At 36.3% G+C, this 72,089-nt stretch overlaps 1 long non-coding RNA gene across 1 annotated transcript; it reads left to right on the top strand.

The window, feature by feature from the left end:
* Window positions 1-29,616: 29,616 nt before the first annotated feature.
* On the top strand, window positions 29,617-39,737 carry LOC122237695. Its single transcript, XR_006216301.1, has 3 exons — window positions 29,617-29,791; window positions 36,471-36,576; window positions 39,634-39,737. It is a non-coding gene; the product is annotated as an uncharacterized LOC122237695 (long non-coding RNA).
* Window positions 39,738-72,089: the final 32,352 nt, after the last annotated feature.

Genomic DNA, 72,089 nt, shown 5'->3' on the forward strand with positions numbered 1-72,089 from the left:
CTCTTTTTAAAATTATTTTGCTTACATTTGTAAAAGTGACAACTTAAGAGGATACTCCTCTAACTGACAAAAGAAAAGAGGAGTGGCAAGTAAAACAGCTTTTAATGGGCTGTGCCATCCTGAGTTTGCATTTGTAACTTACAGGTTCACATTTGTTTGGGTCCAGATTTTTGTATAACTTCTTCTTAAGTTTATTTATAGAATTTGTTCCTCCTGGTGCCCGAGGTCATTTATTACACCTATTAACTTCTCTCTCTGCAGAGAGTCTGCCAGAATTCCTTAACAACTGTCCTCTGGTCTGTTTCTTCTCTCTTTAAATTTAAGATCAAGGATTTGCTGGCACAATGTGTTTTGAGCCTGCTTTGCTGCTGGCCTGATTCTTTTTCTGTGCAAAAATAGAGGTACATGTAGTTCACCAAGCTGTGTGTGTTGAAACACTTTTCAGAAATATAAAACTCTCACAAATATTTTTTTGTCTTACGTTCAGTGCTAGCTGGAACAGACTCTTAGTATTAAATTGATTGATTTCTCTTTTAAGGATAGTTTTCCATTTTGTATAATTTATATGTTGCTCATGGGTTGAGACGAACATTCTTTTACTATCATACTTTTGCTTTTCTTAAGAAAACATAGACTGGGAAATCTTCACTCTAACCCATCTTTGGCAATGAGGATCTGCAGCTTAATTATCAGAATCCCTGTTTGTTCAAATCTCTCTTTCCTAACATGATTTCAAAATCATTTAATCATGTTGGTTAGAATAATTTCATTAAAATGTAATTTAAAACAAAATAAGACTGTACAGCAGACTTTATTAAATGTTGGAGGCATTTTAAAATTACATCTCTGTGACACCAAATTAACTGGTTGAAAAAAAGAAACACTCTTTAATGTTAAGTTACAATTGGAAATTATTTCACTAAATTTAATTGATGCTGTTTTAAGAAAGTTATGTCAAGGCATTTAAAATAGTCAAGCCAATATGAATTTTTATAGACTCAGCCATGTTTTGAAACTTTTAAGTATTAAAATTTCAATATTTGTTGGCCTTCAACACAGTACCCTGAAAAGATCCTGTCTAAAAGGTCTATATATACTTTGTTTTTGAGGGAATTTAATAAAAAGCAACACTCCATTGTTGGAACCTAGTAAAGCAGCTATATGCTAGATAATTGGAGCTTCTTCAGCCAGGTATTCTGTGTAATTTGGGATTATTTGTATTGGATCTCCTTTCTTACAGAAAAAAAAAAGTTCAATTATCAGTGTAATCTGTGCTTTTAGTAAGTGTTTCCCACAAATTTTCATTGATGTTTAAAAAGCTAATGACTAAAGATGAGAAACTTATAAAGATACACTGCAGCAATTTATTTATTTTTCATTTATTTATTTTTTTTAAATTTTTTTTTTTTCAACTTTTTTTTTTATTTTTATTTTTGGGACAGAGAGAGACAGAGCATGAACGGGGGAGGGGCAGAGAGAGAGGGAGACACAGAATCGGAAACAGGCTCCAGGCTCCGAGCCATCAGCCCAGAGCCTGACGCGGGGCTCGAACTCACAGACCGCGAGATCGTGACCTGGCTGAAGTCGGACGCTTAACCGACTGCGCCACCCAGGCGCCCCAATTTTTCATTTATTTTTAATGTTTATTTATTTTTGAGAGAGAGGAAGAGACAGAGCATGAGTGGGGGAGGGGCTGAGAGAGAGAAGGAGACACAGAGTAAGAAGCAGGCTCCAGGCGCTGAGCTGTCAGCACAGAGCCTGACACGGGGCTTGAACCCACAAACCATGAAATCATGACCTGAGCTGAAGTCGGATGCTCAGCCAATGAGCCACCCAGGTGCCCCTGCAGCAATTTATTTTATGTCCAAGTTCAGCTTCTTTTCTGTGAGGGATTCTTTTTTCAAATATTTTTTTAATGTTTATTCATTTCTGAGAGAGGAAGAGAGACAAAGCATGAGTGGAGAAGGGCAGAGAGAGAGAGGGAGACACAGAATCCCAAGCAGGCTCCAGGCTCTGCGCTGACAGCAGATGCGGGGCTCGAACTCCATGAACCATAAGATCATAACCTGAGCTGAAGTCAGACACTTAACCGAGTGAGCCACCCAGGTGCCCATGAGGGTTTTTTTTTTGATGTTCTGGGCATTCATCCATATGCCTCACCCAGGGAATATACAATGGGTTTCTTCTAACTTAGAATTTCATGAATACAACAAAGCAATTTATTCTTTTTATTTTTTTTTATTTTTTTTTTAATTTTTAATTTTTAATTTTTTTTTATTTTTTAATATATGAAATTTACTGTCAAATTGGTTTCCATACAACACCCAGTGCTCATCCCAAAAGGTGCCCTCCTCAATACCCATCACCCACCCTGCCCTCCCTCCCACCCCCCATCAACCCTCAGTTTGTTCTCAGTTTTTAACAGTCTCTTATGCAACAAAGCAATTTATTGAAGAAAAACTGAACTTGCAACTGTGGATTATATATACTACATACATAAAGATTGTAAGAATCATGTACATATATTAACTGTACTCTTTTCCAAACTTCTAGCTTTCTGGGATGGGTGGTTGTAACAATGGGCATGTGAATAAAAACATAAAACTGAAAATAAAAGACTACTAGTTAATAGAGACTATTGATTGCCCACCAAAATTTGTTCTCTCCTTCTCTAATAATGGAATTGGAGCTAAGGTAAACTAAGGATCATATAACACTAGCTAAATTAAATACTACATATCCTTTTTTCTCTAAGCTACATATGTTCATGTGTCTAAATTCTTATCCCAGGTATATGAGAGGTTAGGTGTGACACTTCTGGGCTAGGGTCTTAAGGCATTTCTAATAAGCTGAAAAACAGATGTGTCTGCAGCCCAGCTTCACCGAGGCAAAAGGGGAAAATGCCCTAGAGGATAGTGGAGTAACAGGGTGGGAGATACATGATTCATAGACCATCTGATTTAGACACATGTGTCAACCTGAAATACTACAATCATAAACCTAGTTGTTACGCCAACAGAAGCCTCGATCTAACTAACCTTTGGCTATGCTACCAGCAGCTTAATTATTAGAATCCCCATGTATTCAAGTCTTTCTCTTTCCTGAGCAGATCTTGGGTTGGCTCACAAACTCTTCTCAGTAGGTGTTGTAATAGCTCCTCTACAGCTGCTTGAGCCAATTTTTTGCTCTGGCTTTAGTTCTGATGTCCTGCCATGTCTCCCATTTATAGGCCCTTCATATAGCCTTGAAGCCTGTGGCTATTGCAGTGGTATCTCTCTTGCAAGCCAGAGTGGCCCTCATTTCTTTCCAAGCATCATTCTTTCTGCTTTGCTGAGTAGGCTCCTTTCCCAACACGGTTCCAATGATTTTAATAGACATCCCCACACTCATCTCTCCCTGAAAGGGAAGACTTGTTAGAAATCTTGTATTTGACACACACATTCTATTTTATAGTTAGCTTGGGACCTGGGGAATACTGATGGTCCCACGTCCCTCCTCACCGTTAACTAATGCCCTAATGTGAAGCCTGAACAGAGTAGCTTCTCTGCTATCCTCAGGATTTATGTAGATGAATAAACCCATAGGGGTGTTTTTTTGTTGTATTTATTTTTGTTTTTTATTACTTTAGTAATTAAACTCACTCAAGGGCATCAACAACTTTCTATGTAACCCAACCTACTAATATTATTTCTCTCTTGAAGAAATTATATGTTGTGTTCTTATATATTTTAAAATTAAACAAATAACTGACTCTCAATCACCTTGAATGATAAGCTTCTCTTCATAGTGTCTAGGAGGAATAAAGATGCAGCAAAAGGAAAATCAGACTTCAAAGTCAAGATCTAGATACTAGTCCTTGTCCTTCCATTTACTTACTGTTTGACTCTAAGCAAGTCAATTAATATTTATTAGTCTCTGTTTCTTCACCTGTAAAATTGCTATTATTAATACCTGTTACCCAGAATAGGTGTACATCATGAAATAACAACCTAAATTTGGACCTGGATTTAGAATTAGATCTGTTCAGTCGCACATCTTTTCCTTCCCTTCCCTTCCCTTCCCTTCCCTTCCCTTCCCTTCCCTTCCCTTCCCTTCCCTTCCCTTCCCTTCCCTTCCCTTCCTTTCTTTCTTGATTTTGATTTTTTAAAGTACTCTCTACATCCAACGTGGGGCTCAAACCCACAGCCCTGACACCAAAAGTCGAACGTTCCACCAATTGAGCCAGCCAGGCGCCCCCATGCATCTATTTCTAGATCACTTGTTTTAAAGACTAAGTGATTTTTTATGTGTAGGATAAAATCATGTTTATTAAATAGTTATTATGTTGCAATTGAAACTTTGTCTAAATTAGAATAAATGACTTTTTAATTAAATTAACATTTCTTTTTTTTTTTTCCAGTTTTTAAAGTTTATTCAGTTTTGAGAGACAGGGAACAAGCAGGGGTGGGGCATAGAGAGAGAGAGGGAGACAGAATCCGAAGCAGGCTCCAGGCTCCAAGCTGTCAGCACAGAGCCCGACATGGGGCTCGGGCTCACGAACTGTGAGATCATGACCTGAGCCGAAGTCGGACGCTTAACTGACTGAGCCACTTAGGCGCCCCTATAATTAACATTTCTATTCTTACTAATCCCTGTTGAATTATGTAAAGTTTCCTGAAAAGGAGATACTTTTTAATTTTAGGAATGTTTTACTTTCACATTTATTTGCCATTTTAATTTCTCTCTCTCTCTCTCTCTCTCTCTCTCTGTGTGTGTGTGTAGTGCATATTTTCACAGAAAACATTGATGACATTTGAGAACATTCTATCTGGATTTTTATTGAGTTTATTGTAGCATGTTCTGTTTTTACTTGATATATGATTTCTGATTCCTAATCCTACATCAAGAGCTTTATAGGTTACATTAGGTTCAGTAGAAATGAGGGGATGGTTCAAGGTACAGGATTTCCCATTTTGCAACATAGACTTTTTTTCAGAAGCCATATAGCTGAGCTACTGACCAAGATGAGTTGATTTAGCTCTCTTAATTTGAATCTACCCTGCTGTTCTCTTGGGAGGATATATTCTAAGAATATACTATATTAAGAGGTTTAGCAGGGAGGGAGCTGGCATTAAACACTTCTGTGAAGATCACGTTGGAATCAATGATCTAATCCTGGTAGAAGTGAGTTATTGACTTCTTAATGTATAAGGGAGGCATTGGCTCTTGAAGTTTGGTGCACTTTGCTTCTTCTCCAGGGAACAAGAATCTGCTAAAGCCTTAAGGAATGTAAGGAGTTACCTCTTATGGGAGGAGGAAGTTGGCTCTTTGAAAGTCACAGAGCAGGTCAGCATTTCTTCCTTCTGTGTTTTCACCTTAATATTTACGGTGTCATTGATAAAGGAAGCATTCATTTTGCTATATTGGCCCTTATTTGAAGGCCCACAAGTATGGCAGTAATCCAGCAGATGAAAGAAGAGAAATCTGGTCATAAGGCGTCTATAAACTTAGATGGCCTCTGGGGAAACAAAGATTGTTTGTCTTCCTCAGCTTAATAATAATATATCAAAGCTATTAATTCTTTTTCCAGATGAAAAATAACTTTATTTTCTGATTTGATAGCAAATATTTGATTTGAAAATTCAAACAACCCATTCAGATTTATTTTTTGTCAAACATGCACATACAGAGTGATATAATTATTTATAAAAATATATATGTATTTATATATAATATAAATTGTTATGTTATATTATGTTATAATATAAATATGTTATGTTTATATTTATGTATATGCTCATACTATACATCAGTGGTTTGTAACTGGGGACTGTACTCCTCTCACCTAACGAACTGAGCATTGTTGACTCAGTGAGCCACTTTTAATTGTGGACTGTGTAAAATCTCTCATGACATATGACAGCAAAAAGTTGGAAAGCATTTTCTCTATCTTGCTTTGTTATTAGAATTTATACTCTATGATCTTCAGAATTCTCCATGTCAGCAAATAGATCACCCTTTTAAGGCTGTTCATTGTATGGCTATACTTTAATCTATTTACTATTCCACTGATAACATTGTGGTTGTTTCCATTTCCTTCTTGTTCCTATTATCAATGGTGTTTTGAAGAATATTTTTGTTTAGACATGCGTTTGATTCTTTATTTCCTTGGGATATGCTATTACAGGAGGGGCATCAAGGACACAAAGATGACATTTAATGTTGATGTATATTGCTAGAGTGTTTTCCAGAAAGATCGTATCAACTGACACTCTCATCAACAATTTGTGAGTGTCTACAGAGTGCTGAAAATCTTTAAGATCGTTGTTAATTGACTAGGTATAAAGTAGTAAATCATGGTTTGCTTTTGCATTTTGGATTAGTAATGAAGCTGTACAGTAGGTTAGGATCCCAGGCTCTGGAGTCTGACTATGTGAGTTCAAATCCTCGCTTTATCACTTAACAGCTTTTTGACCTTGTGCCAATTATTTAATCTTTCAATGTCTTGGGTTACTAATCTGCAAAATTGTGATAATAATAATAATACTAAACATGTAGAATTGTTGTGAGGATTAAATGATTTAGTACACAATAAGTCATTTCAACATTTCCTGGTAAACTAACTCTCAAATGTTAGCTACTGATATGTTTTCATGTCATCTATATTTTACTTTTCTATTCTTTAATTGTATATTCTTGTTATTTGGTATACTCTGTTATGATGTTCATTATTTATTTATTTATTTATTTATTTATTTATTTATTGTTAGAGCTCTTTTAATATTACAGATATTAACTATGTGTCTGTCATACGTACTATACGTATTTTGTGTGCCATTTCTTTGTACCATATAATGCTTTACCATTTAAGTAAGGAAATTTACTCATCTTTTAAGATTTCTGTCTGAAAAAGCCTTCCTCATCCTAAAGATTATTTAAAAAATTCACCTATGTTGTCTTCGAGGAATTTATTTATGATTTTATTTATTTTTACATTTAAGTTTTTAATTTATCTTGAGTTGAATTTGGTAACAGTAATGGAGAAGGTATCCAACAAAAGCTTAATTTTTTGAGGATGATAAAGTGATCAGTTTGAGCACTACAAGGTCACACAAAATAGTAGAACGACCAATCTTTCTTTGTCAGGCAAAATCTAAATTTATCTTTTGGGAAATCTTTTTCATTATTTGAGGGAGAATTTTAATTTTCTTCTATTTCTCACTCTCACTTTCTTTTAAGCTTCTCTTCTTTTTGGAAAACATCTGCTTTTGGGACTTCTATGAAAGCTTAACAGAGTTTCTTCCCAGGAGTCAGGATTCCCAGCATATCAGAATTTCATGTTGAGAAAATTGATTTAAATGTTGGCTTTTTATAAGATTAAAATATTTCCACATAACAATTCCTACTAGGAATACTATTTGGACTAACACTGCTAAAATGATTGCCAATGAAGATGAATGGATTTTACTACTAATTCAAGATCTCTTTGTAATTTGACTCCTGCTATGCATTAGCCAGAGTGATGATTACATGAATTCATAAACATAGTTAGTAATGTCCACAAAATATAAAGGTATTCCATATCAGTGAATCGGAATGGCCTATTTATTATGAATATAACACAGATGTCATATATATATGCATTGGACATCTCTTGTGTACCACTTGAGGTCCACTTAGCCTCATCTTTTATTCCAGTTATGGATGCACAGATCAGTTCTGCACAGACTTTGACCTGCTTTGTATGTTTGTGACCAGAAGTGCCTTGCCTCGGCCCATATGAATCTTCTCTATGAACCTCCATCGTGGGATGCTTGAACACACATGAGCAACCTGGAAGTGTGGGGGTTTGTGATATATGAGGCAAACCTTGACCAATGTGGGATGTGTATTGACAGATAAATGCTTCACCCTTTCATCCGTCCACCAGGTGCTTTGGAGATACTGTACATTCCATAAGTCTTTTCAGAAGGTCCCAGAGATCTAGCATCTGGTTGTACCCGCTAGTGGTTGACTCATGTTGCAACTTTGTATTGACTGTCCCTCCTTTTCTATGCACTTTTGTCCCTTCTTGCCCTTCTCGTCCCTCACTCCTGCTCCTGTAATCTTTCAAAAACCACTCATGCACCAGACTTCTTTCAGACTCTGCTTTTGGCATTCCTTAGGCTGAGAAATTACATTAGAAAGAATATTTAAAAAAATTCTTTCTGATCATTTGTATATGGCGGTTTCCATGAATTATTTTATTTTAGCTTAAGCTACAGAAAACTTAATTACTAGAGAATATAACTTTGAAATTAAAAAAAAGTGCTGGAAATGGTCACAGAGAGTTCATTTTTAGTTGTTTTCTTTTAAAAACAATATCTAGTCTTCTATTTCTTCATATGGTGGTATTAACTATATTTTAATTGGACAAATACACCCTTCAATTAATTCAGCAAAAGGCACTGAGAATAGACCTGTATGTTAATCATTTAATTTATTAGAAATAATACAAATTTATTACTTGTTTATGTAGACTCTCAAAATTTAAGTTTGATTTAAAGATTGATATTTAATCTAAAAAATTGTTGCTCTTGGGCACCTGGGTGGCTCAGTTGGTTAAGTGTCTGACATCAGTTTGGGTCATGATCTCCGGGTTTGTGAGCTCGAGCCCCACATCAAACTCTGTGCTGAAGACTTGGAGCCTGGAGCCTGCTTTGGATTCTGTGTCTCCCTCTCTCTCTAACCTCCCCCTCTCACACTCTGTCTCTCTCTCTCTCAAAAATAAATAAACATTAAAAAAATTCTTTATACAAAATTATTGCTCTTGTAGAAGTGAAAACAGAAAGAATCAAATCCTATTATCCATTCCTGTACTCAGAATAAACCATGGCTTTAGTATAATAATTATAGTAAGTTTAAAAAATTTTAAATATAGGAAAGACATTGCATTTAAGTCCTCAAACCAATAATTGGTACAACAGTGAGTTGAAAGTTGTGAAGAACTGTATTAATTTAAAATTTTACTAGCTATGTAAGGTTGTAAATGTGTTTCTAAATTAGAACTCCCACATTCTTTATGGATTAAGAATATCTCCCCTAATCTTTGGCCACTAGATGTCATGGCAGCTCCATATAAGAAGCTAAGGGTGGGGGAGGGGTTGGCGGGTGAATTACCCATTTTAAGTCCAGCTGCTTTGTTGCTCTGTTGTCATTCTGTAGCTTGTAAAACCAGTCATTTTACAAAATGCAGGATCATCTTCAGCCAATATAAAAATCCAGCTAGTTTTGGATCTTTTATGAGTGTGTTGATAAAGAAAGTGGTTGAAATTCAACCATTTAGCGCAAATTCTGCTTTTGGATAATGTCATTATTCTGTTCTTACTCTCACTCCATTAAAAAAAGAAACAAAACAACACTGTGAGCATTGAAAATGGAAAGCAAAAAGGAAGTTTCTAGAAACCAGCTGGTTACAGCAAGACATGGGGAAGGTTGGCTATGACATGGGCAAAAACTGGGCATAGCTCTTGGGGAATAAATGCATGAGTGCAAAAGCAAATAGAGCGCGCGGTATTAGTTGAAAACATGGATTTTGGAGTCCCCAAAGCCTGGGTTTTGAAATGGATCTTTTCTTTAATATTTGTGTGATGTTTCATCTCTTCATCTATAATAGAGGGGTTGATAACCTCAAAAAGTTGTTTTACGTTTCAAATGGGACTGTGACTATAAAGGTCTTAGCACAGTGTTCTACACATTGTAAGCATTCAACAAATGGACACTTTCATTATGAAGATGGAATTTCATACCTAATATTTTAAAATGAAAAGCCCAATACTTCAAATGCAAAGAGAGGATAAACTTTAGTCAGTTTTCTAGGCAAGGGATAGCTCTTAAATGGAGTGCAATATAAACAACTCCTCTTAAAGTAAAGCTACCAAGGATGTGAAATAGAATCTACTTGTGACTATGGCCATGGAAAGGAGTTTCTCGCTGGGGTGATCCTCACTAATATCTGCAGTGGCACGTTCCCCCTTTTTGTTATTTATTTATTTGTTTCTTTATTAAATGTTTGTTTATTTTTTTGAGAGAGAGAACGTGTGCTTCACGCACAAATGGGGGAGGGGCAGAGAGAAAGAGACAGAGGATCTCAAGCCAGCTCTGCACTGACAGCAGAGAGCCCAGGGCTTGAATTTATGAATCATGAGATCAAGATCTTTGCCAAAGTTGGATGCTTAAGCGGGTAGAGCATTTGACTGCAAAGTTGGATGCTTAAGCAACTGAGCCACTCTGGTGCCCCAAGTTACCCCTTTTAAATTATGTTTTCTCATAGTGATGTTTTCCCATCTCTTTACATTCCACCTGGGGGTTGGCAGTCCGAGTCAGATGGTCTTCTTTGTGCTGGTTCCACCTGTTTCCATTCATCCTGATAGTGGAGCATTTAATGTGGAAAGGGCAGCAGGGCATAATCCCAAGACCAAGCGTTACATTCCAGAGGATCTGAACCAGAGATGATCCCATGACACCTTTTTAATATGCATAGAATAATGTGTTATTGGAGGTGCCAGGGTAACAGACATCTGTCTTTAAATGTGGCTCTTCCAAAATGCTGATGTATATGATACCTAGAAAATACCTTGTGCATATTTGGGTAATGATCAGACTTAATAATAATAATAATAATAATAATAATAATAATAAAGACTTAAGCATTTCAGCACATAATATTAACATGGAAGTATTTCAGAGAGATGGAAGGAAAAAAATAAGAAGGCTGGTATGGTGTGACTCTGGAAGGAAAGGCAAGATCAAGAAACAGTGGTGGAGAGAGAGGCTTCACTATCCATTTGTATGGCTTTGCTGGCTTCAGTAGGATTTAATGGTTTGTTCTTCTACTTGCTACAGCTTTCAACAAACTTTGGTGTAAAATCTGAACAAAGGGACTGACGATGAGATTAAAAAAAATAAAAAGGAAAGTCTAGTGAATAAAAGGATTTACTTCAATAACTCCCCAAATCCTACCACAAGTGAAATGATCATTTCAAATACTATACGGCAGAAAATGAATCAGCCATAGTACTAACGATTACAGTATGAGACAGTGATTCATATGAAAAGCAGCATAATTACTGTGAATATCAGATTGGATTTCAAGATGAGGAAAGAAGATTTTAGTACTTTCTTGGCTAAGGATAAACATAACTGATTTATGAATAATATCAGGGTCCAGCTTATCTGGCAAATATATTGTATTTCATGTAGAAATGAGCTTAAAGGCATTTTTTGCATTTCTATGGGAAACCCAATATTCACATGCCAAGGAAGTGAGGAGGGATCGTGGCAGGAGCCATTGATAGATGGCAGTTCAGCGGCAGGCATGCCCGAGCGCAGCCCATCTGTGGCAGCGGCAAGATCAATTGGACACCCCGGCTTGAAAAAATGATAGGCAATGGTTTGTTTACTCATTTATCTAGTTATTTAAAATAAAATTTGGATTTATTAGAAAGACTGAGCGCCTCCCTCCCCAGGCTATTCTGAGAACCTTGCTTCAGTCCCGCTTCACAGGGCCTGCGAACAGTACATCCTATCTGGTTCAGAGCATGCGCAAGCGCTCTTTTAAAATCACTGTTGCACTAAGAGCTTCCCGCCAATTTGGAGTTTAAAGGGTTGGAAGAAATCACGTCTAGAAATATTTTATAAATAAGATTGACAGGTCCTGTTAGGTTCTTTGAGTCATTTGTACTCGAGTAACTATAGTCTCTTGGTAAAGTAGAACTTATTTACTGATCTGTTTATTTGAGGCAGGATGGGCTCTTGTTCAGATCAGAGACCTAGTCAGACTTCCTGGGTTTGAGTCCATTCTCTGCCAAATATAAGCTGTTATTTAACCTGTCTATACCTCCGTTTTCTTATGTGTAAAATGGGTAGCACCTACCTAATAAGTTTGCTGTGATGATTAAATTAACAGCCGCAAAGTGCCTGGCAGAGTGCTATGTATTTGTTAAATAATGATTATATATTTGATCTTTTCAATAATCCCGTGATGAATGCAAGACAGATAGGATAAGAGGAGTTTTTGCAGTTGAAAAGGATCTTAGAGTTCTTATAGTTAAAATCCCTCATTTTAAGGTTTAGAAAAGGGCCTAAAGTTTTATTATTTAATAAAATAATATAACTAGTATCTAAATACGGGTTTCTTCATTTTCTGGCTGATTTTTTCCCACTTCATCACTTTCTCCTACAAAGAAATGTGAGGAAGAAGAGTTCTTAAATAATTTTTTTAGTTTAAGAAAACACTGTGATAAATGGAGTAGTGATATTAGGAATTGGAGTTATATAAATGATACAAAAGTATTGATTTTTTATTTTTTTTATAAATTTTTAAAGAATGTTTATTTTTGACAGAGAGAGGGAGAGAGAGCATGCGCACAAGTGGGAGAGGGGCAGAGAGAGAGAGGAAGGAAGACACAGAATAGAAAACAAGTTTCAGGCCCCGAGCTTTCAGCACAGAGCCCAACGTAAGGACCAAACCCACGAACAGCAAGATCATGACCTGAGCTGAAGTCAGAGGCTTAACTGACTGAGATCCCCAGGCCCCCCAGGTATATTGATTTTTTAAAGTATCTGCTACAATCAGGTCTAACTGTATATAATAGCAAACCCTGTACTTCTTAAATAAGTTAGAAGCTTGTTTGTTCTCCATATAAAAATGAACCAGAAAAGAGTTTCAGGGCTTTGATGGTGACTGTATGGTCATTAGAGACCTGGGTTCTTTCTGCCATCCTATTCTGCCATCCTGTGGATAGCTTTTGGTCTCAAGGTCGCCTCTTGGTTCAAGATGGCTGCTGGAACTCCTGCCCTTGTGGCAGCTTCCCAGAATGCAGGGAGGAGGATGGGCGAAAGGACAAAAGGATATCTTCTGAATGAGTTAGTGTTCTTTCAGCAGTCTTCTAGGAAGTTCCACATCATCTTCCACTTATATCTCATCATCCAGAACTTGGTCACATGTCATGCCTGGCTATACCTGCAAAGGTGCTTTCAACCAATTACTAATTAAAGTGTGTCTTTTATTTTCTTTTTTCTTTTCCTTTCTTTGTTTTCTTTTCCTTTTTTTTTTTTTGAAGTTTATTTATTTATTTTGAGAGAGAGAAAGTGCATGTGCACAAGTGGGGGAGGGGCAGAGAGAGAGGGACAGAGAGAGAATCCCAAAGCAGACTCCACACTGTCAGTGCAGAGCCTGACGGGGGGCTCTGACTCACAAAGCAAAAAATCATGACCTGAGCTGAAATCAAGGGTTAGAGGCTTAACTGACTGAGCCACCCAGGTGCTCCTGTGTTTTCTTATTGAGGGAAGAGGGGTAATGCATATGGGGTAATAACTAAGCATCTCTGCTATAAGTTAGGGTTAGTTTTTCCTACCCCCTTTCCTCCTCACATTTTCTTTTCCCTTGCCTTGAATCCAAAAGGCACTAAGACAAACCACATATCCATGTAGGAGAAAATAAAACTTCTCTCTCTAAAAGGATATTGTATCTGTGTATTAGGATCTTATTGTTGCAAGGGACATATCAGTAGACTCTGGACTAAGAGGAAAAGGGAAATCTATTACAATGGTGTTTCACAGAACTCAAAGGTAAGAATGAAGGAATTCTGAAGAAAACCAGTAACTGAAAACATGTTGGAAATACAGTCTTTTCTTTCAATTTCCTGCCATTGTTTCTTGCTGTGTATGATTCTCCTTGTTCTTTGAAAATCTGTTTCCTCTGTGACCACAGTCAATTTGCCAGTAAAGGACACACCTAGGATTTGCACCCAGATCTGCTAATTCACACTTTATTATAATAATCATTTTAAAGTTCTGTTTCTCCTAAAACGTGAAGTAGCAGAATTTGTTCTTTCTGATTCACTGCCAGCTCCAGATTACACTGACTTCTGATGTATTTTAATACAGTAACTACCTGTGTGGACCAGAACCTTGAAATCTGACTTTTAGAAATGCTTTACAGGGTCTCCTACACTACTTGGCATTGCATACCAAGCAACCTTCCATTTCTTCTCAAGCTATATATTTTCATCGATTGATAACAAATGTTTCAACCACCATATCACACTGATGACTCCCAAATTACACATTTCCAGTTTAGATCCCCCCGTTGAGCTCCAAATCCTTACTTTTAAAAATGACTATTGGTCACTTTAATTTAGATATTTCTTAGTATCCATAGTACCTTCAAACTCAACATATCATAACCTTGTTTTGATTCTCTGTCTTATGCTGCATCCACCCAGGCACCAGTAATCTTCCTGCCTCTCCACTTCTACTGCCAATTAATTGCCAAGTCTTACAGAATCCATCATCTAAAGGTCCTATTTCTTATGGTTGTTGCCATAAGTTTTACTCTTATAACTTGTTTTTGTACAATTGCAGTTGCCTCTTAGAACTTATTCCTGTTCTACAGGCTCATTTATTCTCTGCATTGTCTTAAGAACAATCTTTTAAATATATAAATATGATTATGTCACTTCCTTACTTAGAATTCATCAGCATTTCCCTTTTACCTGCAGAACAATAGCCAAATTCTTTCTTGGCCATAGAGGACTGTTTGTTATCTGATTTCTTCATATCTAGCCAATGTCATCTCTATTGATTTTTTCATATGCTTTGACCTCATAGAACTATTTGCAATTCCCTAAACGTAACTGCAAAGTTCATACTTCTGTGATGTTGCATATGTTCTTATTTTCCTTCACTCTAAATGCTCTCATTCTGTTCAGTCCTCTTAGTGAACTTCTACTCACCTTATGAGATTCAGTTCAAGCATCAGTTCTTCTCTGAAGGCCTCCCTGATAGACATGTTTCCTCTCCCTCTGTACTTTCTCTACTTTGCCTTCAGAAGTTAGTGTCTTTCCCTTGCTGGATCACGTATCATGGGTATCTGAGAAGCCAGAGAAGCAGACTAAAGCAAATGGTATAGTTGTCTCCTGATTCCTGATCTGCCATATGTAGTACAAGGATTTAATTAGGCATATAGATGCTCAATGAGAACTACATTTCCCAGCCTTTGTTTTAGTACGTGTGGCCATGTGACTGAATTCTTTGCCAGTACTTTGTGCACAGAATTGTGTGTGCAACTTCTGAACTGTGCTCTTTAATTTTTTTTAACATTTATTTATTATTGAGAGACAGAGAGAGGCAGAGCATGAGCATGGGGCGGGGGGTGGCAGAGAGAGGGGGAGATGCGGAATCCAAAGCAGGCTCCAGGCTCTGAGCTGTCATCACAGAGCCTGACGCAGGGCTCAAACTCACTAAACCGCAAGATCATGACCTGAACTGAGCTGAAGTTGGATGCTAAACCTACTGAGTCACCCAGGTGACCCAAGAGCTATGCTCTTTGAAGTTAAAGCTCTTCCCTTACTCTTTTTTTTCTTCCTTAGTGACTGGAATATGGGTATGGTGAGTCACTTTTGACTATGCAGATATGAGCAACACCCCAGGATGGCAGAGCAACAAGGCAGAGGAGGCCTATGTCCCTGACACTGTGGGGCTACTGTATCTATTCAAGGCTGCTTACAGTTAGACCACTGTGTGATCAAGATAAACCTTATTGCTTAAGCCCATATATAGGATATTTGTATTCTAATATAAATATTCGGATACAATGGGTTCTGTAGCCTAGCTAACTTACTCACTCCACCATAAGACTGTAACAGGAGTTAAGCACTTAGAGTTACTAATCTTTGTATACTTAACGCCTAGCACAGGGCCTAAAATATAATACACCATCAAAAAAAATATTGACGAGAAGAGAAGAAAGTTGTAAACTTATAACTTAAGTGTGCAAAAAAAAATGTTCTTTGTTTTCCTATAATTAACATGAGTTTACTCAAGTCCCCAAGTTTTTTGTTAATGAGGGCAACTCATTGCCAATTTAAGGCAAATAGCACTTTCAGTTAAACTTTAAGTCTCTTTTGGGTAGCAACTTAGTTAATTATGACTGTGTAATTCTGGCCCTTGGGAGGTGATGATGGTGGTTATCTTGTGTTTCCTTTTGGCATTTGGAGCTGGCCAGCTGGCCTGCTGGACTTTCTATATTTTGGCTTCCATTGAGGTGTCACTCATTTCTCCTGGTCTAGGATGTTGGCCTCTGTCTCTGATACTAAATTCACACCTCATGATGGCCTCCAGTTCTTATTCCCACTGCAAGGCCTTTTTTGGGCTTTTGAATCTCAGTCTTGTCTGCACTCTGCTAAGGTTGCTAGGGAACTCTTGGCTGCTGCATCCACACCTTTCTGGAGTGCTGAGAATATTATGAGGAAGCTCTCAAGCCTATTCATCTAGGCACCCCCCTTAACCATTTCTATTTCAAGTGTAGTGTTGGATGGAGGACTTCTCTATCCAGCTTCTGGGTTATACTCTTGTTAGCCAGGCAAAGATCCTTTTGTTCTGGGATCGCTTCACACTTATCTCAGATTTCTATTAGTATATCCAGAGATGCCTCCTTCCCTCCTGTCATTCTTCCCAACTAGATTTACCTAAGGAGATGGAGCATAGATCTTTTCTCAAGTAGCTCTCAATTTTTAAACTCCACTAAGTCACCTTTAATTCTTCCACTGGTTGACACAACCTCCTTTTGAGTAGAGGTAACTTCTCTTTCTTCATGATTAAGTTTTCCTTACTCTAAGGCTATGGCACAAACTCCATATTAGTCCTCCAGGCTGTGCCCTATGTATGAAAAACCAAGCTTTTTGTAATTCAAGATACCTTTTCACTCTTAAAACTCCTCCCTTGGTTTTCAAGGCAACTGACTCTGAAACTAATTGCAAAAATTTAAGGGCTCAGAACCTCAGTTGATTTCTTTATTCTGATCTCCTCTTTTTCTTATGATAAGGAATGTCAGTGCCAAAAAAAGTATTGCCAAGGAAAACTTTTGTTATTATCTGAGAATGCCTCCATCCCTATTAAATGGTTGTGACAGATTGATTCATATAAAGGGTTCTGTTTTGTATAGAAAATAGCCTGATATTCTACTTTTCTACTTGTATATTATATATATAGACTTTATACCCAAGACTCCCCATCTCCCACAGTAGCTTGAACAGGGTGGAGAAGGAAAAGAAGACTAGAGACAATATTGTGTGTTTACTGAACTATTTAATTTTTCTTCTGGACACAGAGGAAGACTATATTTCCCAGTAGCCCTTGGAGTCTGAGTGGACTGTGTCATTGAACTCTTTGAATGGACAATGAGTTGAAGTGATGTATGTCACTTCCAAGCCTGACCATAAAAGTCTCCATGTGATCTTGTTTGCTCTTTCCCCCTGAACCATACAGCAGGAAGGGAAAGACTTTGACACAGTGGAACACACAATGGAAAGAACCCGAAACCTGAAACCTGATTACCTGGAGATCTCCTGGCCAGGAACTTCAGCTCTGGATTTTATATGAATTAGAATTTTGAATTAAGCCGCTGTGATATTGGGGTTGTTTGTTACAAGTTAATATTGAAGAGCACATTTGGAAGAATTAGTAACAGGAATCCAAGGATTAAGATCTACACTTAGAGGAAAGCAATTGAGAAGATCAAGGAAGGGATATTGGAGCCAAGTAACCTGGTCTTCTACTGAGCCCCACGGAACAGATGGAGAAGTTGGATGGAGGATGGAGAAGTTCCTGGAGGTGTTAATAGCTGTTGGAATTTTAAGAAACAAGGTAGCTAATATTTAGCTAAAATGTTTTTAGGATACATATGAAATAATACATATGAAATATGATACATATGAAATAATCTATAATGACATTTAATTTTTGATCATAATAAAACAAACATTTGTGAACTTTCCACCCACCATAAGAATGAGAACATTATCACTATTGTTGAAGCTGCCACTCTATGGATAAATTTTAAAAACATGATGAAGAAAGGCAAATTTCAGAAGATTATAATAACTGGTAACTTTTTTGTAAAGCCAGAAAGAACCCCCCAAATAATAAGATATTTAATGGTGTATCCATGTTAAGTTTTTAAGTTCCTATATAGTGTTCTTTTGCTCTAGACCTTCAGTAAAATTTTGACTTCTGTTGGTACCCTAGGATTAGTACCAGGGTCGTCTCAAAAGAGCAACATAATAGAGAACAGTTACAACATACATTAAAGTCAGAGAATAATGACAGAGCAGTAACTGGGAGCCAGAGGTATTTAGAATTTACCTAATCTACCCCCTCATCCTCGGGTACAAATACAAAACAAAAACAAAACAAAACAAAACAAAACAAAACAAAACCAAACAGAGAACTGAACTCTGGATTTCCTACAATAAGTGGAAGAAAGATTCAAACAAAGGGCAGGATGACTTAATAGATTAGAAGACTCACAGGCATCCAGGGAGCTGGCCTCTGGATTACATTTGAATGAACTTTAGTTATTTTTGGTTTCATGTTGTTGCCACAATTAAAACACAGTTTTGTTGTGTTTTGTGGTTTTTTTTTCGCTTTTGATCTGTATTCCTAAGAACCCCACCTAGATTTGTAAGGGTAAAAGAACAGTGTTAGTAAAAGCAGCTTTTGAAAAACCCGTATTTGACAAAGTTGACAATTATTTAAATAATTAGCATAATATTCATTGCGTGTCTACTGGATTGCAGTGATTGTGAAAATATTTTACCTCTTTCTTCTCTTCATTGTTGCCTTAGATTTAAGGTTTTGACAAACAACTATAGTCTTTTTTTTCTTTTCTTTTTTCCCCTTTTTTTTAAAGTTTATTCATTTATTTTGAGAGAGACAGAGACAGTGCCATTCCGGGAGGGACAGAGAGAGTGGGAGACAAGAATCCCAAGCAGGCTCTGTACTGCCACCTCAGAGCCTGATGTGGGGCTCGAACCCACAAAGCTGTGAGATCATAACCTCAGCCGAAACCAAGAGTCAAATGCTTAACTGACTGAGCCACCAAGGAGCCCCTATAGTTTTTCTTTTTAGATTGACAATGTGCTGATGAGGTGCTGGGGTAATGTGAACTACCACAGTGAGGTCTTTGTCAGGATCTTTAGAACAGAGGGAAAGCATTCTTCCCATCACAGAGTGGCTTCACACAGGATAGCCGGGGTGCTGAAAGACTTTCCAGAAAATTGGTGGCCTTGGTGTTGCTCAAGGTTGCTTGGCTCACCCTGTCCTTACCTGCAAGGGGTGATTTTATAATCCAAGAGAAGGTTCGGGCTAGCATGAAATAGTATAGGTGGTCTTTATCAAATGGGTACCTAAAGCGATGCCAAATATATGAAACTGCAGTTAATGGAACAGAATGATTGGTTATCTTCTGACTGTGTTATCTTGGGCACATCACTTCACTTTTTGGTTTGTTTTTCCTTTTGTTAAGTTGAAGGTATTAGTACTTATCATAGAGCATTTTGTCAAGAATAAAATAAAATACAGGTATATAATAATAAACTATCAACTCTAATGTGCTCTACAAATATAAGGGACTCAAGATTAGGAAGCTGTGGGAACATTACACTGACTGAAACATGAACTGGATTGTGTGAACTTTGAAATTATTCCAAGTTCTAATTTTTTGTTCATTCACTAAACTAGTATTTGTTGAGCGTCTACTATTTGAAGTATTGCTTTAGGCACTTGAGATACATCTATTAAAAAAAAAAAGTAGCTACAGATCCATTTCTATGAGTCTTCTCAATATAATTCTGGAAAAGGTTATGGAGTTCTAAAACTTTGACATAAACCTATTCTTTATAGGAATTTATAGAGAGAAACTATATAGTTTGAGCCACTAGAATTATTCTTTTGGAAAAATAACTGCCTAAATTTGTTGATTTCACATTGATGTTGCCTTTCCAAAATGTTCTAGTATGAAAAATGTCCAAATCTCTTATCAAGGAAGTTAAATAAAAGGTAACTAGGATCAGGTGCCTCACTGAGATATATATTTCATGTATATGTCTTCCTAAGGATGAATGAAGAGATTACTCTCATGCACAGGCTTGAGATAGGCCAAAAAAATTCATATTGGGACTTGACTTTATACCTAGTTCCACTTTAGGATGATATTTCAGTCAAAACAATCTCTTTGTCTTTCTGCTTAATTTACTTGACAGATTTCCTGATTGAAAACTTTGAATTATGTGTGCAGCTTGACTGGATAACACTTTAGTGACTGAGTCTCCACTTTGATTTTTCCTCTGAATTACCCCCAAATCTTTTCTTAGCAGATGTTTTTGTCTTTGAGTTTAACCCAGACTTTCATGGAATCCTCTTCTCTACAGTTATGAAGAATCATGGTCCCCTGCTTTTGGCCAAATTTTCTGGAAGAGGATATCTGGAATTATGCCTCTGTAAGGCACAGATGGTGACATGCTACACTCTGTCCTGTCTTTTTTTTTTATATAATGACCTTTAATTTTAAAATTTTTAAGGCAATTAATTTTTAAAGATAATATTCTTTTGTATATTGAAGAAAATATGTATAATGCATAAAATGGGTAAGAGAAAATGACAATAATTAATAATTCTAGATTGCAAAGATGATCACTGATGTAATTTCCTCTAGTAATTATGTACATGCATACGTATATATGCGTAATACTTTTTTATAATCTGTAATTTATTTCATAATGCATCATGACCAAATATGTTGAGAAAATACTTTGTTATATGATTTCTTTATGATTTATTTTTTTTGTATTTAATGTTTGATTGTATTTTTTAAAATTTATTTGTTGTTTAATTTACATCCAAGTTTAGTTAGTGTATGGTGCAACAATGATTTCAGGAGTAGATTCCTTAATGCCCCTTACCTATTTAGACCATCCCTCCTCCCACAACCCCTCCAGCAACCCTCTGTTTGTCCTCCATACTTAAGAGTCTCTTTTGTCCCCCTCCCTGTTTTTATATTATTTTTGCTTCCCTTTCCTTGTGTTCACTTGTGTTCATCTGTTGAATAAGAAGTTGCTGCGGCCAAGATCAAAGAGGTTTTTGCCTGCTTTCTCCTAGAGGATTTTGATGGCTTCCTGTCTTACAATTAAGTCTTTCATCCATTTTGAGTTTATTTTTATGTTTGGTGTAAGAAAGTGATCCAGGTTCATTTTTCTCCATGTTGCTGTCCAGTTTTCCCAGCACCATTTGCTGAAGAGACTGTCTTTATTCCATTGGATATTCTTTCCTGCTTTATCAAAGATAAGTTGGCCATACATTTGTGGGTCCATTTGTGGGTTCTCTATTCTGTTCCATTGATCTGAGTGTGCATTTTTTTTGCCAATACCATACCATACCATACTATTTTGATGATTACAGCTTTGTAATACAGCTTGAAGTCTGGGATTATGATGCCTCTAGCTTGGTTTTCTTTTTCAAGATTGCTTTGGCTGTTTAGGGGTCTTTTCTGGTTCCATACAAATTACAGGATTGTTTGTTCTAGCTCTGGGAAGAATGCTGGTGTTAGTTTGCTAGGTATTGCATTGAATATATAGATTGCTTTGGGTAGTATTGACATTTTAACAGTGTTTTTCTTCCAATCCATTAGCATGGAATATTTTTCCATTTTTTTGTTTCTTCTTCAATTTCTTTCATAAACTTTCTATAGTTTTCAGTGTATAGATTTTTACCTCTTTAGTTATGTTTATTCCTAGGTATTTAATGGTTTCTGGTGCAAATGTAAATGGGATCGATTCCTTGATTTCTCTTTCTGTTGCTTCATTATTGGTGTATAGGAATGCAACCGATTTCTGTGCATTGATTTTATATTCTACGACTGTGCTCTTTTCATGGATCCATTCTAGCAATTTTTGGTGGAATCTTTTGGGTTTTCCACACAGAGTATCATGTCATCTGCAAAGAGTGAAAGTTTGACCTCTTCCTGGCCGATTTGGATGCCTTTTATTTCTTTGTGTTGTCTGATTGCAGAGGCTAGGACTTCCAATGTTATGTTGAATAACAGTGGCGAGAGTGGACATCCCTGTCTTGTTCCTGACCATAGGGGGAAGGCCCTCAGTTTTTCCCCATTGAGGGTGATATTAGCATTGGGTATTTCATATAGAGCTTTTATGATCTCGAGGTATGCTCCTTCTATCCCTACTTTCTTGAGGGTTTTTATCAAGAAAGGATGCTGTATTTTGTCAAATGCTTTCTCTGCATCTATTGAGAGGATCATATGGTTCTTGTGCTTTCTTTTATTGATGTGATGAGTCATGTTAATTGTTTTGTGAATATTGAACCAGTCCTGCATCCCAGGTATAAATCCTGCTTGGTCGTGGTGAATAATTTTTTTAATGTATTTTTGGATCCGGTTGGCTAATATCTTGTTGAGGATTTTTGCATCCGTGTTCATCAGGGAAATTGGTCTATAGTTCTCCTTTTTAGTGGGGTCTCTGTCTGGTTTTGGAATCAAGGTAATGCTGGCTTTATAGAAAGAGTTTGGAAGTTTTCCTTCTATTTCTATTTTTTGGAACAGCTTCAAGAAAATAGGTGTTAACTCTTCCTTAAATGTTTGGTAGAATTCCCCTGGAAAGCCATCTGGCCCTGGACTCTTGTTTTTTTGGAAGATTTTTAATTAGTAATTTGACTTCCTTACTGGTTATGGGTCTGTTCAAATTTTCTATTTCTTCTTATTTCAGTTTGGTAGGTTATGTTTCTAGGAACTTGTCCATTTCTTCCAGATAGCCCATTTTATTGATGTATAATTGCTCACAATGTTCTCTTACTATTATTTTTATTTCTGCAGTGTTGGTTGTGATCTTTCCTCTTTCATTCTTTATTTTATTTATTTGGGTCCTTTCCTTTTTCTTTTTGATCAAACTGACTAGGGGTTTATCGATTTTGTTAATTTTTTCAAAGAACCAGCTTCTGGTTTCATTAATCTGTTCTACTGGTTTTCTGGTTTTGATAGCATTGATTTCTGCTCTAATCTTTATTATTTCCTGTCTTCTGTTGGTTTGGGGTTTTATTTGCTGTTTTTTTTTTTCCAGCTCTTTGAGGTGTAAGGTTAGGTTGTGTTTCTGAAACCTTTATCCCTCCTTTAGGAAGGCCTGGATTGCTATATACTTCCTTCTTATGACTGCCTTTGCTGCGTTCCAGAGGTTTTGAGCTTTGGTGTTATCATTTTCATTGGTTTCCATCTACTTTTTATTTTTGTCTTTAATTCATTGGCTAGCCCATTCATTCTTCAGTAGGATGTTCTTTAGTCTCCAAGTATTTGTTATTTTTCCAAATTTTTTCTTGTGGTTGATTTCAAGTTTCATAGCATTGTGGTCTGAAAATATGCACGGTATGATCTGGATCTTTTTGTACTTGTTGAGGGCTGATTTGTGTCCAGTATGTGATTTATTCTGGAGAATGTTCCATGTGCACTGGAGAAGAATGTGTATTCTGCTGCTTTAAGATGAAATGTTGTGTATATATCTGTTAATTATATTGGGTCCAGTGTGTCATTCAAAGCCATTACTTCCTTGTGGATTTTCTGTTTAGATGATCTGTCCATTGCTGTAAGTGGGGTGTTGAAATCATTTACTATTAATGCATTATTATCAATGAGTTTCTTTATGTTTGTGATTAATTTATTTATAGATTTGGGTGTACCACATTTGGAGCATGAACATTTACAATTATTAGGTCTTCGTGGTGGATAAACCCCTTAATTATGATATAATGCCCTTCTTCATCTCTTGTTATTGTCTTTATTTTAAAATCTAGATTGTCTGATATAAGTATAGCTACTTATATCAGAAAGTATGGCTTTCTTTTGGCGACCATTAACATGATAGATGGTTTTCCATTCCCTTATTTTCAGTCTGAAGGTGTTTAGGTCTATAGTGGGTCTCTTGTAAACAGCATATAGATGGATCTTGTTTTCTTATCCATTTTGTTACCCTATGTCTTTTGATTGGAGCGTTTAGACCATTGACGTTTAGAGTGAGTACTGAAAGATATGAATTTATTGCCATTATGTTGCCTGTAGAGTTGGAGTTTCTGATGGTGTTCTCTAGTCCTTTCTAGTCTTTGTTGCTTTTGGTCTTTTTTTTTTTCCGCCTTTTCTTCCCTCAGAGAGTCCCCCTTAAAATTTCTTGCAGGGCTGGTTTAGTGGTCACGAACACCTTTAATTTTTGTTTGTCTGGGGAACTTTTAATCTCTCCTATTTTGAATGACAGCCTTGCTGGATAAAGAATTCTTGGCTGCATGTTTTTCCAATTCAGTACATTGAATATATCTTGCCACTCCTTTCTGGCCTGCCAAGTTTCTATGGATAGGTCTGCTGCCAACCTGACCTGTCTTCCCTTATAGGTAAAGGACTTTTTCCCCTTGCTGTTTTCATGATTCTTTCCTTGCCTGAGTATTTTGTGCATTTGACTATGATATACCTTGTTGATAGTCGGTTTTTGTTGACTCTAATGGGAATTCTCTGTGCTTCCTGGATTTTGATGTCTGTGTCTTTCCCCAGGTTAGGTAAGTTTTTTTTCTATGATTTGCTCACATAAGTTTTCTGCCCATTTTTGTCTCTCTTCATCTCCTGGACCCCTATGATTCTGATGTTATTCCTTGTAATGAGTCACTGAGTTCTCTAATTTTTGTTTTGTGCTCTTTTGCCATAATTTCCTCTTTTGTTCTATTTCATTATTCCCCATAAGTTTGTCCTCTATATCACTGATTCACTGCTCTGTCTCTTCCATCCTTGCCGCTGTGACGTCCATTCAAGATTTCAGCTCAGTTATAGCATTTGTTATTTCATCCTACTAGCTTTTACTTCTTTTATCTCCACAGACAGGGATTCCAGCCTATTTTCTACCCCAGCTAGTATTCTTATTATCATGATTTTAAATTCTGGTTCAGACATCTTGCTTGTATCTGTGTTGATTAAGTCCCTGGCTCTCATTTCTTCTTGTTCTTTCTTTTGGGGTGAATTCTTTCGTTTCATCATTTTGGAGGAAGAAAAGGAATTAATAAAGTAAAAAAAAATAAATTAAAAAATTAAAACCAACACAAAGAAATCAAATAAAGGATGCTAGATCCTAGGTGTGTTTTGGTCTGGTTGTTGAAAGAAGCTTGGTAGATTAGAGAAAAAAGGGAAAGGTAAGAAAAGAAAAAAGAAAGAGGAAAGAAAATAAAGGATAAAAAAAGAAAACGTTCAAAAATTTGAGAAAATGAATGTTGAAAGTATATGTTGAAAGTAAAATCGAATGTTGAAAGTAAAATCGAATTTAAAAATTTACAAAAAAGTGAAAAATATAGTAGAAAAATAGAATAGAAAAATCTTTCTAATAAAAATGGGATATAAAAATAGATTTTTTCTCTTTCTGTATTAAGAATAAGAAAATAAAAAGAAATTGAATAAAAGGACCAGTGAACAGAATAAAGTACAATTGAAATTGCGTCTGGTTTCCCACAGAAGTCAATCTATGAAGCACTTTATAGTCCATAAACTAAGCAAATGGAGAGACTTGTGTTTGTCAAGAGTACTGTTGGACCAGTTGGGCAGGGTTTAGTGTAATGGCTTTCTCCACTAGATGGCACTACTCAGTTTACTGGGGTGGATTGCTGTGACCTGTGTAGGCATGTATGTGCATGGGCAGGAGGAATGAAAATGGTGTCACCCAGCTACTCAATCTCTAGTATCAGAACTCTGTGCTCTCCATGACTGACAATCAAGCACTCTTCCTTTGTTTACAGCTTCTGTCCAATGCCTACTTCTATGCTGTCTGTGACCAAGCCGTCAGGCTGCCGGCGGCACCTCCCTGCTGAGTTTTATCTCAGGTGGGGCTGTGTTTCCTGATCCCTCACTTCTGAGGGACTGAAGCTTTGACCTGCTCAGACCTTCTGGGGGAGGGTCTCACTGAGCAATGACTGGGTGCCCACATACCCCCAGGAACATTCATGAGACCGCACTGCTCACAATGCCCATTGACTGCAGCTGGGTGCCAGCCCACCCCAGAAAATATTCATGCGATCTTGTAGTAGCAGTGTTTCAGGGTTTATGGAAAATCACAACACACATCTGGTACCAGTCTTCCCCCTTAACGTCCTTGTTCAAGCACCAGTGAATGTGGTTGTTCTCCGGGGTCTGTTTGGACCTTTGCCTGTGGGGTGGCTGCACCGCCTCTTCCAAATGTCCTCCCAGCAGGGGAACTGCCTCTCCCCATGTGACCCAAGGACCCTGAGGACCTCACTCTCTGCTCCTGGGGATTCACCCTTCCCACCAGAGCATTGCCAAGTATTGAGCTATGGAGTTTCAGACTCTGTGCTCCACCTGTTTATAGAGTCTTAATGGAATTTAAACCCTCTCCTTTCTCCTTTCTCCCTTTTTTTGTTCAGTCCCTGTGGCTGTTTCCACTTTTCCACTTTTTCTCCAGCTGCTTTTGCGGGGAGGTGCTTTTCCCATACTTTCCCCCTGTGTCCATCCTCTCTCTGTAAGCAAAAACAGCTCCCTGCCCTCCAGGGCTTCTCTGTCCCTCAGTTCAACTCCTTGGCTGTGTACCTGCCGAGTTGTGGTTCAGGTTCTGCATATTGTTGTGTTTATCCTTAACTCAGTTTTCTAGGTTTGCAAGATGGTTTAGTGTTGATCTGGCTGCATTTCAGGGATGAGAGACGAAAAAAACCAAAAAACAAAAAACAAAACCTTCCATGCTGTTCCACCATCTTGGCCCCTCCCTGTGTCCCAAGTCTTTTCCTAACCCAGTTATCTTGGTAAGTAGCATTAATGGAATTCACCATTTCCAATTCTTTAGGTTTTTTTTTCCTTAACCAGACTTCAGGAAGAGCAAAGTCAAATTTGTCTTTTTAATTTTGGCCAGATATTTGATACATGTACTAAAAAAATTTTCCTTCCATGTCCTAACTCTACCTATTTATAAAGCTATTTACCATATTTCAACATGTGTGCACCTTTTACTAATGTGTGTGCAGATTTTTCAGATGTCTGGAACCAACTTGAAAGTCTTCTTGACTTCATATAATTGTAAGCATCCTTTCACTGATATAGTGATTTTAGCAGAATGGCAGACAGACTTGTGGCTTCCATGACCCCTGTTTCCTGGTAGTCATGCCTTTTTATAAATCTTTCCCCTTGAGTGTGGGTAGGACCTGTGACTTGCTTCTAGGTCTTAGACTATGGCAAAGGTGACAGTATGTACATGATTTATATTTATGTGATTATGTTACATCAGATTATAATGTCTGTCTGGCAAGTAGACATTCTCTCCTTCGTTGGCTTTGATGAAGAAAGCTGCCATGTTGTGAGCTGCCTATGTAGAAGGACATGTGGCAGGAAACTAGGGTGGCCTTTGGCTGAAAGCCAGCAGGAAATAGGGGTTCTTGGTCCAACAACCTGCAAGGAGCTGAATACTGACAACATCCATATGATTTTAGAAACAGATTCTTTTAGAATGTTTGCCTAGAAGTGATTTAACCAGGAGGATATTTATAAATCAATGTAGAAAGCTTAAACTATATAAAAAGCTTCCTTAATATAATCACCTCACGATGCCAAGTGGCAGTTCATGCTATAAGCTTAGGAGAGAATTTTCACTATTTCTCGTGGCTTTCGGGCAGGTAGGGAAGCAGGCAGAAATTTACTAGGCCTCAAATAATGGCTAGAAATTACATAAGTGGTCAAAATGTTGGGAGGAGGGTTATTTCAGGTAGGATAAATAGCATAAACAAAGGTGGCAGAGGTAGCATTGTTTAGAGTGTATTTGAGAGAAAATTATTATGTTTGGATGATCCAGAAGTTTAAGGAATGGAGACAGTGTGAGAGATAGTGGTAAGGAGTACAGAGGTTATTTTGTGGAACACCTTCGATGCAAGGTAAGAAGTCTAAACATTATCCTTTGAACCCATAAATCCTTTGCTGTCCCTTCCCTACCTTAACCCAAATAACTTTGCCTTCATCTGTTTTGTGTACTGGGATTTTTCGTATATTTTCTTTAAACAAAGGTCTCCCTAGCTAAAAACAATATGTGAACTTTCTTTAGAAAAGTGAAGCTTTTGTGTTTTTATTCAACAAAGTTATTAAATCTCTATTCTATAATTCATCTGGTTGTAGTTTTCAGGTGGAATTAGAGAGAGATAATTTGATGTGCTAGGGACCATTTAAAATGTTATTTTCATTATTTACCCTGTGAAATGGATTCATTGATGTAGACAAAACAGGATTTTGCAATAGGATTCGGGGATTTAATAGTGCTTAGTCCAATCCAAAGTTTTGCATACTTGAGAATCTCAATAAATATATGTTGAATTGTAGGGATTTAACAATTGGATTTGTATCCAGAAAAAACAAAAAAAATTTGGAGAAAATATGTGGGTTAACTATGTTAAAAAATACTTACAGGGGGAGAGGTGGATAGAGATATTTTATAAAGATAATAAGAGATAATTCTCAATCATTCTGTTGAAAAAATATCATTAGAAGTTTGATATTATAGTATCAACTCTGGAGAAGGAACAAACCATTTTGCTATATAAATTTTTAAATGGGATTTTTACAGTGGACCATAAACTCTTTGATTTGCTTGACTAAGTAAAATCTGCAAAACTCTATAGGATGAATTGTTATTTTGAAAGTTAAAGGGAACTACATTATGTTTATTTGAGAATTTTCTCTATAGTTGGTACTTGTCTCAAAATCATGGTTAGAAAGATTTATTTTTTTTAGAAACACAAAAATTGCAGAATCAATAACTCTCACTAAATGATTTTCTTTCTTTCTTTCTTTCTTTCTTTCTTTCTTTCTTTCTTTCATAAAAGGAATGGATTTTTATGGATTTTTACAACTTTTAAAAGGTAGTCCTTTAATAATATTTTTTGGGAATTAAAAAAAAAATTTAACGTTTATTTATTTATTTTTTTTTTTTTTGAAAGAGAGAGAGAGAGAGAGAGAGAGGGAGAGAGGCAGAGTGAGAATGGGGGAGGAGCAGAGGGAGAGGGATACACAGAATCTGAAGCAGGCTCCAGGCTCTGACCTGTCAGCACAGAGCCCCATGTGGAGCTAGAACTCACCGTGAGGTCATGACCTCAACCGAAGTCGGAAGCTTAACGGACTGAGCCACCCAGGTGCCCTCTGGGAATTTTTAATATGAATAATGAATATTTTAAATAAGAGTCTCTTTAATCTTCTTAATTATCCTAGTTCTATTCAAAGAAATTTACAATACATAGAATTATAATTTCTTATTTTTTTTTAGCTTTTTTAGCTTCTAACAACAACATTAACTTTGCAAAGTAAATATGTAAATATCAGCTTCTTGAACATTATTTTTCATGGAACTTAGAATAGTGGGCAGATCATAATGAGAGCTCAATGTATTTGACTGACTGATGTTGGAAAACAGAAATAGATGTTAATTATAGTTGGAGTAATTTCATTTCTCTTGAGTGAGAACATCAGCATCTAATATAATGCTTCATTGTAATCTTTCATTTATAATTCTATTTCTCAAATAAGCATTTTATAAAATGTACTTCAGAAATAATCAGAGGACTATTGAATATACTTACATTTAATTTTCTCCTGTATTATTTTCTTATATGGTGTCTTCAGAAAATGTCTATAAACACATAGCCGTATCCAATTAAATTATGCAGTGGTTATTGAATCTGGGTCACCCCTGGCTTCTTTCTTTTCTTTTTTTTAATGTTTATTTATTTATTTTGAGACAGAGAGAAGCCTAAGCAGGCTCCACACTGTCCGTGCAGAGCTGGATACAGAGCTTGAGCTCACTAACAGTGAGACCATTACCTGAGCCCAAATCGAAAGTCGGATGCTTAATTGACTGAGCCATCCAGGCATTCCACTCTTGGCTTATTTCTACAGTTAATAGTGATTGCTTCTCCAAGGAGGGTGAGAATTTTAAAATCCCACTGACTGGTACATGGAAAAGTGCTAAATATACAAAGAGACATTCTGAATCCTACTATGTGAAAGAAAAAATCCACATAAAATATGTGACATTTTCTTTTAAAATAATTTTAAAAATATGCTTATTCCTCTCTTTCCTAAAAACAAAACACACTAGCAGTTAATAATAAAGGAAGATAATAAAATTCTGGAAAGACTGATGAAGATAAGGAATGCCAAATATTTGAATCAAATTATGTGTTATTTTTGATGGCTAAATTTATGTGACGAAAATAATTACCTTTCACAACTCTTAAACATGTGTGCAGACATACACATACAATTATTGCAGTTGAGTTTTATTCTTGTTCTTACTAAACTTTCTTTTCCTCACAGCCCCCTTTAGTCTTATAGAACTGAGAGTGTATTTACCTGTATTTTGCTTGAAATGTGGGAAATTGATTTGCGATTTAGGAAGTCAGTAGGAAAGAACAATCTGGAAGCCAAAAATACTATAGAACCCCCAGTGTGACTGAGAAAAAAAAAATTAGATAAAGTCTGGCGGTGATGGCTGAGAATACAGAACTATTTTTGGGTTTTGCATCAGGAGAGCAGGGAACAGATCACTTCCATCCATAGGGTCATGGAGAGATCATACCTGGAATTCAATTTACTGTTTTGTGAACTCTGAGAAAAGAAACTAAGTCAACTATAGAGAATGAAATGATGGTTACCAGAGGTGCGATGGGTGGGGGATGGGCGAAATAGGTGGTGAGGATTAAGGAGGAGAACTGGGTGATGTATGGAATTGTTGAATCACTATAGTGTACACCTGAAACTCATGCAACATGGCATTTTAACTAACTGGAATTAAAATAGAAACTCAAAGAAAAAAAAAGAAAAGAAACACTGGAGGAGATCCAGAAATGAGAAATAATAGTGATAAAGAGAACTGAAGAATTGATTTGTGAGGAGAGATTAAGGCAGCTAAATGTGTCCAGTTAAGTGAAGATTAAGTGGGCACTGATAACATGCTGTTCGTATTTCTGAAGTCTAAATGAAGAGAGGACATATTTAGCATAATATGCTCAGACATAAGAAGGAAAAAATAAAGAAGGAGATGGCTTTCAAGGAAATAGATTCCAAAAAACTTATTTTAAAATACCTCTTACTTTTTTTTCACAGAAATACTATCTTTGTAAGGCAGTTACTGTAAAAATGATTTTATAAAATAAATATGGGATTATAAACTTCTTAAAGTTATGATGCAGTTCATATAAGAATTTACAGATATCTTTTAAATCTTTATTCCTGTTAACCAGGAACTGCTAGAAATTATAAGACAGCATTTAATGATGGTTTAAAAAAATAAAGAGAAGAGTTTCGAAGACAGCAGTGCTCAAACTTTATGTTTCAGGACGCCTTTATACTTTAAAAAAGCATTGAAGTTTCCAAAGAGCACTGTTTACATTGTTCATTGTTATAGAGATTGATATTTACCATATTAGAAATTAAAATGAAGATAATTTTGACATATTTATCACTTCTTTAAAAATTATGATAGTCAGCTTATTACATGTTACCATATAGGACACATTTTTATTTTTATTTACTTATTTTTTCAATATATGAAATTTATTGTCAAATTGGTTTCCATACAACACCCAGTGCTCATCCTAAAAGGTGCCCTCCTCAATACCCATCACCCACCCTCCCCACCCTCCCACCCCCCCATCAACCCTCAGTTTGTAGAACACATTTTTAATGGAAAGTAGCTATAGAGGAGAAAAATGGCATTGTTTTACATTTTTGCAGGTGTCTTTAATGTCTGGCTTACTGGAAGACAGCTTGATTTTTACACTTAATATTGCAATGTGTTGTTTTAGTTGAAATATATGTAAAAAGTCCAGAGTCACACAGATATGAGGTTGGGAAAAAGAGAGTATTTTAATATTTTTTTCAAATAATTGTGAATATCCTTTTTGATAACCACTAAAACTTGACAAGTTGTAGTTTTTTGCAGGTTAGTTGCAATGTGGAATCTATACTATAACAGTAAACTTTTAATACTTTCTTACTTTAAAATCCATTGGTCTGCCATCAACAAAACAAAAAGGCAACCTACTCAATGAGAGAAGATATTTGCAAATCACAAATCCGGTAAGGGATTAATATTCAGAATATATAAAGAATTTACACAGTTTAATATTAAAAAACCAACCCAATTAAAAAATGGGCTGAGGACTTAAATAGACATTTTCCAGAGAAGATATACATCTGCCAACAGGCACATGAAAAGATGCTCAACATCACTAATCATCAGGGAAATGCAAATTAAAACCACAATGAGATATCATCTCACACCTATCAGATTGGCTATTATCAAAAAACAAAAAAATAGTGTTGGTGAGAATGTGGAGAAAAGGGAATCCTTCTATGCTGTTGGATGGGAATGTAAATCAGTGCAACCACTGTGGAAAACAGTATGAAGATTTCTCAAAAAATTAAAAATAGAAATACCATATAATCCAGTAATCCACTTCTGGGTATTTATCTGAAGAAAACAGACTACCAATTTGAAGAGATACATGCACCCTTATGTTCATTGCAGCATTATTTGCAATAGCTAAGATATGGAAACAATCTCAGTATCCATTTATAGATGAATGAACCCTATATATGTATGTATTATATTCATATATATGTATATATGAATATATAATAGTCCATTCATCTATAGATGGATATAGTCCATTTATCTGTAGATGGATACTGAGGTTGCTTCCATATCTTGGCTATTGCTATTGGTACAATTTGGTGCTAGTGCTCTGGCTTATCTACCATCAGTGCAAAAGTCAAATAATGTCATAGCATAATTACAAAAATAGTTTGACCTCACACACCTGCTGGACATGTCTCAGGGACCTCTAAGTACTGAGAAGCAAAAATTTTGATAATTAATTATTGGGATTTAGAGTGAAGGCTGCCATTTCTCTTTTTATCTTTTGGTCCCTGAGCCCATGTATGTGAGAAATAGTATCATATATTAGCTGCTGGTTCAGAATGCACACTACATGCTAGAATATTCCATATCTTGTGAGGTATTTCTTCACAATAGAGGCTGAAACTAAGTCTCAACACATGTCCTGTTTTAGCACTAAGCTACTAAATAAGTCCTGGGATGGGTGGGAATGTGTAAATGATTCCAATTCCCTTTAGAAGAAGGTAGAGGGGAGACATGCAGTAGTAGCTGGTGGTGCTCTCATAGGCTTCTTTCTTTCTTCTTTCTGCCAATAACACACATCCCTTTCATTCAAGAGGCTCTGGGTTTGGAAACTGAATTAGACCTGATAACTGGATGAAGAGCCAAGGCTTTGCACTGTGATCATACAGTCAGTTCTCTGTCAGATTTAGAGATTCTGCCTCCCCCCCCCCCCCCCCCCCCCCCGCCAATTTTACAGATACTATTTGGTTGCTCATCTATTTCAGATTTCAGTCCTGGGGTCCAAGAAGGTTTAGAAGTTACTCTTTTCACCCCAAATTTGAGAAATGCATTGTTAAAGAATATAGTACAGCATCCCAAAGTACTATAATAGTTGTTCTATCTAGGCTGGAGATGAAAATGCACTTCCTAATTCCGTGAGGATCACAGGATCTGGGTGTGGCAAGGCCCAGTTGTACCACTTAATCAACAGAAGAAAATATTGTGGTTGTCATAATTAGGTGGTTACCAGATTTTTAAACATTTTAAAATTCATTTATTTAGACTAAAACAAAGCAAAACAAAGCAAAAACAGCAGCCTATCCATTTCTTTCACCCCCTAATCCCTGCCTCTTGCAACCACCAATCTGTTCTCTGTTTCTGTGAGCTTTTTTTTTTTTTAAGTTTCACCTAAAAAAAAAAAAAAAAAAGATCATACAGTATTTGTCTTTCTCTGTCTGATTTATTTGACATAGCATAATGCCCTCAAGGTCCATCCATATTGTCACAAATGGCAAGATTTTATTCTTTTTTTACGGATGAATAGTATTTCACTATATATATCTCACAATTTCTTTACCCATTTGTCCACTGATGGGTATATAGGTTGTTGCCATATGTTGGCTATTGTAAACAATGCTGCAATTCTGCAATGCTGCAATGAACATGAGGTTACTGGAAATTTTTGACTATAGAGGTCTTTGACAATACCTACTCATACTCTAGTTTCCTTCAGAATGTTTCCCATTTCTAAAATATCACTAAAGACCTCTTCTTCTTCTTCATCCTTCTCAAATGCTTTTATAGTACTCCAGTTTTTGTTTGGAAAATGTTACTATTGCAATGTACAAAGAAATATTGCTCTTCAATATTTTGCAACAGTAGACAAGGAAAGGTATACTTTATCTAAGTAGCTTTATATATGAAAAATTACATAAGTAATCTAGAAAATATTTATCTAAGTTTATCGCTTCAACCAAATGGTAAAATTAAGATCACTAAAATATAGCGTAAAGTGTGAAATAATTTGAGGTGTGAGCATACCATATGAATTCAATCAGCCTTTTTCCTCGAAATTTGGTCATTAGATTTTTAAAGTCTAAGAGTTTTCTGGACTTTTGTTTTTTTTATTTTTATTTATTTTTATTTATTTAAAAAAAATTTTTTTTAATGTTTATTTATTTTTGAGACAGAGAGAGACAGAGCATGAACGGGGGAGGGGCAGAGAGAGAGGGAAACACAGAATCGGAAGCAGGCTCCAGGCTCTGAGCCATCAGCCCAGAGCCCGACGCGGGGCTCGAACCCACGGACCGTGAGATCCTGACCTGAGCTGAAGTGGGACGCTTAACCGACTGAGCCACCCAGGCTTCTGGACTTTTGTTTTTAAATAAAGGGCTAGATAATAAGTATTTTAGAGTTTATAGGCCATATTATTTCTTTTTTTTTTAAGTTTATTTATTTATTTTGAGAGAGAGACAGAGAGAGAGTGAGCAAGCAGGGGAGGGGGAGAGAGAGGGAGAGAGAAAATCTCAAGCAGGCACTACATTATTAACACAAAGCCTGACATGGGGCTCAAACTCACAAACCATGAGATCATGACCTGAGCCCAAATCAAGAGTAAGATGCTTAGTCGGCTGAGCCACCCGGGTCAGTTTCCTTAGACCATATGGTTTCTACTGTGACTACTCAACTTATGCTTATAGTACAAAAACAGCCATAGATAATATGTACATGAATTGGTAAAGCAGTATTTTAATAAAAGTTATTTATGAAAGCAGGCAGTAGGCCATAGTTTGCTGATCTAAGCTTATGCTTTACTTTTTAGTGTGTAGCAACTTTTATACCATGTCTTTTTGCAAATTTGTTTGAATAATATACCCACATCCTCTAGTTATTCACTCCTTGCTCTCTTATTTGTATCTAAACTTTTGATTCTTAATACCTCACCCCTGAAATTTTTATTAATAGTTATTAATTATTTCTTATATCATTAATATTTTATAGGTCAAATTCAATAACCTTGTTTGGGTTTGGAATCCTAGCTTGCCTACATATTTTAGCAGGGAATATTGTTAGAGTCAAGATTTGGATAAGCCATTTAACATCACATGCTGGCCTATTTAAAAGAGGATATTAGATAAGTTAATGGATGTATTCTGAACTGCAAGCAGTTGGTCTGATTATTATGTGACTCATTGGTCTGTATCCTTCTAGGGTTAACTAGTGAGAAATCAATATTACCCAGGACCTATAACTAATGATGCCCAGGAGATATTCAGGTTACTCTGAGAATATCCCTGAAGATCTCTAAGTAAAATATGAGCAGGGGCATTAGACTGGCAAGATGGAACTCTCCTTAGAGGGTAGGAAAGAAGATGATGCTGAGTGACCAAGCCAATACTTTTTTAGAAGTGGAGAGTGAAAAGGTGAGAAAGGTGACAAAGTCTAGTAGTATAAACATGCTAATAAATCTCATTCCAATCCCACAGTGAAATACAGCTTACTTAAATGAAAGCTTCTATAAAGCACTACCTTAATTCCTAAGTAAAATTTGGCCACTTATTTAGCAAAATTTAAAAGATAAAATTCACTGTAGGTGTGATAATGTATTAAATTATTCAAAAGGTAATTAAGCTAACACTCTCAACACTGAATCTAATGTGATTTTGCCAACTTCATTTCCTTTTTTTTTTTTTTAACATGTGAAATCTTACAGTTTAGCATGATTTGGATAGCTTAGTTCAATTTTAAAGGAAAATAATTTAGTACATATTTTTTTGTTTCCCTTTCCCACTTGAATAGTTTTCCCGACACACTGCCCATCTTTAATGTACATAATGCATGATGTGGTAAAAGGAACTGTCGAGAACAATTCAATCACATTAAAAATATCCCCGCAGAAAGTATCCATCACATGGTTTGCAAAGTTTGTGGCTTCATCCAAAGTAAGTGTAAAACTAAAACAGAAGTCGTTGGTCTTTTACTATTGAGTCCCTACCACATGACTATATAGATTTCTGAAGCTGGTTGTTTGGTGTTCTACCTTCCATGCATATTGAATTAATTTTCTTGGCATTTTGCTGATTATTCCACTGCCTTTTCATTTGAACTCAGAAAATGTCATTTGCTTCTCTTTTTAGACTAGATTTTAGCATTTCTTCCATTTTGTGATAATCACCATTGCTGCTATTTTCCTTACAGTTGACCATTCTTATGAGATTACCCTGGAGATGTTTCCAGAGAATTATTATGGTTGTTGTGTATTCATGCATTGGGATCTAAGTGTATAAGAAGAGCACAATGCTAGGTAATTCTTTGGTTATTAGACTATGGTGTTTAGATGTAAAACGAAGTTTATGTGTTCATTTGTTTGTTTCTTCACTGACAAATATCATTACATATTTACTATAGGGAACGTATTATGTTGAGATGAGGTAGGGAAGAGATAAAAAGACATATATGATACTATCCTTGTCTTCTGAAAAACCATAAAATTTTAGAACATGAAACCATGCCTTAGATAACATATTTCAATTTTGCAGGATATTTACCATCTTTTATCTTTTTCCCTCTCCCACTACAATACTATTTCTCACCCACCACTACCCATATTTAATGCAAAAAATGCATGATGTAGTGAAAGGAAATAGTTCAAATAGAAACCTACTTCCATCTTTTCATTAGACATGTGAGAAATCATAGATAAAAGTTTTTAAATGGGATGTTTAACATCATGTGACTTCAACTGACTGAATCTAGGAACTCACATTCTAATTTTTAGGAATTTTTAATTTCTTTAAAAAATTATACAGTAATTGGAATTTAAGATTTGGTATTATATCAAATCATTTAATAGGCTCAAAGAATCAGATTAAGGAATTTTGAACTTCTTATTTCTTTCCAAAGGCATTGGTGACATGCATTGTTTTTTTTTGCACAGAGAGGTAAGGAATGTTAACATTGTATTTGATCTATTGGTAGTCCCTTCATGTCCACTGAATCTTGAAAATCATAAATGGGACCTGCAAACTATTTCCAAAATGCCTACTTAGAATGCTTTATTTGCATGTGATAAAGGTAGATAATCTAATTCAAATACCACCCCTCTCTCTTTATCTGCAGTTACTTTGATTCAGAATGGTTTTACTGGTAATTCAGACTTATTAGAAGCTTAAAATTAATAGTTACCAATTACTGATTATCTGCCATGTGCCAAGTGCTTTATGTACATTCTCTTTTAAGCATCATAAGAGAAAGCATTATTATCCATTTTTATCCAGATGAGAAGATTCTGGTTCAGAAAGGTTAAGTTGCTCAGAGAGGCTAAGCAACTTTCTCAGTTTCACTCAATATCATGGCAAAAAGTGGCATTCAGTGCCAAGATCAGTCTAATTATAAAGGCTGCACATATTCGACTATTCATTCAACCATTAATTCATTTTTTATTACTTTTTCAGAAAGAATTCAAGGCACTTTGATAAGAAGAATCTCACAAAACATGGTGTTAGTGGGGGAGAATGATAAATGATAAAAAGGTCCTTGAAAACCTCAGTACTAGTAGCTCTAGAATATTTTAGACAAACTTTTAACAGAGCTTGCCAACAAGTTCAGTTTGATCTCAGTTCTTGCCAGGTGGATAGGAAAGAATGTTAATTTCCCTTGTTCCTTGTGGCAGCTTCTTTTGTCTCCTAGTGGCATTCAGGCTGATAATCTTTATGGACTGATTTATTTTTGTGTTCTTTACAATCTTGCTCTTGAGTATACTCAAAACATGGAAATATGCAGACAGCTGATCTGAAATAGGAAGGACCAAGATAAAGGGTCAAAAGATAGCACTCCTTTAAAGTTGATGACATTATAAAATGTTTACCGACCTCCATGATTATGTGGGAATGACAAGGTGGTTCCTTGATCAAGCATAAACCTAGGAAAACTTGAAGGTTTAATCCAGCCCAGTAACTGACTTTCTCTGTTGTCTCTCTTAATACTGTCAACAGTAGCCTCCTAACTGTGAAGGACAATAATAGATCTAACATCTGTTTTGGTGCCTCAGTTTCCTTGTCTGTAGACTAGAAATCATATTAGAAGTCGTTCAAATCAAAAGAACGTATGTGATGCCCAGAAATATAAAGTGTTAAAGAATATAAAGTGGTAGCATATACATGTTTTAGAATCTCTAGACATAGCGAGGTTAAATTACATATTCCTTTATAGTCTCTTGTTCAAGCTGTATGTATGTATATGTGAAAGTGGGCCATGATTTGGACAATAAAAACCTTGAAAACAAACTAGTCGAATAGGCCTGATCTTTCTGATATATCGCGTCAGATGAAATTTGGTCTTGATTGATATTGGGCAAGTTACCCAATTATCGGTGGTCAAAGAGAAAAGTTTTCTCTAGAAAATTGCCTAGTAAAGGAATTACTGCCTACAAGGCAAAGATGTAAGATAAATAAATATAGTCTCTGTAAGTGGATGCTAGTGAGTCCTGTTTCTGTGTGGCCTTCATTAGGTCATCATGATCTGTCTCGTTTAGTGTACTTTACTGGGGAGGAGAATGAGAAGAAGCTTTGCAGAATGAAGAAAGAAATACATAAATTATTAATGTTAGCAATTTATAGATTTTAAACCTTAAAACTATAACATGTTTTTGTTTACATATTTTTAATGGTCAGAAAACATCTTAAATGTATAAAACTAACTGTCGAGTTCATTGCGGAGACTGAAACAGAAGCTGTGACTCTGTTTACTTTATTGGCACTCACTTTTTGTGGGAAAAAAAGTGGGTAGGGGGGATAATTTCTTGCCTGAGTTCATAATTATAGAAATTAAACCTCACTACTCAGTCCCACGTGCTTTTTGTCTGGATCAGCTGAGTTCACATCATAATATTGCTATTCAGTGAAGCAATAGACCTTCAGCTGGGTGTGGGAGAGCTGATGTGGTTTCTCCTTCCCTGCTTCCTTAATCTCCAAGGTTGGGTGGTGGATAGTGACCTCAGAGTGACCTCTTCACTGATGAGATTTTTCTTGTCACTTTTTTAATCCTCTTCAAAAATAGCTGTATCACCTTGTATTTTGAACTGGTTCAGAACTGGGGTGACTGGCAGCATCTTAAAGACATCAGAGTCCCAGTTCACAGTAAGAGCTTCTGGACTCCTCCCTCTATTTCTTACTGTTTTGCCTGCTGAGTTTAGACTTGGGTCTTTTATCTCAGTTTGCTTCCTTGTTTTCTGAAAAGGAGCTTAATAAAACCTTGTACTTGCAAAGCACTTTAGACATATTAAGTGGTGCTACTGTATTGCAAAGTACTAAATTCTATATCTGAGTTTCAGTTACGATTTTTTTCCTGTTCCTTTTACAAGATTTGAGTTGGAGTATTGCCCAGGACAAAGGCATATCTTCAGGGGAATCTGGATTTCTTATATGGTCAAGTAAAAGAGTGTGGGCAGATGGAGGCCAGTGTTTCCGTAAGGTGAGGTCTTCTGGGATGTACTTATGTTCTGTGAATTTTTCTCCTAAAACGAGTTGCCTGCATCTCTCATTTTATTACAAGATTTTTGCATTCTTGGTAGACTTGTATCTTTCCACTATCCAGCCAAACTGGGTGGAGATGGGGGGTGGTGGAATCTATTTGTGACACATACCTTCCTTGTCTCCACTCATCCTGTATATAAGAAATGAGCTGAGAAAACAAAGTCCCTTTTGATTTTAGGATCTGAGTTGCTTTATTATTCCTCAGTATTCTATTCATAGGAGATATACTAGTCTTTAAGACTAGTTTTTTTTTTTTTTTTTTTGAGGGGAAGAGCATATTTTCTTAGTGACATAACAGTGAGAGAAGATAAAATTGTAATGAGAAGAAAGAAGAATGAATGAAAAGGGGAATGAAACCCTCACTTAAGTGAAGTTTTCAGTACCTGAAACCTGTGGGTTTAAGTTGGTTCTGTATTACAGTTAAATGAACAGATTCGTGATGAGGATGGGACATATAACCAGTTACAGAGTTCTTGCCACCACTGGGTACTGCGGCAGTGATTGGAGTCTGTAATTAGGAAAGCAATCAAGACTACAGGATTAGACCTTCCACTTTAGAAAAGAAGAGCCTTGGTTTTATTTACCATGAGCTCAGCTTGCAGATGATCATTTTGCTGTGGTTTTTAGAGAAGACCACCTTGGGAGAAAGGCATGTAAATCACATTTCACTGCTAGTTAAACAAATCAGTGAAAGTTGCAGGGGCAAACCCTCTGCAGAGTGAAGCCTTGCAGTAATTACCAACCATCTCCTGAAAGGAGATGGTGACACACACAGAGAGTATGAGTCCTGGCTTGCTCTTTGGAGTAAAAGAACATGCATTTGAAAAACTGGTTCTCTTGTTATTGTGTCAGAAAGAGAGATTTCTAACAGAGGGATTTGACGGGCTTGACAAAAGGCCTGGTTAAGTAATCAAATGTTCATGCAGGTGTTCTCATTTCCCCTGCAGCACTTGTACATACCAGATGAACTCTGCTTGGGCCTAATGTACATTCTCTTTGGGTTAAGATCTCTGTGTGTAAACATTTTTCATTGATGACATATTTTTATGTAGACATTTTGATGCTAGAATATAAGCGTTTGTTTAATTCAGAGGATGAATGGTTTCTTTCCTATTTCATTGAGCAGGAGATGAGCATTCCTTATGCTATACCATCGTCATTGAGGCTTATTTGTGAGCTTGCTGAATTTGCCATTGGCAACTGCACTATTTGACTTAACTGTTGGGCTCTGAAGCAAGGAACTATAATTTCTCCCCTGTTCCCCTTCCTATCAACGTGCTCCCTTTATTGGTACTGGGCTCCATGTGCTCTGCTCTGGTCCAAGACCCAGTTTTAATTAGCGTTCAGACCAACTTAAGTGATAAAAAGACTTGCTGAGAAAATATAATGACTTTTCTCAGAAATAAAATATAGACTGTAGAACCCAGCTCAAAGGAACCACAAGATTGTCATCTGGTTACTTTTGTTTCTTGTCCCCCTGCAGGTGTAATCTCTATATAAATAGACTTCTAGTCTATTCTGCTTTTCTCTGCAGCCTTTCCATGTGTACTCATCAGCATGTTTGTGACCATCCTCAATGCCATGTTATCTTTCAGTTGAGCACCTATTGTCATATAGTTATTATTACTATTATTAAATGCTTATTTATTTATTTTGAGAGAGAGAGAGAGAGAGAGCACATCCATGTGAGTGGGGGAGGGGCAGAGAGAGTGGGAGAGAGAGAATCCAAAGCAGGATCCATGCTCAGTGTGGGGGTGGGGGTGGGGGCACGCAGGGCTCCATCTCACGGCTGTGAGGTCATGACCTGAGCCGAAATCAAGAGGAGGATGCTTAACCAACTGAGACACCTAGGTACCCCCAATGTCATTATTTACTTTAGACCAAATAGGAAAGAGAAGGGAGGATGTAGGGGAGAGAGAGAGAGAGATCAGGAATCTGACAGGTTGCTGGCCAATGAATCGTTTTCCCTTATTTATTTGTTCAGTTAGGCTAGTGACAAGCTCAAAATCGAGAGCAAATTTTTTTTTGATAGGAAAATTGTTTAAACAACAAGATGCTTGACTTGAAGGGAAAACTAGGGTTTGTTCCTTTTAGCCTAATTTATACCTACTTAAAGACAGATTGCCCTACAAGTAACAGCTATGTACAAAAAAGTTACAAGTTATAAAATTGGCCTTTTATATATGTATGTATAATATATATATATTTGTATATGTCCATTGTTTTATAATGACAAATGAAAAGCATTAAATTTCTCCAATTATAAAAGATGTACAATAAATTTTATGTTGTTCTTTTTTGTTAAACAGTAAGAGCAACATAACTTACTGGAATATAAGTGCTGAATGAGAAAAGAGGTATTTTCATAAAACTAGTATTTTTCCCCATCCCATCTCCCTTTGATGTTTATTAAAACATACCATCAGCCATTTAGTAAAAAAATGCAATATGCTTGTGCACATAAAACGGGTGGGGAAGGGAAAAAAAGAATGGAGAAAACTATACATAGTAGTCAGGATGTGGCAGAACAAAAATTGTGGTTTTCTAATTGAGAATGCCTTGTTGGTCTGGAGGAACAGAGTTCTGCAGTCAAGTATTAGTTTCTGTTTTCAGCAGACATCTCCTATCTGATGCTGGAGCATATCAATTGTATCTTCAGCTTCCATGTCCCACTATGCAGGTGTAACTGTTTCATTGATTGGCTGCCTATCAAATTGCAATCTGATCTACCTCATTGACAAATCCTGTGGTTCACAATGGGCTTTTGTTGGTTTAATAAGTGATGTACGCCTCTTAATATTAAACTGTACCACAGAACCATCTTGCCCCACCACCTTGAAATTGCTATGATCATTGATCTCAGTTCGGACTCCTTCTTTGGGCTTTTTGTTTGCCATGGTGAGTGACTGAGTCTCCTTAGCATCTCAGCCACTTCACAAAAGACGTACCAGGTCCACACCTAACAAGCACACAAGCAGCACCAGGAGGGGCAGAAGAAGCTCTAGGGCAAGTTTTCTTGCTTACACTTCATGTCAATTATGGGTCATCAGGGAGGCTCTGTGCATCGTAATCATCCAGGACCAGGTCTGAGAGAATGGTCACCGTTTTGAACATTGCTGGTCTCCATGCCAGATGGAAAAGAGAGCTTTGCAAATAAATACTTGGCCCGTATAAGTGCACTACTTCCTGCTAACAAAACATGGACCCAAACTATTTTATGACCCTCTTTTTCCAATTGTATACTTAGAAGGGGCCCAAATGGCAAATATTTGATAAATAGTACTAATTGCTCCCATACCTTAGGACAAAGGTCTTATCCTTGTCTATCTCTTGGCATTAATGTAGCCATAAAAACAGCACCTTCTCTTCCTCACTAGTGCTCCTTATTTGTGAAACTTTAGAGAAACAGTGTATGTAGTTTAAGCTATTTAGACTGACTATGGTTTAAGTATTATGGGAATAATGATAAAAAGGGCAATTACTATGTATCTATTATATGCCAGACTGTTCACATAGATGAATCCTTTAATTGCTACAAAGATTCTTCGAGATTGGTAGTATTAGTGCAATTGACTAATGTGACTAATATGAAAGTTGGTAATACTGACTCCAAATCCCATGTCCTTTGTGTCAGTTACCTGGATGCTAACAGGTAGTTTGATGCTAAAATGTTTCTGAACTTACAACTGAAACCTCTCGCATTACTTTTTGTAAATCTCTTGCCTTAGATGTTTATCAGAATATAATGAAAGAAGGGTCATTACTAAAAACATCCCTAGGAAAGCCTGCTGATAATTCTAATGCTCCATGAAGCATAAGTAAAGATAGATCTGTTTTGTCCTGAATACTTTTGAACGATCTTTCCTTTGTTAACATATAGCTGGCCAAACTATTTATAACTAGTTAAGAAACATACACATTTTAAAACACATTCTTCAACATTTTTTTTTTATTGAGGTATAAAAGACATATAACATTAGTTTCAGGTGTGCAACATAATGATTCAATACTTGCATGTATTGCAAAATGATCACCACAGTGTCTGGTTATCATCTGTCACCATACATAGTTACAAATTTCTTTTTCTTGTGATAAGAGCTTTTAAGATGTACTCTCAATAACTTTTGAAAATACAATACAATGTTATTAGCTATAGTCACCATACTGCACATTACATCCCCATAACTTCTTTGTTTTATAACTAGGAATTTGTACCTTTTGACCTTCTTTACCCATTTCACCCATTCCCCACAGCCAACTTCTAGCAACCTCCAGTCTTCTCTGTATCTATGAGCTCAGTTTTTGTTTTAGATTTCACATATAAATGAGATTGTAGGATATTTGTCTTTCTCTGTTTGACTTATTTCACTTAGCATAATGTCCTCTAGGTGCATCCATGTTGTCACTGGTGGCAAGATTTCACTCTTTTTTATGGCTGAATCATATTCCATTATATATGTATATACCATGTTTTCCGTATCCATTCATCCATCAATGGACACTTAAGTTGCTTCCATATATTAACTATTGTAAATAAGGCTGCAAAGAACATGAGGATGTATTTATCTTTTTCAGAGAGTGTTTTTGTTTTTTTTCTGATAAATGCCCTGAAGTGGAGTTGTTAGATCATGTGGTAGTTCTATTTTTAACTTTTTGAGGAACCTCCATACTGTTGTTCATGGTGGCTGGACCAATTTACATTCCCACCAACAGTGTGTGAGAGTGCCTTCCCTCTTCTCCACAGCCTCACCAACACTTGTTATTTCTTGTTTTATTGATAATAGACTTGCTAACAGGTGTGAGGTAATATCTTACTGTAGTTTTGATTTGCATTTCTCTGATGATTAGTGATGTTGAACACCTTTTCATATTTCTGTTGACCCTTTGTATGTTTTCTTAAAAAAATGCCTATTCAGATTCAGTGCCCATTTTTTAATAAATTTATTTTTTTGTGCTATTTAGTTATATTCATTCTTTATATATTTTGGATATTAATCCCTTATCAGATACATAATTTGCAAATATTTTCTCCCACTGGGTAGGTAGCCTTTCATTTTGTTGATTGTTTCCTTTGCTGTGCAGAAGCTTTTTAATCTGATATAGTGCCATTTGTTTACTTTGCTTTTGTTGCCTTTGCTTTTGGTGTCATACCTAAAAAAGAATATTGCCAAGACGAATATTGAGGTACTCACCATCTATGTTTCCTTGTATGATTTTTTATGGCTTCAGCTCTTACATTCAGATCTTTAATCCATTTTGAGTTAATCTTTGTGTAAGGTGGAAGAGAGTGGTCCAGTTTAATTCTTTTACATGCGGCTATCTGGTTTTTCCAACACTGTTTATTGGAGACACTTCTTTCCCCATTGTATATTCTTGGCTTCTTTTTCCTAGATTAATTGACCATTTGTGTGTGGATTAAGAGCATTTCTGATAAGTAGCAAAGAATAGGAATATTTAAGTTGTTTTTCTAGTCCCTCCAGTTGGACATTGGAAAGAGTGACTCTTCCACCCCTTTACTTGTGACTAGCTGCTTCTCTGCCTCTGATTACCTTGACGCTGGGCCTTTCCAGGTGGCTTTTACCTTTGGGAGCACAGTAAAAGCCTTTTACCACCAAGTTATATTTTGCAAAGGAGTTGTGGGGACTTCATTGATTTTTGCATTCAGTTTTCTATAAAAATAATAAGTCAATAGGTATTCAACCCTTTCCATGTATAAGGAAGAGCCAAAGTCCATTATAATGTTAAAATTAAATATTGTATAATGTATCCAATTTGAAACACAGTTAAGTCACTCTAGCCAGAGATGGAAATTATCCTATTGTCCATAGGATTATCCATAGTCCATCCACCTGCCTTCACCCAGTCTCCCAGTATAGTTCTATCGCACTTTTTTTGTTAAAGCAACATTCAGTGTTACTGAGTATTTTTCACAGCTGAGCCATGCATACTCTAATTACATTATTTCTTGGAGTTAATAATGCCTCTTTTTATGATTTTTTAGAGACTTTCACTTATCAGTTCTCCAACTTTCTGATAATTTTAAATGTTCTTTCAATTTAGTCAAATATATCCTTCTTCCCTGCTTTACCTGCTCCTTCTTCTTTTATTCCTTCCTTCCTTCCTTCCTCTTTCTTTCTTTCTTTCTTTCTTTCTTTCTTTCTTTCTTTCTCTCTCTCTCTCTTTCTTTCTTTCTTTCTTTCTTTCTTTCTTTCTTTCTTTCTTTCTTCATACATCCTTTATGGAGCTTTCTGTCCTCTTGCTTCACTCTTGATTATTTGCTTTCTAGGTTCAAATTTTCCTGTGTCAGAACCCTAGAGAGGCCTCAATTCTTTCTCCTGTGTCAGGTATTCTGTTTTCTCGATCTTATATCTTGATTTTCACTCTCATTTTCTTGCATCATATCTTCTAGTAGCTTCCTGAAAAAAGGTGATAGGAATTAAATTCACATATTATAATTTTACCCTCTCAAGTGATTACTAATTTGATTTGTCTGAGAATTCTTGGTAGGAAAACCTTTCTGTCAGAACTGTGAGGACATTTCTCCATTGCCCAGTTTTGCTGCTGAGAAGATATTTTGATTCCCAGGCATTTTGATGTAACTTGCCTTTTCTCTGTGGAAACTTTTATCCTATCATATTTTGTTTTGCAATCATGTTTCATCTTCAATGTTTTTTTTTCATATTAGAATATTTCTTTTGTTACAACATCCTTTTTTGTTTCACAGACTCTTTATCTTTTTATATCTCTTTGAGGCATTTTCCAGTTTAAATTTTCATATATTTAAATATTTATGTTTCAAATGTTCATGTATTTATTATTTTTAATAGGTAATGCATGTACATGGTAAATAATTCAAACAATAAAAAAATATTCAGTAGTAAGTGAGCCTTCCTTCCTCCCTTGACACCTGCCATCCAATTTCCTAATACCAAGGTGTTCTCTTTTGGACCAGTAAGAATCCTAGACTCCTGCTGGGAGGTGTGTAAACTAGGTCCCAGGTGGACAAAAGGCTAAGAGTTTCCAGTGTTAGTAGGTTGACTACCATAACTCCTTCTTTTCATTTGACACTTCGCTTCCATTATGAACTTTGCTCCCACTTTTGACTGTGTGTGACTGTGTGGTTCATTGGTTCCAGGGAGGGCTATTACTACAGTCTTCTGCTGGGATCCTAGAGAAGAATAGTCACATAACTGGGATAGGAAGTACAAAGGGAATCTGAAGGTCTGGCCGCTTTTTATAGAGACTTTTAATACCACTACCTGTTTTCAGCCCCAATCTTCATCTTACATTTTAGAGGAAACTGGTTCCTACAATTTCTGAATCTTTTCTGTGGTTATGCAGTCTTCCCCATAGTCAATTTCAGGTGTTTGGTCCCACCCAGTCTTACTTTTAGGTATTAAATGGCCCATTACAATCCAAAGGAAAATCTTTCTCATTCCCTCATCTAAATCAAAGCTTCTCTGCTATCTCTGCTGAGTTGACTGGGTGGCCACTAGTTGGCTAGCAAGATCTGGTAAGACGTTGTCCCAGTTTTCTTGCTTCAGCTTCTTTTCCCCCTGATTCAAGTTCCTTCAAGTTTGGAGAAGAAAAAGAGGGAAGCAGAGAATGAAAGAAAAAGCCCTTTTAACTTAATATAGACTGTTAGTAATTCTGTCTTGGTTCTTGTACCCTTTATCATGGCAGGCATTCAAGCACTTGCTCTATCTTATGGACCACTTTTTTGGGGGTGTTTTGGAGTTCCTCCTGCAGAGATCTTGACACTGCATCACCCCTCTTCTGTGCCTGCCTCCCTTACCTTCCCACCCCCATCCTGTGGTCTACCCACAGAGCCTCTATCTGCTTGTATTCATGGCCCTGAAAAGTAGCCTCCTTGGGTAATGTTTTCCTACTTATTTTATATCTATCTGTTCCTCAGTGTCAGCCTAGTCCATGGAAATTTCGGATGATCCCACCAATTTACTCTCTTTTCACCCAGCCACCATGGATCTTCTCTAGCCAGAAGCCTGTCCTTATTTTTCCAAATGCAGTCAGATATCATGATCCATGCTTCCAAACTCTGAAGGACAGAAGCTAAGAAACCTCTCTTGCTTTGTGCCAGTAGTAATAAAGGGTTGACCTATGAGCTTCTGTCCCATTTGGAGAGCATCTTTTCAATCTTTTTAAGAAGTTTCTCTGGGAGACCCTTGTTTCATTTCTTACACGCAAATGCATTACAAAGTCTTCATCTGGAGAACTCTTAATGGTTGTCTTATTTAGACCACTGGGGATAAACATTGCTGGGCCAGTTTGCTAACTTGCTAATGAGTTCTATTTGGATATGTCTATCTTTTTTTTTTTTTTTTTAACATGTTTGTTTCAATCCAAGTTTATTTGTTGCCCTTCCTTACTCTGTGTATACTTCCGGAAGGCTATTCCCTACACCTAGAGTCTCTTGGAGCTGATTTCCAACATCCAGTTGAATTTGGCCAATAGGAAATCAATGAGAGAATGGGAGGAGAGAAAGGTAAAAATATACTCTTTCTCATTCTCCTGTAATGTCTCCTACATTACAGCTCCTACAACGTGGTCTCTCCTCCTCAGTGTCAATTCTCCCTGGCATCCCTGGAACACTATTGAGGAATAGTCCTGGTTCAACACTACTGGTTGTAATGGCTTCCCACTACTGAAGTCTCTAGGTGCCTCACCATTCTTGCTTATTACCTTAACCCTGCCCAAAACTTATGTAAGTTCTTGCTTCATTAGAGTCTTTTCACGTAAATGGTTTGGAGTGAATCTGTTTCCTACCATGATCCTGAAAGACACAATAGGAGATCTTAGTATAATGGAAAATAAAACCGTAGTCTTAGAATTTGAAATAAGATTTGTCACCAATTGAGAATGAACTGCATTGCAGGAAGGAAGGATGGTAATAATCAACAGCCAGATGCTGGGAACCACCACATCCTAGTCCCTTAGCACATTAAAACAAAAGCTTTCTTTATACACACATGCAGCCTAAGTGCTGCTCCAGGCCTTGCCTTGGTGAGGGAAGGGCAGAATATATTATTACAAATTAAGATTTTCTTAACTTTCAAAGGGAAATGGTCACAGTATTCAGTAACCCATTTAGTATCCTTCATTTTGTTGAGGTGAATTTCTTTTTCTCTATTGACCTATCATGTTATGGAAGGACTGATATCTTTATAGTCCTCACCCATTTTTCTCAGCTTTGAGAAAAGGAAAAGATCCATCCATCTCTTATTTCACAAGCAAAGCTCTTGTTCCATGTAGGTTCATGAAGTTAATCTTCTGGATTAAATTCTGTCTACTCCTGAGAATGTCCCCACTACTTTGGATATTTGCATAAGAAAAAAGAAAAGGAATTAAAAAAAAGAAATCTAGGATATTATTTTTGGGGAAGGAGGGGAGGAGAAGCAGTACCAGCCACCTGTTAAATGGCTCAGGTTGTACAGCAGCAAGTCTATGAGGTTCCTGGTGAATCTTGAGAAATATGCAGTGTGTGAGGGAGCTGATCTCTCCTATTGCCCCCAAAGGACTGAACAATAATGACTTTAACAGGTGTTCAGAAGCTTTTGCCAAAAGGAAAAATAATTAGATGCTGCAGGGTAAAATTTTAGAGGCTATATACAAATCATCTTGTCTATTTGATGGATGTTATGAGCATGTGCTCTTGGAGAAATTGGTTTATTTTCAAAAGACTAAATTAATCATAAAGTTGTGATACAACCTGGCATGCTTAATTTATCTCAAATACATCAGTACGTATCAGTTGCAAAGGAAATAAATGCACATATTTATTTTTAATAATGACCTTTCCTAGATTCAAAAGTAAGTGTACATAAACTACAAATAAATGTCATTAATTCAGGAATTTGGTGGAGGGAAGTCAGTGAATGGAAAAAATTCTCTATTATTTATGTCACTTATCCTGTCAACCTATTTAGAAGAAGGGCTGTGTTTCATCTTTCTTTGAATCTGCTTCTGTACCTAACATATAGCAGGTACAAATGTTCATTAGATGTATTTTTTTCATGCAGTTCTGATGGCTATCCTCCATCACTCTTCCAATAAAAGTAACTTCTATTCAAGGAGCTACTAAAATAGCTGGGCGTGGGAAAGGACTAAATTTTGTAAAAATTGCTTGAGGGCATATTATTTAAATTGCTTTCTTCAGCTTACTACTTCAAAGATCTATATAAATATGCCTTTATTTATTGTCAAATTACTTTATTTAGAATACTCTTTGCAAGTAGTCATTGAACTTAATGGTTCAGTAATTATAAAATGCTTCTGATTAGTAGATATTTTATAATTCAGCCTGGCACATAGGGTTTGTAAAACTTCTTAACATTTGCTAAGTGTCTTTTATTTATTTAAAAGAACATTTATTAGGAACTTAGTATGTACCAGTTATACTTTGACTACATGTTTGGGTTAGAAATGAAGGCCAAAAAGAGATTTATGTTTTCATGGAGCTTAAAATTGTATGTGTGTGTGTGTGTGTGTGTGTGTGTGTGTGTGTGTGTGTGTATGTGATATAAGGGGGAATATAGATCAATAAGATAAACACAGAATTTCAGTGAAATGGGATCACAACAGTATAGGGGGAGAGCAGGTTGTTAGGTATGAATCCCATCCTTCAGAGTGAGAGCAGGCTGACTTCTAGAAGGAGGCCATCTTTTAGCTGAGAGTGGGGGATGAGTAGGAGTTGGCCAGGTAAAGAGAGCATGAAGGAGGCAGGGACTGGGATCCAGGCAGAGGAAATCATACATGCAAGATCAGGGACCTCAGGGTGTTTGAGATACAGTGCACAACAAAACAAGTAAGAAATGATGTCTTCTGTCTTAATAAAATTCCTCTGCTCACTGACAACAATATTGGTAATAACATTAGCAATGCTACTGACAATAAGTGTGGTGACTTTTAGAACTAGTGACAGCATTTACTAAGTGTTATGTTTCAGGTACTATAGTAAGTACTTCTTATGTATTATTTTGTTGAATCCTCACAATAGCCATATGAGGCAGTTACTGAGGTTGTCATCTTATAGATGGGGAGATTCCTGATCAGCAACTTTAGGAAACAGGCCTAACATGGCAATAAACTATGGAGTCTGGACCCAGGCAGCCCTCTTTCACTCTAAGCCCATGCTCTTAATTGCTATGCTTGTCTTCCTAGGTTAATAAATTAATAAAGCAACTTTGAGCACAAAATTCACTCTCAGTTAACAGTATGCAGTTCAAGAATTTTAATTTTAAAAATCAGAAAATATAGATTATTTTCAACTCTGCTTTTCTTTAAGTCAGACAATTCTTTCATGTTGTAATAAATAAATAATGAATTGGTTTCAAATACCAAATGTAAATATGTTAAATAATATAAAACATACATGGACACAATACATAGTTTTCAGGTGTGAGGAGAACTAACAAGGCTATATAAATCGAATATGCGTGATTATTGCTATGTATTACAGCTAAAGAAAAACTAGTGTATTGTCTTAGGTTTTTGGAGAAGTCTCTCTGAACTGCAGTTATTTGAAACAAGCCCAATACTAAAAGCCATGCATGGTGCTATTTTCAACCTTATAGGCAAACCTTGGCTTCTGTGTGTTTGACATCTTAAATCCCCTATAAGTTCCTCACTGTGATCCAGCTTGGTCTGTTTACCAAATCTAAATCTCTGGAAAATTTGTTCCTGCAGAAGATCTAGAAAAGATGATTTATTTTGATGCTGCATATTTGTCATTCACCTCCACCTTCCCTTCCCAGGGTCTCACTAAGGTTTCCATCATCAGTTCTGACACCACTGGGAATATCCTTTCTCCTTTGATTGCCTGTTCACTTTCTTTCTGTCCTTCCTATTAAATCCTTTATCTCTCTATATAATTCTGGTTTATCGTTTGTTCTTTTATATACATATCTTTGGAATCTGTCCTCCCAATTCTATCTCCTTCCACTTCATTCTCCTCTTGTCTCCCCTTCATTTCCACCTTTTACTTTCTGCTTCACTTTTTGGAAAATAATGGTAAATACCGATATAGAGCCTGGTGTTATCTAATTCCTTACCTCTTCCTTCTTTCTTTTGCATAGTCTAAGTTGGACTGATTCACAGCTCTGTCCTTCCCTTTTTTGTCCCCTCCCCCCTACATTATTTCTTGCATGATACTGCTCTTGGAGGAGGCTGAGAGATTGCCAAATGACCTGGGGAGCCTGACTGGTGGTCTTTTGTTTCTTAGCACTTGAGGGACATTATTTAAATTTTATGGAGGGTGAGGTCTTATTTTGGATACTGTATATCTCCTTTGACCTAGAAACTTCTTTGGGGAAGTGCACATTGAGATCCTCAAGCTGTGTAAGGCTAAATGTTTCCTCTCTGTACATTGCAAACAAATCTGTCAATTAAAAAAATGTGGTTAGTTAAAATGATGCTAGCATTTCTATGTTAGAACATTAAAATTTTCCTTCATTAAATAATCTATGTTCATTAAAAAGAGTGAAAGAAGGGGCGCCTGGGTGGCTCCGTTGAGTGTCCACCTTTAGCTCAGGTCATGATCCCATGGTTCGTGAGTTCGAGCCCCGCGTCGGGCTCTGTGCTGACAGCTCAGGGTCAGGAGCCTGCTTTGGATTCTGTGTCTCCCTCTCTCTCTGCTCGTCTCCTGCTCACACTCTGTCTCTCTCTCAAAAATAAATAAAGATTAAAAAAATTTTTTTTAAAAGAAAGAAAAGAACAGGAAAAATTTCTATAGTCCCCAGGGCAACCATTGTTAGTATATTTTTCATGTTTGTTTTGTTTACTTTTTATGTGCTTCAGGGTTTTAAAAATTATGTTTTAGGGGCACCTGGGTGACTCAGTCGTTTAAGCATCCGAAGTTTGGCTCAGGTCATGATCTCACATGACCTACATCGGGCGTGCACTGAGGGTCCGAAGCCTGCTTGTGATTTTCTGTCTCTCCCTCTCTCTCTGCCGCTTTCCATGCTCATGGGTGTGCTCTCTCTCTCAAAATAAATAAATAAACTTAAATGATATTTTGTTTTGTTTTAGTTTGGTTTGGTTTGTGGCTATTATATAAATTATAAATATTGTGTATACAATTTTGTATGTTTTTCCTCCATTTAGTTTAATCACTTTTTCCTTCACATTTTACCATAGTCTCTAGAGTCATAATAAAAAAAAAAAAACTGTGTAACTATACAAAATTTCTTGAAGTGCCTAGAATATAATTTATTCAACCATTTACCAATTGTTCCAAAATCCCTATTTTTTAATGTGTGAGATTTCACTGCTCTAAGTGCTCAGTTCAATCAATATTATTTCATCCTTCAGTGACTTTCCACGTACCCACAGTCATCACATCCGAGTCCTGTGTGAAGAGTGACTCAGGGAGTATAAGGAATAAAACACTGAAAACAATCTTGAGGCTCTTTTGAGCTTCCTTCCACTGATCCCTGTTATGATGTAGTACCCAGGAACAAACTGTGAAAAAGCCTGGGAGTAAATATGATGAGAAATAGTGAGGTAAGGCAGTTAACAACATTTCTGAAAAATGAAAAATACAGATGTACAGCCACAAATCTTAGAGAAAAGTTATTAATGTCCCACTCCACGTGAAAAAGGAATGTTATACTGGTACCAAGAGGGTGTTTTGTACAGATGTTTGTTGAAAGGATGGAGCAATATAAAATCACTAGAGGGAGTCTGATTTTACATTTGTGTGAGTTAGGACTGCAAGTAACAGAAAACAAAATTAAACTAGCTTAAACAAACATAAATATTATTAGCTCCCATGCTCGAAAATTCAGAGGAGGCGAGCTTCAGGCTGGCTTAATCCAGTAGTTCTGGCTGTTTCTCCACAGTTTGCTCAGCTGTACCCTCCTCTGTGTATTGGCTTCATCTTCAGGCTGGCTTCCTTCATGGAGGTAAAATGATTGCAGTTATTTTAAGCTTCATAGTTCTATTTCATGACTTTCAGAGGAAGTGAGGACTTTTTTCCCGTTTTTTATATTATTATTAATAGTGAGAAAAATGATTTCCCAGGAGTTTTATGTAAATCTTTCTCTGCATTTCATTGATCTAAATTAGGTAACTTGCCCATTCCTGAGCTAATCCTTGTGGCTAGGTCAGTGACCTATGCTACTTGGTTTATGTCTGTATTCCTGACCCAATCACTGTGGCAGAGGTGATTTAAACCAGTCAGGTTTACTCCTAGAGTTCACAGTGTGATAATTGCCCTTTATGCATATGGATTGTATGGGAGAAGAGATGAATGCATGAAGGAAAATTGGGCCATTATTAGGAAAAGGAAAAATGTGAAGGGATGCTCTATGAATTTAATCCATGGTAAGTGTCATTCTGGAGCTTGCATTTAGTTTAGGGCTTGATCACTGGAAAAATGCTGAAAACTTAAATGTTCATAGAAGGGAATAGATAAATCATGTGTAAAATATAATTATGATAAAAATGGAGTTATTAAATCTTTTGTTGAGGTATAATTTACATATATTAGTTATAGGTGTACAATGTAACGATTTAACACTTGTATACACTGCTAAATGTTCACCACAGTAAGTCTAGTTATCATTTGTCACCATAAAAAGTTACAATTTGTTTTTTATGATGAGAACTTTTAAGATCCACTGTCCCAGCAACCTTCAAATATGTACCACAATACCATTGGCTATACTAACCGTGTTGCACACCATATCCCCTAACTTTATTCATCTTACAACTGAAAGTCCTCCCCACTCCTTTCACCCATTTTATCCACTCCCCAAACCCCCTTCCCTCTGGTGACCACCACTCTATTGTCCATTTCCATGAATTGGCTTTTTATGACTTTTAGATTCCACCTATAAGTGAGATCATAGAATATATGCCTTTTTCTGTCTGGCTTATTTCACTTAATACTCCCTAGGTTCATCCATGTTGTTGCAAATGGCAAGATTTCATTCCTTTTTATGGTTGAGTTGTATTCCACTGTGTGTGTGTATATCTATCTATCTATCTATCTATCTATCTATCTATCTATATATATATATATATAGAGAGAGAGAGAGAGAGAGAGAGATAGATATAGATAGATCAATCCGTTCATCCATTGATGGCCACTTAGGTTGTTTCCATATCTTGACTATTGTGAATAATACTGCACTGAACATAGGGGTGCATTTATCTTTTTGAATTTATGTTTTCACTTTCTTCAAATAAATATCCAGAAGTGTAATTTCTAGATCATATGGTAGTTCTGTTTTTAATTGTTTGAGGAAACTCTAAATTATTTTCCACAGTGGCTGTACCAATTTACATTCCCACATCAACAGTGCATGATGAATCCCTTTTCTCCATATCCTCACCTGTATTTTTTATTTTGTTTTTAATGATAGCCATCCCAATAGGTCTGAGGTAATAGCTCATTGTGGTTTTGATTAGCATTTCCCTGGTGGTTAGTGATGCTGAGGATCTTTTCATGTGCCTGTTTGCCATCTGTATGTCTTCTTTAGAAAAGTGTCTATTCAGAACCTCTGCCCACTTTTTTTTAATTAGAACTACCCTCTGCCCATTTAAAAAATTGGATTGTTATTATCTTTTTGCTATTTGATTATATGAATTCTTTATATATTTTGGATATTAACTTCTTATCAGCTACATGATTTGCAAATGTATTCTCCTATTCAATAGGTTGCCTTTTCATTTTGTTGATGTTTTCTTTGTTGTGCAGAGGCTTTTAGTTTGATGTAGCCCCACTTATTTATTTTGGCTTTTGTTGCCCTTGTTCTTAGAGTTAAATCCCAAAAAACATCACCAAGACCAATGTCAAGGAGATTATCAGTTATGTTTTCTCCCAGGAGTTTTATGATTCAGGTCTTATGGTCAAGTCTTTAATTTATTTTGAGTTAATTTTTGTGTATGACATAAGATAGCATTTTAGTTTCAATGTTTTGCATGTGACTGTCCAGTTTTTCCAGCACCATTAATTAAAGAGATTATTCTTTTTTCATTGTAATTATTTTTCTCTTTTGTCTTAGATTAATTGACTATTGTCTGGTTTCACTACTCTATTCTACTGATCTGTGTCTGCTTTTATGGAAACATGCTGTTTTGGTTACTTTAGCTTTGTAGTATAGTTTGAAATCAGGGAGCATGATGCCACCTGCACTGTGCTTTCTCAGATTTGATTTGGCTATGTGGGATCTTTTGTGGTTTCATACAAATTTTAGAATTATGTGTGCTAGTTCTGTGAAAAATGCCATTGGAATTTTGGTAGAGATTTCATTGAATCTGTAGATTGCTTTCACTAATATGAACATTTTAACAGTATTAATTCTTCTAAGTTGTGAACACAGAATATCTTTCCATTTAATTGTGCCTTCTTTGATTTCTTTCATCAGTGTTTTATTATAGTGTTTGGTGGATATGGTTAAATTTATTCCTAGGAATTTTATTGTTTTTGGTGAAATTTTAAATGGGATTGTGTTCTTTTTTAATTTTATTTAAATTTTAGTTAACATACAGTCTAATATTGGTTTCAGGAGTAGAATTCAGTGATTCATCACTTACATACAACACCCAGTGCTCATCACAATAAGTGCCCTCTTTAATACCCATTACCCATCTAGCCCATCTCCCACTCACCTCCTTCTATCAACCCTCAGTTTGTTCTCTATCGTTAAGAGTCTCTTGTGGTTTGTTTCCCTCTCTTCTCTCCGCCCTTGCCATATGTTCATCTGTTTTGTTTCTTAAATTGTACATATGAGTGAATCATGTGGTATTTGTCTTTCTCTGATTGACTTATTTCACTTAGCATAACACATTCTACTCCATCCACATCATTGCAAATGGCAAGATTTCATTCCTTTTGATGGCTAAGTAATATTCCATTATTATATCCCCTCTTCTTTATCCCTTCATCAGTTGATGGACATTTGGGCTCTCCATAGTTTGGCTATTGTTGATAATGCTTCTATAAGCATTTTTGTATCCTTTGGGTAAATACCTCATAGTGTAATTGTTGGGTCATAGGGCAGTTCTATTTTTAGTTTTTTGGGGAACCTCCATACTGTTTTCCAGAGTGACTGCACCAGTTTTCTTTTCTACCAACAGTTCAAGAGGGTTTCCCTTTCTTTACATCCTCATCAACACCAGTTATTTCTTGTGTTACTAATTTTAGCCATTCTGACAGGTGTGAGGTGGTATCTCATCGTAGTTTTGATTTGTATTTATCTGATGATGAGTGATGTTGAGCATCTTTTCACGTGTCTGTTAACCATATGATGTCTTCTTTAGAAAAGTTTCTATTCATGTCTTCTGCCCATTTCTTAGCTGGGTTATTTAGTTTTTGGGTGTTGAGTTTGATAAGTTCTTTATAGATTTTGGGTACTAATTAAATGGGATTGTATTCTTAATTTTTTGTTTTGGTAGTTTATTCTTAGTGTATACAAATAGAACAGATTTTTGTATGTTGATTTTATACCCTACAACTTTAGTGAATTAGTTTATTTAAACAGTTGTTTTCCACGTAATCTTTAAAGTTTTCTATATACAAAAGTCATGTTGTCCACAAAAATAGTGACAATTTTACTACTTCCTTCCAAATTTGGATGCCTTTTATTTATTTTTCTTGCGTAATAGCTCTGACTAGGACTTCCAATACTATGTTGAATGAAAGTGTCAAGAGTGAGCATCCTTGAATTGTTCCTGATCTTAGAAGAAAAGCTTTTCGCTTTTCACCACTGAGTATGATGTTAGCTGTAGGCTTGTATATGGCCTTTATTATGCTGAAGTACATTCTGTATATACCCATTTTTTTAGTACCCACAGAGTTTTTATATAAATGGATGTTGAATTTCATCAAATGCTTTTTCTGCATCTATTGAGATGGTCATAGGATTATTTTTTTTTAAATTTTGTTAATGTGGTATATCACTTTGATTGATTTGTGGATGTACAACCATTCTTGCATCCCTGGAGTAAGTACCACATGATCATACTATATGATCCTTTTACTGTATTGTTGAATTCAGTTTGCTAATATTTTATTGAGGATTTTTGCATCTATATTCATCTGGGATATTGGCCTACAGTTTTCTTTTTTGTGGTGTCCTTGTCTGATTTTGGTGTAGGGTAGTGCTGTCCTCATAAGATGAATTTGGAAGAATACGCTCTTCAAATTTTTGAAAGATTTTGAAAAAGATGGGTATTAAGTCTTGTTTAAATGTTCAGTAGAATTTACCAGTGAAGCCATCTGGTCCTAGGCTTTTGTTTGTTGGGAAGTTTTTGATTACTCCTTAGTAGTAATTGGTCCATTCATATTGTCTATTTATTCATGATTCAGTCTTGGAACAGTGTATGTTTCTAGGAATTTATACATTTCTTCTAGGTTGTCCAGTTTGTTGGCTTATAATTATTCCTAGTAGTCTCTTATAATACTTTGTATTTCTGTGGTATCACTTGTAACTTCTTTCATTTCTGATTTTATTTATTTGAATCTCTTTTCTTGATGAATCTAGCTGATGGTTTATCAGTTTTTTAATTTTTTCAAAGAACTGGCTTATTTCATTGACCAATTCTATTGTCTTTTTAGTCTCTATTTTATATATTTTTGTTTTTATTTATTTATTTATTTTTAAATGTTTATTTATTTGAGAGACAGAGAGACAAAGCACAAGTGGGGGAGGGGGAAAGAGAGCCAGAGACAGAATCTGAAGCAGGCTGCAGGCTCCGAGCTGTCAGCACAGAGCCTGACGTGGGGCTCAAACCCACGAACCATGAGATCATGACTTGAGCTGAAGTCAGACACTCAACTTACTGAGCCACCCAGGCGCCCCTATTTTGTATATTTTTAGTCTGATCTTACTTCATTCTGCTAATTTTGGGCTTCATTTGTTCTTTTTCTAGTTTAAGTGTAAAGTTAAATTTTTTATTTGAGATTTTTCTTGTTTCTTGAGGTAGGCCTGTATTGTTATGAACTTCTCTCTTAAAACCACTTTAAAAAAAATTTTTTTTAACGTTTATTTATTTTTGAGACAGAGAGAGACAGAGCATGAACGGGGGAGGGTCAGAGAGAGGGAGACACAGAATCTGAAACAGGCTCCAGGCTCTGAGCTGTCAGCACAGAGCCCGACACAGGGCTCGAACTCATGGACCATGAGATCATGACCTGAGCTGAAGTCGTCCGCTTAACCAACTGAGCCACCCAGGCACCCCATCTTAAAACCACTTTTACTGCATCCCGTAGATTTTAGTAAGTTGTATTTCCATTTTTATTTGTATCAAAGTATTATTTTGATTTCTCCTTTGATTGCTTCATTGAATGAAGCATTGATTGATGCATTGATTGTTCAGTAGCATGTTATTTTATCTTCACATATTTGTGATCTTCTGAGTTTTTTTCCTTGAAATTGATTTCTAGTTTTATACCATTGTGGTCAGAAAGGACACTTGATATGATTCAAAATTTCCTAAATTTATTAAGACTTGTTTTGTGGCCTAACATATGATTTATCCTGGAGAATACTCCATGTGCACTTGAAAAGAATGTGTTTTATGTGGCTTTTGGATGGAATGTTCTCTATATATCTATTAAGTCCATCTGGTATAATGTGTTGTTTAAGGTTGATGTTTCCTTATTGATATTCAGTATGGATGATCTATCCATTGGTGTAAGTGGAATATTAATGTCCCCTACTATTATTGTATTGCTATCAATTTCTTCCTTTAGATCTGTTAATATTTACTTTATATATTAGGTGTTCCTATGTTGGATGCATAAATATTTACAAATGTTTATCCCTTTATGGGATTGACCCCCTTTATTATTATGTAATGCTCTTCTTTATCTTTTATTACAGTCTTTGTTTTAAAGTCTACTTTATTTGATATAAGTATAGCTACCCTGGCTTTCTTTTGATTTCCATTTCTGTGAAACATCTTTTTCCATCCCTTTGCTTCCCATGTGTGTGTCTATTTACATTGGAAGTGAGTCTCTTGTAGGCATCATATAGATGGTCTTGGTTTTTGTTGTGGTGGTGGTTTGTTGGTTTTATCCACTCAGCTGTTCTGTGTCTTTTGATTGGAGAACTTTGTCCATTTAAATGTAAAGTTATTATTGATAGGTATGTACTTATTGTCATTTTGTTAGTTGTTTTCTGACTGTTTTGTAGTTTCTCTCTGCTCCTTTGTTCTTCTTTTGCTCTTTTCTGTTATGGTTTGATGACTTTCTAGTGTTATGCTTAGATTCCTTCCTTCCTCCTCCTCCTTCTTCTTCCTCTGCCTCTTTTATCTCCTATAAGTTTTTTGTTTTGTGGGTATTGTGAGCTCTCATATAATAGCCTAATCAGTCTATTTTAAGTTGCTAGAAACTTAAGTTCATATATATTCTAAAACTATACACTTTCATAGATCCCCACACCCATGTTTTATGTTTTGATGAGACATTTCACATTTAAAAATTTTGTGCATCCCTTAAATGATTATAGTAATTATAGTTATTTTCAATACTTTTGTTTTTTAATGTTTATACTAGCTTTACAACTGATTAATTCACTACCTTTACTATATATTTATCTTTACCAATGAGATTTATATTTTCATATGTTTTCTTGTTATTAATTAATGCTCTTTCTTTTCAGCTTAAGAAGGCCCTTTAACATTTTTTTAAGGTAGAATTAGTGGTGATGAACTCCTTTAGCTTTTTCTTGTTTGGGAAGCTCCTTCAATTCTGAATGATAACCTTGTTGGGTAAAGTATTCTTGGTTGGAAGCTTTTTTCCTTTCAGAACTTTGAATATATCATTTCATTCCTTTATGGTCTGCAAAGTTGCTGCTAAAAAAATCTACTCATTCTTCTTGTGGAGGTCTTGTGGAAATTGTTTTCCTCTTGCTGCTTTAAATATTTTTTCCTCTATCTTCAACTTTTGACTTTTTTTTTCTTTTTTTAAGTAGGCTCCATGCCCAGTGTGGAGCCCAGTGTGAGGCCAAAACTCATGACTGTGAGATCAAGATTTGAGCTGGGATCAAGAATTGACTGAGCCACCCAGGCACCACTTGACATTTTAATTATAATGTGTCTTAGTATGGATCTTGGGGGCTCATCTTATTTGTAATTCTTGGGTTTCCTGGATCTGGATGTCTTTTTAATTTTTCAAGGTAGGAAAGTTTTCAGCCATTATTTCTTCAAATAAGCTCTGCTGCTTTCTCTCTCTCTTGTCCTTCTGGGACCCTTCTAATGCAAATGTTATTTTGTTTGATATTGTTCTATAGATCCCTTAAGTTATCTTCACATTTGAATTTCTTTTTTTCTGTTCTGTTTGTGTGAGTTCCATTATTCTATCTTCTAGATTGCTGACCCTTTCTTCTACTTCATCTAATTTGCTGTTGAACCCTAGTTTTTGACAGCTAAAGACAGCTCTGTGACTTGTTTGGTATTTTCTTATATTTTCTCTTTGTTGAAGTTCTCCTTATGTTTATTCATTCTTCTCCCAAGTTCCATGTGCATCTTTATGACCATTACTTGGAACTCTTTATCAGATAAATTATTTATTTCTGTTTCATTAAGGTTTTTTTCCCCTGTAGTTTTAGCTTGTTCTTTTGTTTAGAACATATTCCTCTGTTTTCTTATTTTGCTTGATTCTCTGTTTCTGTGTATTAAGAAATAGCTATCTCTTCCAATCTTCAATAAATAGCCTTTTGTAGGAGATGGACCTTATCTTTAAACTTTGCCCTAGCTCTTGGTTCTCTTTCAAATCCTTGTAATTGTCTAAGCAGCCTGATTATTCATGATTGTTCCCAGTTGTTGAGGCTGTGCCAAGCCCTGTCAGTGTTCCAAAGAGAGGACTCTTAGTCAGCACCTAGTTTCAGCCTAATTAGAAGCCAAGCCCCTCAGGCAGGAGCTTTTTTTTTTTTTTTTTTTTTTTTTGCATCCCAGTTAGCATATAGTGCAACAGTGATTTCAGGATTCCAGTGATTCATCACCTATGTATAACACCCAGTGCTCATCCCAACGAGTGTCTTCCTTAATGCCTCTTACCCATTTCGCCCATCCCCTCTCCCACAACCCCTCTAGCAACCCTCTGTTTGTTCTCTATATTTAAGAGTCTCTTATGTTTCATCCCCCTCCCTGTTCTTATATTATATTTGCTTCCCTTTCCTTATGTTCATCTGTTTTGTATCTTAAATTCCTCATGTGAGAGAAGTCATATGATATTTGTCTTTCTCTGACTGACTAATTTCTCTTAGCATAATACCCTCTAGTTCCATCCACATAGTTGCAAATGGCAAGATTTCATTCTTTTTGATTGCCAAGTAATACTCCATTATATATATACCATTCATCATTCTTTATCCATTCATCCATCGATGGGCATTTGGGCTCTTTCCATACTTTGACTATTGTCAATAGTACTGCTATAAACATTAGGGTGCATGTACCCCTTTGAAACAGCACACCTGTATCCGTTGGGTAAATACCTAGTCATGCAATCGCTGGGTCATAGGGTAGTTCTTTTTTTAATTTTTTGAGGAACCTCCATACTGTTTTCCAGAGTCACTGCACCAGTTTGCATTCTCACCAGCAGTGCAAAAGAGTTCCCCTTTCTCTGCATCCTCGCAACATCTGTTGTTCAGGCAGGAGCTTTTAAGTATATAAATATATCAGTTCCTTGGTACCACGATGAAACTCTGTTATCCTCCAGACCAGAAAATCTAGAGATGTTCCCTGGGTGACAGTTGAAAAAACTGGAGATACAGACAAGTGTATAAGCTCTTTTCTGGGAGACACCACTGAGCTGTAGTAAGGCCTAGAGAGAGCACGAAGAGGTGTCCCTCTGCCTACATTTCCTGCCTACATTTGTAGCCTACAGATATGTGGCAAACCTGAAGTCTGCCCTTTAGGCTAAAGCTCTAGTACAAGTAAATATGCCTTTTTAACAAAAGGTCTGGGAGTGTGTTTCAGTTTGCTGTCTGTGTGGTGCCCTGGGGTGGTAGTCTGCCAAAATGCAACCTTCTTTCTGGCCACCAGAACTAGGTGATCAAGGGGCATCACTTATTGTGGACTGCACATGCTCCTTGGCCTTAGCAAGGCAGCTGGAGAGTGCAGGGCAGGGGCATGCCTGCCTGTTTTCACAGGGAGATAGGAAAATGCAAGGCTGGGGTGCAACTATTTTCTTTAGCAAGCAGTGGAAGAGCACAGGGTCTGGACATGTCCATCAAAATTATCATGGTAGAGGGAGAGCACAAAAATAGTGCCTGTCAGTGGCTCAACTTCGGAGAGTGTCCCAACAGGCCCCTGCCCCTTTGGAAGATGCTGTAAGATTACCAAAGTAATCATCTTCACATATAGTCTAAGTGCTTTTCAAACTGCTAATTTTCACTGGTCCCTGGGGTGACTGAGTCTGTATACAAGCTCTTTAAGGCAAGTTTCTCAGTTTCCTATTGCCCTTTGGGTCTCCTGGATATTTTCAAAGCCAGATATTTTGGGGTCTCATATTTATGTTGTAGGTCCTAGGTGTTGGAGTGCCTGTGGGGCACAAATCCCTCACTCCTCAGAGAGAAGCTCTGGTTTTTGAGATCCTTCCTGTTCCAGGGATGGGATTTTTGGCAAGACTACCTCTCTGTCTCTCCTAACCATCTTGATCTGGTCCTTTTACTGTTTGTTGTGAAGAAGTATTCAGCTAGTTTTAACATCTTTTTCAAGGGGAATTTATTCCATATGTAACTGTAGATTCAGTGTGTCTGTGGGTGGAAGTGAGTTTAGGATCTTCATACACCATCATCTTGAATCATCCTCTAATAATCAGTGTTATTAAATTTTATAGAGAAGGTGATTAAGGAGATATTTTATGATATGTCATTCTGGAAGCATGTTTTCTGGTTTTTCAAATCTCACCTCTTCCACTTACTAACTTTATGATTTTGAGCAAGTTACTTAATCTCCTTGGGATGTAGTTTCCTCATCTGTCAAATGAGATCCTAAAAATATCTACTGCATAGGGTTGTTATAAGGGCTAAAGGAGTTAATACATATGAAACTTTTTATGCTAGAGATTAGTTCACAATAGCAGTTGATAAATGTTTACTTTTATACTTTTGTTTTCACAATATACTCTGATCAAAATTTCCTCACTGTCCATTTTGTCAGTTATTCATACCATATAATATTTCCACAGATTATTTGAAAGAAATAGTTTAATTTCTTCCATGCACTGATGTAAAATTATTGTTACAAAATATCTGGGAAATATGCATTGAAAAGTTACATATATTTTATCTTGTGTGTGTGTGTGTGTGTGTTAGTGTGTATGTAAATGCATGTGTGTGTATGAGAGACATGGTGTAAGCTGATAAGATTCATCAATACCTTTACACTCCATTCATTTTTATGAGCTTTATTTATTTATTTATTTATTTATTTATTTATTTATTTATTTATTTAAAGTAGGCTTCACCCCCAGCATGGAGCCCAGTACAGGGCTTGAACTCACAACCCTGAGATTAAGACCTGAGCTGAGATCAAGATTCAGACACTTAACTGACTGAACCTCTCAGGTACCTCCATGTGCTTTTTAAATAATAAAAATAATATACATTGGCCGTTGTCACCCACTCTGTAGAGGTAGATGAACTCTAACCCAAAATTTTATTTTGATGGTGTAAGTGATGATATCACACATGCACCGAGTGGGTATGAAAAGGTTTATTACTTGAAAATGAGCTTTCTGTGAAATGCAAGTTAGTGTCCTAAGCAGGTCCAGAGATAGTGTGAAATAGAAGGGAAAGGAGGTTGGTTTAGCTTTTACTGTAGTTAGGGGATGGGTCGAGGGGCATGGGTTCTGGCACATGGCCCAGGGATTATGTGGTTTGAACTTCCCACTGGCACCAAAAGAGGCAGCATCTGGGGCTTTTCATTAGCTTGGGCATTTGAGGGACAGAAAAGGAAGGGTGGTGATGGACGTTAAAAGCTGTTGGCAGTCAAACATTATAAATGGAATCAGATTCTTTATTACAACTGTAGAAAACATGAAATATTTAAAAGTCATAATGCAGAAATTAAGATCTTTGGTAATCATCCAATCCGGATACATATATATGTATATTTTCTGTCTGCATCATTCTCTATTTGGATTATTCTTGGCAATTTAAAAATCCCAGAACTTGATTTTTCTAGCTATCCTTTAGCCTTTATGAATTATTATAAGCCTCACATTGATTGTGCTGAACCAAAGAAAAAAATAATTTGGGTTGTGAATCTTCTGGAAAAATCAAATTGTCTTATGGGCTTTCTTCTTTTAAATTCCAAGCCATTTAAGATTATCCATAGTAATGTGTAGTAGATAATATCAGTTTCAATCAATATATTAAACAAATGACAGTATAATTTCTGTTTATATCATGTTAGTCTGGAGCCAGAGAATCAACATCAGTCATCCAAGCAAAACCCATACTTAAATGATCTGAAGTGTTTGTATTTTTTTAACCTTACTCATTACCCATTTTTAGAATTATTGTGTTTCATATTTCTATCTTTTTTTTTTTTTTGTACATTTTCTTTTTTGACTGGGCTAAATGTGGGTCACATTGACTCTAGAGAACTCTAAATATAGTTGTTTTAAGAAATACCTTTTTTTTTCCTTTTCATGGAAAAGATTACTCAAAGAATAGAAATTTGAAACTTTCCCTGTCTAGAATAATATAAAGTATTTAACAAAAACCATGAGGTTGTAGATGGCACAGATACAAGGTGCATGAATCAAATATTCTGAAAGTGTTGTTTTGTTCATATTTTAAAGGGTATAATACATTAATCAGGCCAGGAAACTTTCTAAAACTATTCTGTTATAAAGTTTAAAAAGTTTAAAGTACAAACTCTGTACATATATTCTAGAAATAACTCTAGCAGGCTTGCAATGAGTCAGATGAAGCTAATAAATATGCTATTTAAGGAAAATTCTGCTGTAAAATTATATTTATTCATTTATTTATTTATTCACAACATGGTTGTTAATTGCCTAGATCACAATGGTGACTGATGTATAGTCCCCAATTCAAGGAACTTTCACTCTAGTAGGGTAGCAGACAAGCAGTCAAATACAATGAAGTGTGATATACATTAGGATAGAACAAACCAGAACCATACTATTAAGTTTGTTGAAGAATTCATTGTTGTATAATATTCACTTTTCTTTTAGTTGTGTGACCTTGAGATTTTTAAAAATCTATTTGCATCTTAGTTTTCTCATTTGTTATGTATATCTGTTATACGTGATTTATATATTTTTTTGGTAAAGATTTAGAAAAATGCACAGTACTGAACACAATGCTTGTGTATTTTAAGTGCTTGGTGAATAGTAGCTATTAATTAGCAGTACCCAAATTCCTGATTGTTGCATAACTATTCATCTTAACAAGGCTTTAGAAATATCTTAAAATTGGTAAGAGTGAAACACAATTTAATTATGGTTTGGTTATGTCACTTATTCCTTTACTCCAAATTCTTGAGTGGTTTTTTATTACTTTTCTAATAAAGGTCATTTACTTTTCTTGTATTTTGAGGCCCTCAATAATCTATTTCTCAAGGTTCCTTTTTCAATAAGCCCTGCACGTGCCTCTTCGGCTATTCCTTAAGCGTAATCTATACTTCCCTACTCCTCTTCCTCCACTCTTACTCTATAATAATAATAGAAACTAATATTTATTGAGCACTATATAACAGGCACTCTGTAAAAGATTTTACGTGAATCATCTTATTTTAATATTTATAGCATCTTTATGATATATTTTTACATTGTCCCTGTTCACAAATGAGAAACTAGACCAAGTTTTATAGCTAGTAGGAAAGATTGCCAGAATTCTGTCACTTAACCGTTCTTAACCATTATACCCTTCTGCCCTTACCCAATCTGCTTGATGAGCTTAATTCATTCTTCATGGCATTTTTGCAATTTCAGCTGCTGTAGAGATCTTTTCCAGTTGTCTTAGCTAAAGTTAACCTTTTGTTTCCACATATACCTGGAGCATAAATTTAAACCTATGTTACAGTCTACACCTTATTCTAATTTCTATACCTGTTCTTCATGTAAATATCTCCTGAATGCTACTTAAACAGCCTGAGTAGGCACCATGTCTTAATTGGTTTTGTGCTTCTTGGGGGCCACACGTTATGCTTTACACTTCAAAGACCATTAATAGGTGTTTTTGGAGTTAAATTAAGTTACACTGAACTGTTATCTGAACTCTGAAAATATTTTATTATCCATGTTAAGGTGTCTTTAATGAGTGTAGACTCAGTCAGCAGAAGAAAACTTGTTAAAATTTACAGATTGTACAGATTGGTATGGTTAATTTTGTGTTAAAGATAAACACTTCCACTCAGTAAATATGTGTTTAAAAGGTAGCAGATGATGCAAGTATGATAAAGGTCTCAATAGTACTGTTCTAGTTTCAGTAGTTCATACTGGGACAATTACATTCCTCATGGTCAACCAGACCATAATGTTAGAAGGAAACTTTAAGAGGCAAAGCCATAGTTGTCTTGATTGCCAAGAGTCCCCAATTCCTAGAACTGTGCCTGGATGCATAAATCCATATTTATGTGTTTGACATTAATTAAATGTTGAGCCAACTTAAATCTTTGAGAAACAAATGGACTATCAGTTAGTCAAATGATGAGTCAAACAAAGATTTAATTCCAAAGACTTCATTGCTTAAAATGTGCCATTTAACTCGTAACTTTCTTTTCTTTTTATATTGTTATTCCAAGCTGGTAGTTATATGTATTATAATTCTCAAGGTGTACATTCAGTTTTGTTTCTGTGCTATTGTCAAATGTGTAGTAAACCAAAATGGAATGTATTCATTTTTCCACAAGATTGCATTAACTCTAATTTTATGATTGCAGCTTTCTCTTTGCCTGTCTCATATCTATAATCTTTTGTGCAGTTTCTGGAGCTGGACTCTCAGTGTAAATCCTTATCTGAAGCCTACACTTCACCACTAGCCTCCTTTGGAGTGAGCCTGGCAGCACCATTTCTAGTTGTGGAACTGACAAAATTCTGAGAGATAACCAGATGCATCAGTTACTTTTCATCATTTATAAAAATAGGCTTTTGAGCAGAACTGTGCCTGTAGCCCAGAATTACAGTGTGAGGGGGCAGGGAATGGGGCATTTTAATGATTTTCCCTAATGGAAAATCTCTTTGTGGGATATGAGTAGCATGCTTTTTTTTCTCTGACAAAGCAATAACTCTGTGATTCAAGATTACATCCTCCTGATGGAGTGACCACTGTTATCTGCTGGCTGGGGAAGGTTTCACCACCTTGTCTCAAGTGAAAGTGGGAGGGGAAAAGACAGGATAGTGAATAAAAAGGAGTGGAAAGATGGATTTGTGGTCTAAGAATCCTGTTTTCTTTTTCCTTGTTATCTTGAGGTTTTTGTGAATGTTCACAAATAAGGACATTTACTAAAACATTTCACAAAGAAGACTAATGCAGTTAGGGTGCCTGGGTGGCTCAGTCAGTTAAATGACTGACTTCGGCTCAGGTCATGATCTCACAGTTTGTGGGTTCGAGCCCCGCTTCGGGGTCTGTGCTGACAGCTTGGTGCCTGGAGCCTACTTCGGATTCTGTGTCTCCCTCTATCTCTGCCCCTCCCCAACTTGTGCTCTGTCTTTTTCTCTCTCTCTCAAAAATAAGTAAACATTAAAACATTAAAAAAAAAAAAAAAAAGAAGAAGACTAACCCAATGAGTTCATTGGAAATCCCAGGAAACATGAAATAGCGAAGGATTTCTCTCCTCGCCCTTTTAATTTGGTATGTGCTTCCCTGGCAGGTAGCCACATACTGCCTGGAGCACAGACTCTTTGAAACTGTCTTGTGGGAGCTTGTGGGTCCTCATTTATCATCTGGATGTGGTCACAGGAGTCAGCAGAAGTGAAAATAGAACTCTTTCCAAGTCACTGGAAGCCCCGCAGGAGTCCTTGGTAACAAATGGGAAACAGCAGTGCTAGAAAATGGATTTCTTTTAAAGGCAAACACTCCAGGAGTCATTAAAAAGTTTCCATTTTCAAGCTCTGTCATAAAATGACTTTTCCCCCCTCCAGAACATATACAAATTATCCACATTGTCATCAGGTATATTAAAGTTAAGTTAGATGTTTGCATTTTGTAGTATTTGGAAAAATCATTTCTTTTACTAAATTCTGTGCAAACAAAGCTACTTCCCATGCCACTAAATATGTTATGAAAAGCTACTTCTAACATTTTAGGACTTAATTGTTTAATCAAGAAGACTCAGATAGTCTATATAGGCCAGAGTTACTGGATTCAGACCTTATAGATTTCCTGATATCTTAAGTATTCTTGTTTTTTTCTTTTCTTTTCCTCTGTGCTTACAGAATACCCATGTGAATAGGCAATTTATTGAGAGAAGATGATTGTATGAAAATGATTCTGAACATTAATCTTTACATTATCATTCTTTGGGCATGAACCTTAAAGATTTTTGGGTTTTATTCTTTTCCATTGAGAATATTTTGGTGTTGTGTTGCCTTTAATAGAGAAACGTTCCACTGTCCTTGGCCTACTTATCCCTCCACCCCCACTCCATCCCTTGACACCTCCTTCACCCCATGGAGTCTGCTGCCTCTATCATCTTTCTGTGGTGCTGAATGTATATAGCTTCTGAAACACTTTGGAATGAAAGGTGCTATGAAATTGTAAAGTGTTTTTATCACAGAGTTCTGCCAATATGTCTCGATCCTGACATGCAACACCTCTGCTATTTCAGTGTTGTGACGGGGACACAGCTGGTCCTGAGAAGGCATCATATTCAGACAAGCATGTCAGATTGCATTCATTACTGTGGGTGAGTCTGAAACTTTAGAGCATCTACCACATTAAACATAGGTGGGCAATGCATAGAAAAAGAAGGTTAGTGCTTTGTTATTCAAAGTGTGGACTGTGACATCACCTAGGAACTTTTTAGATATATACGACCTCAGGCTTTGCCTCAGGCCTTCTGAATCATAATCTGCGTTTTAACAGGGTCTCTAGATTATTTGTATACACATCATTGGTGTAGTAGATATCTGCTACTTTTGTCTGTCCTGCATTCCTGATTCTTGTAACCATGCCTCCTACCCCTTCTTATAAGAACTGTTCCTTTCTCCCTCAAATTGTGTGATTCTGGTGGGGTTACCAATCACAAGGCCCCAACTTTTTGTCTGTGGAGGAGGCCACAAAATTCAGGTCTGGACATTCAAGCCACAGTGATTGGTCCAAGGGTGGCCACACAAGATCCAGGCTGGGCCAGCTAAGGTCCTACCCTGTTTCTTCACATTGAAGTTGGGTAACATTCTCAAATAATTTTTATTTCACTAGCTAGAAACCTCAGAGTATTTTTCTAGAATGCTGCTCACAAAGAAGTCCTTCTTAATTACTGGGTTGTGAGTTTCAAAGCAATAACTTTTTTGAGGAAATTGTTCAGAGCCCTCTTTGCCTTGGGCAAATAAGCATTATGACACCATGCTTCTGATTGTCACAATTTCTATGTTTCCTTGATAGGAGCATAAACATGTTGACTCTTTGGCTTAAAGAGTCACCTTCCTAAAGGTGACCTTTCAGCCTGCTGTAGGGTAGCCTTTATCATTGACTTCAGCCAGTCTGAGTTCAATATTTGAGCACTTGCTAGTATCCTCAAATACCTCTTTGTGTGATATTCATAGGACAGTAGTGACAACTTGGTAAATCAACTTACTAGTTTTTTAGAGGAGATATTAAATTTGAAGTTTTTTGTGCTACGCTTCCGTCTGTTACAGAATAAAAATGTTTTAAAATTAATGATTCTAGAGAAAGTAGAAAAAAGTCTTCTAAATCAGTGAAGACTAATTAAAATTTGCTTAAAATTGTTTTATTATTGTGTGTATTTGATTATGTGACTGATAACCTCAGTATGGTAATGGAAATTCCATTTTCTATTTAATTTTTATTGATTGACTAGTTTATATGATGTGCTGTGCTATAGGAGATACAAAATTGAATGATTTGATTTTTGCCTCCAGATATTTAAAACTTTGAAATAATTTGACATTTAGCCATGTCATATCAGAGAAAGCTTCCTCTAGTATTTATTTTGAAGGAGGTCATCAAGTGGACATAACCACCAGTTGACCCTCAAGTTGGTCCCAGGCAATTGGAGACTCCTAACCTTCTCCTACACACTTGAAACATGTGTTCTGATTGTCTTTGCCACATTACAGGCTACCTCAAGGACACAGCCTTGAGAAAGTAATGTGTTTTTGAGACCATCAGGATGGAATATGTGATTGAACCCAGTTCAGGCCTTTGTATAAACTTTTAAGATTCTGGTGGGTGGGTATGGAGATCTACTCACCTTGTGGCCACCCAAGATAAGCCTTGTAAGTAAATTCCCATGCTAAACCTGTCACCTACCAATCTGGTGTGGTCTCCCTTTTTCTCTGATCTCTCCTTGCCCTTCACATACTGGGCCAGTTTCAGATTTCACCCAGGAAATTCCCAAGTTTTTGAAACAACAACCTACTGGTATAATGCTAGAGTAGCAATATAATAGATATTCATGAAGACTTTTAGATAATACTCTTTGGACTTACTACTTCCTATCCTATCATTACTATCTTGGGGACCTATAACATATATAGTTTTGTTTATACTGTGGTTCTTTTCAAATATAAGTGCAACTTGGGAATTATAAAATTGAGGAGAGGGGTGCCTGGGTGGCTCGGTTAAGCATCCAACTCTTGGTTTTGGCTCAGGTCAAGATGTCATGGTTTGTGGGATTGAGCCCTGTGTTGAGCTCTGCGGTTAACAGTGCAGAGCCTGCTTGGTATTCTCTCTCTCTCCACTCTCTCTGTCCGTCCCCTGCTCTCTCTCTCTTTCTTTCTCAAAATAAACAAACATTAAAAGAATTAAAAATAAAATAAAATAAAATTGAAGGTAGAGCCATTTTCTCTACATGTATTCTATATAATGTATATATGTAGACAATATGTAGATAATATGTATGTGGCATGTGAGTAGTGTACATGTTAACTCATTATTAACCAAAATGGTTGGAGGCAGAGTATGGTATAGTGCACTGTTTCTCAACTTTTTCTTTTTCACAATTATCCTCCTAAGTATAAAAATAAAATTAAATTTAAATTTTCTTCAATAAGAGAAATTAAATATTAAAGAAAAAGATTTCATCAGCAAAATTGAACTTTGGAGGGCCACAACCCATTGCAGTATCTAAGAATTTTTTGATGTCTACTTCCTTT

Source organism: Panthera tigris, chromosome B1 (assembly GCF_018350195.1).
Source record: "Panthera tigris isolate Pti1 chromosome B1, P.tigris_Pti1_mat1.1, whole genome shotgun sequence".
NCBI classification, from domain to species: domain Eukaryota; kingdom Metazoa; phylum Chordata; class Mammalia; order Carnivora; family Felidae; genus Panthera; species Panthera tigris.